The following is a 72,089-nucleotide window of genomic DNA, read 5'->3' on the forward strand; positions in this document are numbered from 1 at the left end:
AAAATCTAACATTTTTCATTTTTTTTAACATTTGTTATTTAGGGGTGGCGCTGTCGCCTCACAGCGAGGAGGGCCTGGGTTCGATTCCCCGGCCGGGTGACCGGGGTCCTCTCTAAGGGGAGTTTGCATGTTCTCCCCGTGTCTGTGTGGGTTTCCTCCGGGTTCTCCGGTTTCCTCCTACAGTCCAAAGACATGCAGTCAGGCCGATTGAATAGATATAAACACAGACAAATTAAAATGACCTTAAAATAAAAGCCTCTCATCAGTTTCTCTCTAATTTGTCCTCCTGTACTTTTTTTGGTCATATTTTGTATTTAAATCTAAAAAAAGCTAAAGAAATCTCAACAAGTCTAAAATCAAGTCTAAAAGCATTTTGATACTAACTTTAAAGAGTGACAACAAAAACATTAAAGTTCTTCAAGCAATAAATTAAAATGTCTACAAATTGAGAAAATCTTGAAAAAGTCAACTTTTTTGTAAGACTTTCTTGATTTTTAGACCGATTCTGCACAAAGTGAAAGGTGCCTTAAGATTCTAAAAGTTAGAGACTTTAAAAATACCCAAAATCCCTAACAGCGCTGCTTCCTTTGGAGAAACCGGCATATTTCCTAAACCTTGGAGAATCTGGTCCCTTTTCTGAACCCACTCTAAACCTCCGTCCAGTATATCTGCATATCTGTTCAGTGTATGTCAGTTATATTCTACAGATGTGCTGATGTCATCAAAACCCCAGCAATCAACAATTAAGATTTCTAAATCATTAAATATAAAAAGACCCCAATTTTATTTTGAAGTTTTGCATTAAAACAGAATCAGTTTTCCACTTTATCCAACTTACTTTTGTATTTATATCTAAAAAAACTGATACAAATCTGTAAACAGGCCTGATTTTTAATTTTTAAATTAGATCAAGAAGATATTTCTTTTAAAAAATTCTGAAAGTCGGATAAAGTAAAAAGAAAATGAAACATTTGAAAACTACTTAATTGAATCGCTTTCCTGAGACCCTTTAAGGCCTCAGCAACAGTAAAGTCCAGGATTAAGTGCAGGACGGGTTTAAGGTTTAAGGGTTTAAGGGTTTAAATTTTAAGGTTTAAGGTTTAAGGGTTTAAATTTTAAGGTTTAAGGGTTTAAGGGTTTAAGGGTTTAAGGTTTAAGGGTTTAAATTTTAAGGTTTAAGGATTTAAGGTTTAAGGTTTAAGGGTTTAAATTTTAAGGGTTTAGGGTTTAAGGTTTTAAATTTTAAGGTTTAAGGGTTTAAGGTTTAAGGTTTAAATTTTAAGGTTTAAGGGTTTAAATTTTAAGGTTTAAGGGTTTAAGGTTTAAGGTTTAAGGGTTTAAATTTTAAGGGTTTAGGGTTTAAATTTTAAGGGTTTAGGGTTTAAGGGTTTAAGGTTTAAATTTTAAGGTTTAAGGGTTTAAGGTTTAAGGTTTAAGGGTTTAAATTTTAAGGGTTTAGGGTTTAAGGTTTTAAATTTTAAGGTTTAAGGGTTTAAGGTTTAAGGTTTAAATTTTAAGGTTTAAGGGTTTAAATTTTAAGGTTTAAGGGTTTAAGGTTTAAATTTTAAGGTTTAAGGTTTAAATTTTAAGGTTTAAGGGTTTAAATTTTAAGGGTTTAGGGTTTAAGGGTTTAAGGTTTAAATTTTAAGGTTTAAGGGTTTAAATTTTAAGGTTTAAGGGTTTAAATTTTAAGGTTTAAGGGTTTAAGGTTTAAATTTTAAGGTTTAAGGGTTTAAGGTTTAAATTTTAAGGTTTAAGGGTTTAAATTTTAAGGGTTTAGGGTTTAAGGTTTAAGGGTTTAAGGGTCATTAGATTTTTCCCGTGATGTTTAGTGGATGGTGAAGACATACGCCGGTAGTTATGTTTAATCTGTGACATTACACGCGCATTAGTAATAAAGCAGTGCGCGCGCCACAGCGCCCCCTGCGGGCGGACCGGCGCGCTATATAAGCGGAGCGCTCCGTGGCGCGCGCTCACTCTCGCGCCTGTCTCCGGCTCGCTCTCAGCGGCAGTACCAGCAGCGTCGGTGGAGCTGAAGCGGTGTTGGCCATGATCTCTCTGGATCTGGGCTGGGACGTGCTCGGCGTGTACGTGGAGAACCAGGTCTCGGTGGGTCTGCAGGGCTCGAGCGTGGGGCTGGCGCTCGCGCTGGGCTTCGGGGCCGCCTACGCGTGCTACTACCTCACCTCCATCGCCAAGGTAGGACACCGTGCCGTGCAGTGAGGTCCAGTGAAAAACCATGCAGTGCACGGCTTTCCATAGGATTGCATTGCCCTGCATGGCTTTCCATAGGATTGCATTGCCCTGCACGGCTTTCCATAGGATTGCATTGCCCTGCATGGCTTTCCATAGGATTGCATTGCAGTGCACGGCTTTCCATAGGATTGCATTGCCCTGCACGGCTTTCCATAGGATTGCATTGCCCTGCACGGTTTTCCATAGGATTGCATTGCCCTGCATGGCTTTCCATAGGATTGCATTGCAGTGCACGGCTTTCCATAGGATTGCATTGCCCTGCATGGCTTTCCATAGGATTGCATTGCCCTGCATGGCTTTCCATAGGATTGCATTGCACTGCATGACTTTCCATAGGATTGCATTGCCCTGCATGGCTTTCCATAGGATTGCATTGCACTGCATGACTTTCCATAGGATTGCATTGCCCTGCATGGCTTTCCATAGGATTGCATTGCCCTGCATGGCTTTCCATAGGATTGCATTGCCCTGCATGGCTTTCCATTGAAGGCAAGTACAGTGTATCCCTGCTGAGTCCCACTTCTCCTCTTTATTTCATCCTCATCTCTCCTAACAACGTCACGGCCGTCCTCTCCATCCCTAATATGGTCATTTCCTGCCTCTCAGACTGCAGGGTGTCACCGGCTTTTCCCGTTTTCACCCTTATATCGGCGTCCCAGCACGATTCTGCTCGTTGTCCGGGCATATTCCATCGCTACGGTGAGGATCCGGCTCCATAAAGCCATAAGCGCCGCCTGTGTGTGGATAAGACGGGTTTTCTGTGGAAGTGACCGGCTGCTGTGTCTGTTATGTGCCGGGTGGTCAAGTTCATCGCCAAAAACAACGTCTGGCACCTTATCGGGCATGTAAAGCGCTCCAGACAGGCTGTTCCCGATCACATGTGTAACATATGTTCTAAGTATGACCTCTATACATGTGAAAATGCCCCTTTTCCAGTCCATTTTGGGCGGATTGGCGGCTTCTCTTCCTGCTGCTGCGGCTTTTTGGCGCCCCCTGTGGCGAATGAAGGCGGTGCTTTTTCTCATGACAAAGCAAAAACCCCCTCACCCCTGTGTTAAAGGGGAACGCCAGCGAATTTTCGCATTTTCTGCATAATTAGATGGATGAGAGGTGAACAGAGCGGTTCTGCGGGGTTTGGTGTGAGCCGCTCTGTTCTAGATAAACTTCCAGAGTCTGAGCTGCTCACAGTGGTGGTGATGGGAACCAGACGTCCCCCTTTAAAAGCTCCTACAGAAAGTTCCTACATGAACTGGTTCTGAATTCACTGCCTGATGACTGAGACGCTGTTTTATGAGAGTTTAAAGAACTTCAACTCCATTCATGGTGGAGGGAGACATGCAGGGCGCTGTGCGGCAAAATAGTCCCCAAAGAAAACTCATTATTCCAGATTTTCCACTATTTTCCATCATCAACATTCCATATAAGCTCAGAAGACTCGTGTAGGTTCTCTGGTGGTTCTGGATGGTAAATAAAGTGTCTATATCTGTGTTGTAGTCATGGCGACGTCTGGTTCACATCACCACCACTGTAAAGACGTCTGAACCACTTCACACCGAACCCTCTGAGTCTCTCTGCTCACACCTCACACACTGGAATAGGCAGAAATTCTGAAAAATTGGTGGAATTCCCCTTTAACTCAAGGTCCCTGCAAAGAACAGGATTTTAAGGTGAGCTGCGGTTTTTTCAGGCGCCCACGTGCCTCAGCTTTAATCTTTATGCTGCAGGTTGGTGACCTCCTTTGGAAATATGGACAGCCAATATAATTCTAACAGGGGAAATCCACCGTTTTTCAAAATTTCAGAGCGGTTTGATGCGAAGTGGTTGATTGTAGAGACTGAGTTTCTGAGTTTATATGGCATGTTAATAACAGGAGAATAAAGGAAAATCTGAAATAATAATACATTCATGGGGACTATTTTGTCTCACAGCACCCTGCATGTTATGTATCCCTCCACCAGATAGACTTTAGACCAACATCTTATCTAAACTCTCATAAAACAGCATCTCAGTCATCAGGCAGTGAATTCAGAACCATCTCCTGTAGGAGCTTTCCGTGAGGAGCTTTTAGAGGTGGACGTCTGGTTCCTATCACCACCACTGTGAGCAGTTGTGACTCGGTAAGTTTCTCTAGAGCAGAGCGTTTCACACCAAACCGCTCTGAACCGCTCTGGTTTCGTCACAGTTCCAGAAAGAAAACTTGCAATTTTTAATTTACTTATTTGTTGTTGTGGATTTTAAACATGATAAAAACTTATCAAATCGGTCCGAAGCGCTCATTGACTGACATGCGTTAGAGCTGACTGTCGGGTCCTGGAAATCATGAGTAAATTGCACAAGATAGGATTAAACAGAGACATCAGTGTTACTGTAATTCATAGATATAATACTCATCGTCTATGACTGTAGGTCAGCACTATGGTATACAGTACAGGCGTTATATTACCCAGCCTTGTCTAGAGGCAGTAGATATTAGGCAAGTATAAATAATAAATTATTATTCTTGTTATATTAAACTATGCAAGCCTTGCTGTAAGAGACATATTTCAGTTTCCGTTGGAACTAGAAGGGCTAAAATCTTGAAAACTGTCCAATCAGGACTGACCTCTTTGTGGTATCTAGGCAGATACAGCTCTCCCATTGGTTAGGACTTCAGGAGCTGAACAGAAGGCCTTACACATTAAACTACCTACCAGCGTAATGAGGACAGGACAGAGGAATCAACCAGTCACGCTTTGATTTACAGTTTTGCTGGGATAACAACACTCTAGGCCTTCTGGAAGTTCTAGATACGTCACTGTGAATATGATTTGTGGTCTAAGCAGGTTTTTGGTTCGCTGTTAGGATTGGAAAACTGCAGCGGAGCTATTTACTGAATCACTGTAAAACTGATAAATACAAGTTTAACGTCTGTTGTGAGCTTCAGATAAAAACGTTGGAACGTCTTTTACAAGATTTAAATGTCCGTGTTTAATATAGAGCGGCCAAAAATGTTAATGTGAATCGCTCTAGCTTAGCGCTAAATCCCATAGGGCCTCCAGCAGAAATTAGCATTTGGGTTGTTCTACTGAAACGTCCACTCTTCTGTCTCTCCATAGGGGTCACTGGGGTTACCGATCGTCATCAATCGCTGTCAATCAGGGAACGCTGTCAATCAGGGAACGTCCACTAAAACATGGAATTTAATCCGTTTGTGTTTCTATTTTTCACTTTTACCGCAGAATAAAGTCGGTCACACCAGTGACGTCAGCTGAGAGCTTCATATGAGATCATGAGCTGAATGAGAAGATCTCTGAGAACTGAAACACACAGTGGACTCGCCATGAGCTTTTCTTCATGGATCCTCAGAAAACAGGGGAAAGGAATTCGAGTGACGTCATCTGTGTGACTTTTATTTCAAAATAAGACTTTCTGTTACACGGTGACGCCAGTGACACGACTCCTGGGGAACTTTCATCACATATTCTATAATATCTGTTAGGCATTTGTTTTCTTTGTCATTTAAATCACACATTTGTAATCTTGTGTAGATTGTTGCAGCTGAAATGGCAGAAAAATGTGTTTTTAGGCTCAAAATGTGGCCTCAGCCTTCCCACACGACTGTGAGGACGAGCTCCTCTGTTGGGTTTGGAGTTCCAGATGATTGATCAATAAACCAGAGTTGCTAAATTGAGGCTCAGGAAGGTGAAATTGTTAAAGGAACTTATTGTTTTGTTTTAAAATAGAAATAAATCGTAACCGTAACGTGCTTTCCAGGTGTAATACGTCTGTAAACACAAAAATGGACGTTTCAGTAGAATGACCCATATATGGGAGAACTGGCTGCGACGGTCCCAGGTCTCCACTGGACATTCGAAATGTTGCTAAAATACAGTGTTTAAGAAACCGAGATTGTGGCAGACCTTCAAACAGAATGTGTTTAGATGTATGCGTAAGCCAACAGGATTGGAGGGAGCTTTTTTATTTTAATGCTAAACACACTAAACATCCTCTACTATTCCTCAGATTTTTTATCGCCAGTCGTTCATCACATGGCCCTCGAGCTCCTGATTCATAATGGGCTGCGAACCCCCACATGAGCTCCTAGCCTGCTTCTGAAGGCAGAGCTGGACAGTTCAGTGCTGTATGAGACTCAAAGCCGTCGGGTTTTCACTGAATTCTCTCTGTCTGTCCTCCTGCTGTCTTTCAGAAGCCAAAGCTGATAGCAGGAGGGAAGAAGTTTTATGAATTCCTGAGGGACCACTGCCCCGTGGTGACAGAGACATATTACCCCCCCTTCTGGTGCTGGGAGAGCCGAGTACAGACCCTCCTCCGGCCCTTCGTTACTGCCAAACCCTGGGTCTCCTACAGGAAGTGAGTGTCTCAATGCTTTATTTCATACTAAATTCAAACTGCTCATTATTCATTAACTACTATAAATTATTCGTTAACTACTATAAATTATTCAGTAGCTACTATGAACTCTTCAGTAGCTATTCTGAATTATTCAGTGGCTACTATGAACTCTTCAGTAGCTATTCTCAATTATTCAGTAGCTACTATGAACTCTTCAGTAGCTTCTCTCAATTATTCAGTAGCTACTCTGAATTCTTCAGTAGCTACTATGAACTCTTCAGTAGCTATTCTGAATTATTCAGTAGCTATTCTGAATAATTCAGTAGCTACTATGAACTCTTCAGTAGCTATTCTGAATTATTCAGTAGCTATTCTGAATAATTCAGTAGCTACTATGAACTCTTCAGTAGCTATTCTCAATTATTCAGTAGCTACTATGAACTCTTCAGTATCTTCTATGAATTATTCAGTAGCTACTATGAACTCTTCAGTATCTTCTATGAATTATTCAGTAGCTACTATGAACTCTTCAGTATCTTCTATGAATTATTCAGTAGCTACTATGAACTCTTCAGTATCTTCTATGAATTATTCCGTAACTACTATGAATTAATCAGGATCTGTGAATTATTCCGTATCTTCTATGAATTATTCAGTAATTACTATAAATGATTCAGAAACTACTATGAAGGAACCACATATTAAGTAGCTACTATGAATTATTCAGTATCTGCTATACTATATTTTGATCACGTATTCGCGTGCATACGCCAGGATTGAGTATTTAAGGAATATTAAAGCCAAAAAGGAAAATACAGTTCTTATTCCAAATGTAGTCGAACGTCCAAGACGTGTTTGCTGTCTGATGTTCGCTTCTTTAGTTATATACTGGAGTTACGTGGCTAATTATAGCTAACAAGAAATAACCGATCAGCTTGGTGCCACCGGAATGCCTAGTTCATCACTCACTCATCCAAAACCATGTGGTGGTGTTCAGTATCTAACAGACCTGATTGTGAGGTTTGACACTGTATGTCTCACTGTTATCTATAAACATGGACTGTACATTAACGCGGCTGGGAACAGTAGCCGTCTGGTCAAAGGCTGGGTTTGTCTGCACTTTAGTCCATGTTTAGAGAACAGGGAGTCCCACCGTCAGAAACCACACGATAAGGGACTGTTAGTGATACTGAACATCTGGACATGGTTCGAGGAGAGTCTTTTAGGCTGAGCTATCTCGCTGTACTTGACCTGTGTCCTTCTGCGCGTGTCGTCTGATTATAGCACCTGACCAATCCGAGCCCATCACCGCTCGTGGGGGGGGAGTGGGGGGGGGTCTCCTCAGATTGGCTGTTCAGACTCCTCTCACTGCAGGTTTTATCTGAGTGTCCATTTTTCTTGAGATGGAGCTCTTTGCATATATTTGCATGCTGTTTGATGAGCAGAGAGCTGCGCTCTGCTATGATTGGTTGATGGGCTTGTAGTTGATAGCGATGGACTGTGCTTGGTGTGACGAGGGCCTTCTGTGTAGAGCTGTTCAGTATGACAGTATTTATGGTTATCCTGAGAAATTACATCACAATGTGCTTTTTTGAGTATATCGTGGATATCGTCAGCACTTAAAACGCTTCCCAACTGCGTGGTAAATTACGGCTAGTCCTGTTTTAGTGGATTTAGTGCAGCTCAGTGTGTGAGATGTTGAATACAAATAGTTGTGTTCATTGCTTGTAACACTATTGTGCATTTATTTTGTCTGTTCCAACTTATTAGATACGGTATCGTATAGGTATCGATACGGAACGATATGAAATTCGTTTTATCGTGATAACATTTTTGGCCATATCGCCCAGCCCTGCGAGGACGACATGATAAATTATTTCAGATGTATGAATTCATGAAAAATAAAAGTAATCTATAATCTGTGTAGTTTCACTTTCCAGAACAGCCGTAATTCATTATTACTTGACCGTCGAGAGGTGGAGACACCGCCTCTACACCACAAATACATAAGATAAAATCATGATAACAGTTTTTTAACAGCGATTGCTCTCGGCTTTTGCAAACGCACTGTTTATCATTGAAAAGGCAGGTGTGTCTGCTACACATTAAGATGAATAACACTTCTGTATATAATGTATGACAACCTTCTTTGAGGGCGTTGTCATGTAAATGTGTGTAAAACAGGTGGTCTGACCTGCTGCCTCCCTCTGTTTTGACCTGGAGTCTTTGTTATTGCTGTGCTTACTGAGCCTCTTTGCTCTGGTAGGTTACATTACAGCCCACCAGCTGTTCATATGCGCTCTGCAGTGAACTGAAGTGTTTTAATAATCATAGTCTTGACTGATAGAGCACTTTTCATGCCAGTGGCTGTTTACAGTGCTTTAACAGACAGGTGATGAACAGTAATAGAAGGAATTATGGGTACTAATTTAAAATCATCTAAGACGAGGAAAGAAATTCAAAAGACCATTTATGACATGAAGGAACCATAATTGGAGGAAAAAGGGCTTAAACGCATGTCGAAACATGAGCTAGACCCGAATGCGGACCACTGAAACGGCCAAAATGTGCTTCTCTAAGATGCAGAAGTTTCTTCAGACTGTTTGTCAGTAAAGTTTAAGCTCTTCCCTGTGGATGTCCAGACTCTCGCCTTCTCCTCTCTTCTTGTTAAAGTATTCCTCAGCCCTCAGCTGTTCGGTGGATATCGGATGAAAGGCTGGTGCAACTAAGTGAGAGCAAATTCAGCCAGGATGACTTTGCTAATGACGCGTAGTAGCTGGCTAACATGCACGTGCTACTGTTCTCTCTCTCGTCGATCGACCAGAGCTGCATTCAAAACAAAATAAAAGCAGATTAAAAATAAATTCCGACAGGTGTCTGTTTACCTTGGTGCGCTCCCAAAATTGAAACCTGCGAAACAGTGATTTTGTGTACATGCACTCAGTGAGCCGATCATAAGGTTTCTGCACTTATCAGATTATTTAAATGGCTGGTGTGGTGGTTGGATAGTGTAGTGGGCAACACTACTGCCTTCTGCGCAGATCAGACTGAGGTCTAGAAACCCGATTAATAAATCTGATAAAGAGGCTGGATTTTAGCTCAGTAATCAGATTTCTCAGCGCTGTGAACTCTTACTCTGATTTCTTAGATCAGACTGAGGTCTAGAAACCCGATTAATAAATCTGATAAAGAGGCTGGATTTTAGCTCAGTAATCAGATTTCTCAGTGCTGTGAACTCTTACTCTGATTTCTTAGATCAGACTGAGGTCTAGAAACCCGATTAATAAATCTGATAAATAGGCTGGATTTTAGCTCAGTAATCAGATTTCTCAGCGCTGTGAACTCTTACTCTGATTTCTTAGATCAGACTGAGGTCTAGAAACCCGATTAATAAATCTGATAAAGAGGCTGGATTTCAGCTCAGTAATCAGATTTCTCAGTGCTGTGAACTCTTACTCTGATTTCCTAGATCAGACTGAGGTCTAGAAACCCGATTAATAAATCTGATAAAGAGGCTGGATTTTAGCTCAGTAATCAGATTTCTCAGTGCTGTGAACTCTTACTCTGATTTCTTAGATCAGACTGAGGTCTAGAAACCCAATTAATAAATCTGATAAAGAGGCTGGATTTTAGCTCAGTAATCAGATTTCTCAGTGCTGTGAACTCTTACTCTGATTTCTTAGATCAGACTGAGGTCTAGAAACCTGATTAATAAATCTGATAAAGAGGCTGGATTTTAGCTCAGTAATCAGATTTCTCAGTGCTGTGAACTCTTACTCTGATTTCTTAGATCAGACTGAGGTCTAGAAACCCGATTAATAAATCTGATAAAGAGGCTGGATTTTAGCTCAGTAATCAGATTTCTCAGCGCTGTGGACTCTTACTCTGATTTCCTAGATCAGACTGAGGTCTAGAAACCTGATTAATAAATCTGATAAAGAGGCTGGATTATAGCTCAGTAATCAGATTTCTCAGTGCTGTGAAATCTTACTCTGATTTCTTAGATCAGACCGAGGTCTAGAAACCCGATTAATAAATCTGATAAAGAGGCTGGATTTTAGCTCAGTAATCAGATTTCTCAGCGCTGTGGACTCTTACTCTGATTTCTTAGATCAGACTGAGGTCTAGAAACCCGATTAATAAATCTGATAAAGAGGCTGGATTTTAGCTCAGTAATCAGATTTCTCAGCGCTGTGAACTCTTACTCTGATTTCCTAGATCAGACTGAGGTCTAGAAACCCGATTAATAAATCTGATAAAGAGGCTGGATTTTAGCTCAGTAATCAGATTTCTCAGCGCTGTGAACTCTTACTCTGATTTCCTAGATCAGACTGAGGTCTAGAAACCCGATTAATAAATCTGATAAAGAGGCTGGATTTTAGCTCAGTAATCAGATTTCTCAGCGCTGTGAACTCTTACTCTGATTTCCTAGATCAGACTGAGGTCTAGAAACCCGATTAATAAATCTGATAAAGAGGCTGGATTTTAGCTCAGTAATCAGATTTCTCAGTGCTGTGAACTCTTACTCTGATTTCTTAGATCAGACTGAGGTCTAGAAACCCGATTAATAAATCTGATAAAGAGGCTGGATTTTAGCTCAGTAATCAGATTTCTCAGTGCTGTGAACTCTTACTCTGATTTCTTAGATCAGACTGAGGTCTAGAAACCCGATTAATAAATCTGATAAAGAGGCTGGATTTTAGCTCAGTAATCAGATTTCTCAGTGCTGTGAACTCTTACTCTGATTTCTTAGATCAGACTGAGGTCTAGAAACCCGATTAATAAATCTGATAAAGAGGCTGGATTTTAGCTCAGTAATCAGATTTCTCAGTGCTCTGAACTCTTACTCTGATTTCTTAGATCAGACTGAGGTCTAGAAACCCGATTAATAAATCTGATAAAGAGGCTGGATTTTAGCTCAGTAATCAGATTTCTCAGTGCTGTGAACTCTTACTCTGATTTCTTAGATCAGACTGAGGTCTAGAAACCCGATTAATAAATCTGATAAAGAGGCTGGATTTTAGCTCAGTAATCAGATTTCTCAGTGCTGTGAACTCTTACTCTGATTTCTTAGATCAGACTGAGGTCTAGAAACCCGATTAATAAATCTGATAGAGGCTGGATTATAGCTCAGTAATCAGATTTCTCAGTGCTGTGAACTCTTACTCTGATTTCTTAGATCAGACTGAGGTCTAGAAACCCGATTAATAAATCTGATAAAGAGGCTGGATTTTAGCTCAGTAATCAGATTTCTCAGCGCTGTGAACTCTTACTCTGATTTCTTTCTGATTTCTCAGTCTGAGCATGAGCGAGAACAGATGGTGGTACCAGCTGGAGCAAAACACTTTCAGAGTGACACTGAAACCAAGCATGAAATAACAAATTTAAATATTCTTCGCCTTCTAGATGATGCAAGTTTATATTTTCAGGTAAAGTGGTGCCAAGTTTTTTTTTTAAAGAAAAAGCCGCGTCATGAAGTTTGAGTTTATGTTACGTTTATGTCACATCTTCTTCTGTGAGTTTATCGGCTGGTTGTAAAGCAGAAATCTGATTACTGTCTGACTGGTGTAGACCTGAAGTTTTCCCTATTATCTGATTACTCAAGCAGTTTAAGTTGAGTTAAGTGATACTTTTTTAATCCCACAACGGGGAAATTTCACCTCCACATTTAACCCATCCAGGAAGTGAAACACCACATACACACTAGTGAAGACACACACACTAGGGGGCAGTGAGCACACTTGCCCGGAGCGGTGGGCAGCCCTATCCTCAGTGCCCAGGGAGCAATTGAGGGTTAGATGTCTTGCTCAAGGACACCTCAGTCATGGACCGTCGGCTCTGGGGATCAAACCGGCAACCTTCTGGTCACAGGGCCAGTTCCCTGACCTCCAGCCCACGACTGCCCAAACCTGCTGATGAAACCATATGTAAACCTGTTGATCTGATTACTGACAAAATCTGATTTTCCGCAGTTATCGGATTATTAAGTGCATGTAAACACACTCAGTGATTTTCCAGCCTCCCTTAGAATTAATCAGGCGGTTATTATTTTTGTTACTGTGCCTTGAAGACTGATATATGTAAATGAGCTCTGTTCTGATTGGCTGACCTGTAATTCATTCAAAAAGCAGTCCAGACTGAAACACTCATAATTTAAGCGTGAATATGTTGAACTAAACTGACGCAGACCGAATGAAAGCATGTAACTTTGGACATCACAAAACGATGTATTACAGCTGTTTCTGTATATTGTCTGTTTGGACTCTGAAACTTGAACTGTGTTAATATACAAAAAAAAAAGATGGAAATAATTCTAGTTTGCATCCTGGTGCTGGTTTCAGGGCTGTAATAGTGGCTCTGTCTTCATGTGGGAGAGCAATTGAGCTGCATTGTGTGTTGGCTTCAGCTGAGAAACACCTTTAGGTGTTCTGCTGAGCACGTTTACGGTATAAAGGGGGATTCAGGGTGTCATAAGTCACCTGAGCTACAGGATTTGTGCTCCATGTTCATTCACTCTGGAGTTAATCCTCAGGACTTGTTGTGAGGGCCGAGGCAGATGGGTCTTCTCTGCAGGTTTCTCTGTGGGAGGTGGGGGTTTAACAGCACACGCTTCACTCCAGTCTTTCGGATTAGCTTCAGGGCCAACATTCAATAATTAAACGAGTGTAAGTGGGTTTATGCTGTAATGTATCTCACGCTTGGCACCGTCTGGAGTAATCAGATACATTACGTCTTTAGAGTTCGCTGGAGGCCGAGGGGGAGAAGATACTGTGCTACAGCACTGCTGTCGGGACAAAACCTCATATCTTCAGTTTTAGTGTTTTTCAGCTTTTTATTTAATTTGAAAAAACCGTTGGTCCCATACATTGTGTGTAAATTTCATGATGAGTGGACTAAAAGAAACGGCCCAAAGGTACTTGGAAAAAATTCTGGTTCCATTGACTTACATTAAAAGTGCAGTAGGTTTTTTCCTTCTCCTGTAAAATGACCATTTTGGAGATGCGAGGTTTTGAATCAACAACTGTGATAATTACTTACACATGTTTTTTTTCTTTAAAATGTCAGGAAAGGACACACATCAATTTAATATAATAAAAAATTGTCCTCTACTTACAAACACAAACGTGGTATGAACTGAAAGTTTACAGTCTGCACTTTCCGCAGCATCTGCATCGTTTCAGGGAGCTGTGAATTCAACTAAATGAGCAGAGTTCAATTTAGGCCCACTTACATTTCTTATCATTACCCCTAGCCCTTGTTTTCGAGTGCTGCCCCGTGGAACTGGGTTACAGGTTAGTGGTTGAAATCTTCCGTCTGAAATGGGACCCTCAAGTAAAAAGAGCATCACTTCATTAACAGCTACAAGCGCCGCTCTGTAGTGCCAACGGCAACACCCTCAATTACATCACTGTGCCATCCAGATGTACCAGCACTGAGACAGGATGGGACAGTCAGAGACCACCTCAGTCAGAGGCCGCCTCTACCAGTGCAGCTTCTAAAGCTTTACCATCAAGTCTCCAAACAGAGATCCTCTTAGCTTCTATTTGATATTTAGCCCATTAAACTGTAAACACTGTTTGACCAGAGGAGGACGGGTCTGGTGAGTCTTGGATCCCCAAGGTTTCTTCCTCCAGACTGAGGGAGTTCTTCCTTGCCACCGTCGCCTCTGGCTCGCTCACTGGGGGATCTATGTTGTAACTGTGTGTTTTCAGACTTCTGTGAAGCTGCTTTGTGACGTTGTTGTAAAAAGCGCTACACAAATAAACTTGAAAACTTGAACTGTACGCGACCCTCCCCGTCTGCAGTGACCGCAGAGGAGAGGAAGGTGTGAACAGAACGAGGGAATCAGGGGGGCTGATGAAATGGGGAGGAATGTCTGATTGTGTCGAGGTTCTCTCTGCAGTGTGGATTGATGAGAAGAGCAGAGAGGCCCGTCTGATGAGGGAGGGGCCGGGTCTGCTCAGCAGTGCCGGCTCTGTGGGCTGTTGTGCTGCTCCGAGTGACTGAAGGTGGTGCTCTGGCACTCAAGGGCGTTTGTTTGACCGGCTGCGGCAGCTGCGCATTCTCTCCTCGGTCGCATCGGAGAAACACGTGATGTCATCCGCCAGAGCCTGTCTGAGAGCGCGAGGCTGGCGGCGGCCCAGACTCGGGTGTGAAATCACGACATCTGCTCTGAAACAGATCCTACAGCCAGCGCTAAACCCAGAGCCGCGTTCGACTCGCTCTGGCACGCTCAGCTTATCCAACCTCTCACATGCATATGCATAAACTATTCATATATGCAAATTAACACATGCATGTATGCATACAGTGCTGTGCAGAAAGACCACGGCTCATTTATTTAACTTCCAGTCAGAGCAGAAGTTCAGGAGACGTTTCTGAGGAGATGCATGATAACAGCACTTTAAAAAAAAAGATGGTTCTTCAAAGGTTCTTTAGTAAAGAAAATGCTCAAAGAACCCTCTGCATCATGAAAGTGTTCCTCAGATGGAGAATATGCTGTAGATGGTTCTATAGGGAAGCTTTTTGAAAAGAGTTCTATGTAGCATCAAAAAGGGTTCTTGTATTGTTAAGGTGTCAAGGTGGTAACAATAGAAGAACCCTTTTGGGTGCTATATAGAACCTTAGAGTTCTGTGTAGCATCAAAACGGGTTCTGCTATTGTTAAGCTCATAACACTGGAAGAACCATCTATAGCACCTTCTGACACAATCTGAAGAGCCTTTTCATGATGTGAAGAACCCTTAAATCATGTGAAGGGCTCTTTAGTAAAGAAAATGCTTAAAGAACCCTTTGCGTGCCTAAACAGTTCCTTGCATCATGTAAGGGTTCTTCAGATGGAAAATGTGCTCCAGGTGGTTCTGTATAGGAGATATTTTTGAAACTGGTTCTATGTAGCACCACTTTGCTATTTTTGTGAAGGATAGAGTTTATATTCATCTTAATTATGTTTAGTATTATTTATATTGTCTATATAGTAACAAGTAAACTGTGAAAACCTTGTTAAGCACTTAACAAGGTTCATTACTTGCTTGTTACTTCTCATTTCTTCGTTGTGGTCCCTTTGCTGCTGTACCACTGAGAATTTCCCTGTTGTGGGAATAATAAAGGAACTTTATCGGATCTTTATATTGCCATTTTCTTTACTAAAGAACCCTTAAAGAACCATTGTTTAAGAGTGCATACATCAAGAAGGAGAAGGTCAACGTGAAAAAACAGGAGTTTCCAGAAACTGATGAAAAGCTCCAAGGAAAATGTGGCTCCTAACAACCACCTGGAAGACCTGGTCGACCCTAAAACCTCCCCCAGCAGATAAACAGCACTGAAAGCTTTGATCTCTGAGAGAGAGGAGAAGATCAAGCTGCTTCAGATCTGAAAACATCCACAGGGGTTTCTGTCCATCCTTCCACTGTGAGAAGACCACTCAGCGCTGTGGGTCTGAAAGGAGGTGTAGCTGATCAAGAAGAACCTCAGAGGTCCCACTGAAGTGTGATGTAGTTTCCTTTGCTTTCATGTGGTGGTTTATGGCAAACAGGATGAAAATTTACCCACTTTTAGCTTTTTTAGGTCACGTTATTTGTACAAATTTGACCTCAGCATTAAGAAAGCAGCGTTATTAAATGAGACGAGTAGATCAAACGGCAGAAATAGCCCCTTTTTGCTGCTGCTTTAAAGGGTTAAAGCTACTTCAGGACAGCAGCTGCTGGAAATATTGCTTTGCTGATAAAACAGAGCTGAACTGCTGATGGAGAACTTCTGGGTGAGAGCTCTTCTCCTCCTCCGTGAGCGCGATGCTGCGAGCGCTCGGAGCAGAGCGGAGGCTGATCCTGGAGTGCATATTTAATACAGGCTCTGAAATTACACTCTGGTTTAGCGAGATCTCTCGCTGGGAGAGGAGCTGAGTCAGTGCCGAGAGCGTCGACTGTAATCCAGCACTCAAACGCTCCCGATCCGCTGCGGCGTCACCCCGTCAGGCCCACGCTGAACTTCTGCCATCAACTGATGATGCGTTCAAAGCCTGGAAATGAGGAGTTAGTGCTGGACAAAATGGCAAAAATATAACCTGATATTTCAAGAGATTTTAACGATACATGAGATTTACATCATCTGATAAACTGGAAGAGACGAAAAAAACCACCACAAATACCAACAAAGCTATTAATACGAATTATTTTCATTCAGCGTGTCACGCGCGGCGTCTGAAGCCAATTCAGGAGGACTAGTTATGCTCGAGTTGTTCGGTGTTCTTGCAGTACTGACGATTTCCATGATATGCTCAGAAAAATGTTCATTCACTCACTCACTCACTCGTTCATTCACTCATTCACTCACTCAGTCGTTCATTCACTGGTTCATTCGTTTGTTTGTTCACTTGTTTGTTCCTTCACTCGTTCATTCACTTGTTCGTTCACTTGTTTGTTTGTTCGTTCACTCATTCGTTTGTTCGTTCACTCGTTCGTTCACTTGTGCGTTTGTTCGTTCACTAGTTTTTTACATTCGTTCGTTCACTCGTTCGTTTGTTCGTTCACTCGTTCGTTTGTTCGTGCTCGTTTGTTCACTCGTTTTTATGTTCGTTCATTCATTCACTCGTTCGCTCACTCGTTCACTCGCTCATTCGTTCACCTGCTCGTTCGCTCACTCATTTGTTCACTTGCTTATTCGTTCACTCGCTCAATCGCTCATTCACTCGCTCATCTTTAAGATACAGTAAGATAATCCTTTATTTGTCCCACGGTGAGGAAATTCAAGACCTAAAATATTTAACCAGTTAGTCCAGATGAGGTCGCAGTAGCAGTTGGGAGAACAGAAAATCCCGAGCAACCCTGTCCCCCTGATTCTGGAGGACCCCAAGCTGCTCCCAGGCCAACTTGGAGATATAAACCCTCCAGCAGGTCCTATGACGACTCGTCCCAGTCCGCCGTGCCTGGTAAACCCCCACCGGAAGCATCTTCATATCACTGAAGAATTGGGGGGGGGGGTGATAATAAATAACTGCCCCCCTCTTTGAAGGCGTATGATCCCTAAATGTGACTAAAGCCCAGCAGTGAGGAGCTGAACTTTCCCCCCCTCTGCTGTCCCTGCAGACGGGCAGGGGCGCCTGCAGAGCAGCGCCAGTAGCTGTTAATGAAGTGATGCTCTTTTATTAGAGGGTCTCATTTCAGAGGGAAGATCTCAACCACTGCCCCTTATAACTCACTAACTCAGTGCAAGGCGACACTCAGAAACAAGGGGTAGGGATGAAAATTAGAAACGAGATTGGGCCTTGCTCACCATTCTCTGGGTGGCCCCCTAGTGGTTATGCAGAGGATCACTCGTTTTTCACTCACAGTCCAGTTCACTTATTTTCTCTCATGTTGTCCGTTAACTGACCACACATGAACACATACTGTATACATAATGCATTTGCTTTTCTGCTGTAGGTATTTATATGGACATTTGAAGTAAAATCACTGGAGCCCATATACTATAAACAACAAACTGACTGCTAGCAAAAGTTAGAAGAGAACACAGGTTTGCTTCTAGATTTATCTAGATTACTACCCGTCATTGGGATTCTTATGGATTTGGATCGATGCAGATATGCTTTACATGCGAAGGACATTAGCAGGCTCATTATGTGGATGTGTGTATATGGGAGTTTGGTCTGTGGTCACCAAGCCTTTTCCTGCAGGGATCATCATGACTGGGTAGAATTAGCTTAAACTGCACTTTAGATTTCCAGGTTTTGCTTCATTTAGAGATCAGGAAATCTTACACCCTCGTGTTTGAAAGCAATTTCAAGACTTATTTGAACAGAATGTGCTTAATGTTGTACTTTGCGCCTTCACTGGTGTGAGAAGATGAATGTTAGTGAACAGTTTAGAGGTCAACGTGATTTTCATGTTGAGTTTCTCCAGAGAACCTGTTGTAGTCTGAAGCTTAATTAAGATTTTATTTATTTTTACATATTTTAAGTGTAATTTCATCATTAATCAGTCCGCTTTAAAGAGGTTACGTAAGAGACCAGTTACCAGGATAGTGGACCTTAGACTGGAGTTATATCCTCCCTGTGAACAGCATGTGGGTAAATATCTAGTAGAGTAACACATTATTTATTTATGTAGGTGAACATGCTTCTGACTGCACTTTGCAGATTCGGGTGTAAAGCTACACCTAAAATTGTTTGCTCTTGTAAGTGTTCATGGTTCATTCATGTTTGTGTGGCTGTTTGTGTATGTGTCCTGCAGTGAGCTGATCAGGGCACCAGATGGAGGCCAGATTTCTCTGGACTGGTTTGATAATGATTCCAGCACCTCCCACCCAGACCCATCAAGCCGCCCCACCGTCCTGCTGCTGCCTGGCCTGACCGGAACCAGCCGAGAGTCCTACATCCTGCACATGGTCCAGCAGAGCCGCGAGCTGGGATACAGGCAAGTCATAACCAAAGCCAAACATTTCCCCCGTAACTCAGCTCAAATGCAAATATCCAAGTCTTCAGATTTGGCAGCCTTACAATTTAGTCATGTTACATAAGGAGGTAGGCATGTGAACATGGTGAACAAGCTTCCGGTTGGTGAAGCATGGGGTAGTTGCCTGAGCAATCAAACCCCACTCTGCTGCATGGAAAGCAGCAGTGTTAGAAACCTGAATCCCCACTCCAACCCGTAAACCATAAGCCCAAATCCCCACTCCAATCCCCAACCCATGAGCCCGAATCCCCACTCCAACCCATAAACCATAAGCCCGAATCCCCACTCCAACCCGTAAACCATAAGCCCGAATCCCCACTCCAACCCATAAACCATAAGCCCGAATCCCCACTCCAATCCCCACTCCAATCCCCAACCCATGAGCCCGAATCCCCACTCCAACCCGTAAACCATGAGCCCGAATCCCCACTCCAATCCTTAACCCATGAGCCCGAATCCCCACTCCAACCCGTAAACCATGAGCCCGAATCCCCACTCCAACCCGTAAACCATGAGCCCGAATCCCCACTCCAATCCTTAACCCATGAGCCCGAATCCCCACTCCAACCCGTAAACCATGAGCCCGAATCCCCACTCCAATCCTTAACCCATGAGCCCGAATCCCCACTCCAATCCTTAACCCATGAGCCCGAATCCCCACTCCAACCCGTAAACCATGAGCCCGAATCCCCACTCCAATCCTTAACCCATGAGCCCGAATCCCCACTCCAACCCGTAAACCATGAGCCCGAATCCCCACTCCAATCCTTAACCCATGAGCCCGAATCCCCACTCCAACCCGTAAACCATGAGCCCGAATCCCCACTCCAACCCGTAAACCATGAGCCCGAATCCCCACTCCAACCCGTAAACCATGAGCCCGAATGTCCACTCCAACCCGTAAACCATGAGCCCGAATGTCCACTCCAACCTGTAAACCATGAGCCCGAATCCCCACTCCAATCCTTAACCCATGAGCCCGAATCCCCACTCCAACCCGTAAACCATGAGCCTGAATACCCACTCCAAACCCCAACCCATGAGCCCGAATCCCCACTCCAACCCGTAAACCATGAGCCCGAATCCCCACTCCAATCCCTAACCCATGAGCCCGAATCCCCACTCCAATCCCTAACCCATGAGCCCGAATCCCCACTCCAACCCGTAAACCATGAGCCCGAATCCCCACTCCAATCCCTAACCCATGAGCCCAAGTCCAAAACCCACAAGCCCAAAACCAGAAAATGTTCCCCACCATAGGTCCAATTCTAACTAACACTTACACCAAGCTAAACTCCATCTCCACCTCCAAACCAAACTCACCCTTAAACACAGTCTCACACCATGCATAACTCATCCTGACCCAAAAACTTATCACCCACTTTAACGCTAAATCAAAGCCCATTTTCTGCCCCAAAGTCAGCCTCAACCCTAAACCCAACCTAAATCCCAACCTGAACCCTAAGCCTAACCCAAAATCCAACTATACCCGCAAAAGCCAACAGAACCCAAATTCTTGCCCATCCACATCGCCATTCCTATTTCCACAACCCAACTTAACACCAACCAAATTAATCCTCCTCAAACCCAACTCCAGTCACATTCCCATCCCAATCCTAAGCCCATCACCATCACCAAACACAACCCAAACCCAATCCTAAACCCAGCCCCGTCACCAAACACAACCCAAACCCAATGTAACACCAACCAAATTAATCCTCCTCACACCCAACTCCAGTCACATCCCAATCCTAAGCCCATCACCAAACACAACCCAAACCCAACACCAGCCAAACTAAACCCCATCCTCAAACCCAACTCCAGTCACACCCCATCCCAATCCTAAACCCAGCCCCATCACCAAACACAACCCAAACCCAATGTAACACCAACAAAATTAATCCTCATCTTCAAACCCATCTCAATCCTAAACTCTTCAACCAACACCATCCTAATTCCCAACCCTATACCCCCATACCCATCTCCATCCTCAGTCCCATGCCCAAACCCATCTCCATCCTCACTACCTGTAGTGCTGTATGTAAATATTTATTGGCGGGGAGGTCCAGATGTGTTTGAAAGCAGGCAGTCTGCTGCACCTGTGCCAGAATAACACCTGTAGCTGTGGTTGCACTTCAGTATCTGAGCAAGAGCAGCAGCAGGTGTGAGAGCCACATCAAAAGAGGAAGCCACACTGACTAGAAAGAGAACAGAGGAAGAGGGAGTGGTGAGAGAGGGAGGGAGAGGTAGCACTGAACAGCTGAGCCCAGCATTAAAGCTGCACTGAGCTGAGCTGAGCGACCCTGCTTGTCAGACACGGTGATTAACACACAGGCAGAGAGAACTATGGGTAATGGGGGTTTAAAGCCCACTCAGCATCTTGTAGCTGGAGCCCACCTGCTGTGTTTAATGAATTAAAGCTTAGCTCAGTAGTCCAAATCACTCTGACTTAATACTGCAGCAAAAAAAAAAAAAAAAAAAAAATCACTCAGTCTAGCCAATCACTGACCGCCACTGGACACTTTCATTCTGGAGCAGGTGCTCTGAGAGAAAGCAAAACTGCTCTGAGCTTATTGGTTAAACTTCTTCGTCAATTCTAATATGATTTGGGCTGTTTTTACATGTAATTGTGATCATCCCTAATATTTTTGCAAGTGATGCTGCAATAAATTGAGAAAATAATACAAAATATAACAAACAACTTGTATATTTAGGTGCGTTAGGCACATTAAATCACTTTAAAAATCTTAAAAACATTGATTTTTGTAAAGTCACTGATAATATACACAGATCAGGCGTAACATCATGACCACCACACTCACTGTCCATCTTATCAGCTCCACTTACTGTATAGCTGCACTTTGTAGTTCTACAATTACAGACTGTAGTCCATCTGTTTCTCTGATACTCTGTTACCCTGTTCTTCAGTGGTCAGGACCCCCATGGACCCTCACAGAGCAGGTACTATTTGGGTGGTGGATCATTCTCAGCACTGCAGTAACACTGACGGGGTGGTGGTGTGTTAGTGTGTGCTGTGCTGTGCTGGTGCGAGTGGATCAGACAGCAGTGCTGCTGGAGGTTTTAAACACTGCGTCCACTCACTGTCCACTCTATAAGACACTTCTACCTTGTCGGTCCACCTTGTAGATGTAAAGTCAGAGACGACAGCTCATCTGCTGCTGCACAGTTTGTGTTGGTCATCCTCTAGTCCTTAATCAGTGGTCACAGGACACTGTTGGCTGGATATTCCTGGTTGGTGGACTATTCTCAGTCCAGCAGTGACACTGAGGGGTTTAAAAACTCCAGCAGCACTGCTGTGTCTGATCCACTCAGACCAGCACAACACACACTAACACACCACCACCACATCAGCGTTACTTCAGTGCTGAGAATGATCCACCATCCAAACAGTACCTGCTCTGTGAGGGTCCATGGGGGTCCTGACCACTGAAGAACAGGGTAAAAGGGGGTAAATGAGAAAATGAGATGTAATGTAATAAATCACTTGTTGAACTTTAGAATAACTCAAATCAGTTTGCATTGTTGTCCATGTAGTTACTGAATAATAATATATAATAAACCTGCGATTCAAAGGAGTTAAACGGCTTGCCTGGTTGCCGATATGCACAGTTAACCTTAAAATTTATATTGTGGCATGTCCACAGTTTTGGAAACCCTACAAAGTCTTTACTTAGTATCGCCTCCATTGGCAGATTTCACAGCTTGCAGATGTGTTTTATAGCCAGCAATGAGTCTTTGGTACTTGTTTCAGGAATTTTCACCCACCCTTCCTTGCAGAACGCTTCTACTTCCATGATATTCCTGGGCTGTCTTGTGTATACAGCAGGTTTAAGATCTACCCACAGATCTTCAGGTCAGGGGACTGTGAGGAGCTTTCCAAAAGCTTCAGCTTGAGTTTTTTTGAAGCAGCTCCTGGAGGACTTTGACATGTGTTTTGGATCATTGCCCTCAATTGACAGTGGACACTTCTTTTCATCAAATGCTGCTCCTTTTGTTTCTCCTTACATACCTGTGGTGTTTGTGACTGGAGAGTCCTGTTTTTACCTTATTGGTTCACAACACTTGTTTCCAAAACACCTGTGGCTTATCTCGGTGCTGTTCTACATACCTAAGACGTTGACGTGTGTGATGAAGTCGCAGGTAAAATCTTGATGACTCTTCAATGCAGATCATGTTTGTGCCCCATGACTCCTGCGTCAGCTGAACCTTGCTGAAGGTCTTCTGCTGTCATACTGGTTATAGCTCTTTTTTCTGTTGTATGTTATGCTGATTGGAAGTTGCAACCTTATATACACACGGCGTAATATTTAAATATGTTTTCATTCATGCATTACTGCATAATCAGTGGGGTTTTTTTCTCTAGAGTGGTTCTAGTTCATTTTTCATATACTTCTGTTATAATCGTGATTAATTATGTTGGCTTGGAAGAAAAAAAAAAAAAAACTGAGCAAGAACCACCCTTGAACCAACCTTGCCCGATCCTAGAACCTGTACCCAAAGGATACTGGATGTACAGTTTTCGTACAGCAATTGTCCAAAAACACATTTTTCAAAAAGGAAATCTCTCATGTTGTCCTTCATAGGCATTACATATATACTAGCATACATATTAGCAGCCACCTGGGATAACAGTGGTGTTGCAATATCTTTGCAACCACCTGGGATACCATAGAAATGACCTAGTAACACATCAGCAACCACCTGGGATACCATAGAATTGGTCTAGCAACACCTTAGCAACCACCGGGAATACTATAGCAAAGGTCTGTTAACACCTTAACAACCACCTGGGACAACATAGAAATTGCCTAACACCTTAGTAGCCACCTGAGATACCATAGCAAGGGCCTAGTAACACCTTAGCGGCCACCTGGGATACCATAACAAAGGCTTAGTAACACTTTAGCAACCACTTGGGATACCATAGAAAAGGCCTAGCAACACCTTAGCAACCACCCAGGATAATATAGTGACCTAGAAACACCTTAATGAGCACTTGAGATAATATAGCAAAGGTCTACCTGCACCTTAATGACCACCTGGGATACCTTAGCAATGGTCTAGCTAAACCTTCCTGCAGGTTCTTTGCAGTCCTGCAGGGTTTGGTTTGCCTTTTCCAGCCAGCAGTGAAGCAGCTCTGTTTGAGGGCGTTTTAATCTTCGATCTGCCTTGACTTGAGAAGTTATTACACTCTCTCGTCACCTCATTAGTCCTAATTACAGTTCTTGACCTGCCTAACTAGTCCTAATGAGCCAGTTAAGGCCGAATGAGTTAGAAGTTCTGAGACTTGGGTGTCCAAGTGTTTTTTTCTTTTATAACTTTTACATGTTCATCAAATATGTAGGAACAGTGGGGTGGGAGAGAGGGATTTCAGGGGAGAGCATTTATTTTTATTTATTTATTTGTTATTGTACATCTTGTTTTCTGTTTAGTATTAAAAATAAAATTCACAAAAACAAACGAAAACAAGGGGCACAAACATCAAGAAATTCTGAAATTAATGTTAAAACTTCAAAGATTCTGCTTTTCACTCGGATTGGTATAGTCATAATGTTTGACTCGGACAATTATGCATTCGATTAGAAGGGAATGGAAGCATTTTCAGTCGTTTCTCAGATATTTGGACCCCACTGTACGTGTTTAATTTAAAGTCAGGGCAGTCGTGGGCTGGAGGGCAGGGAACCAGCCCTGTGACCCGAGGGTCCCCATTGTGGGACTGATAAGGGTCACTTGACTTAATTGAGTAGTAAATATGCACAAATAACTGAAAGAGCAGGAACTGTGCATTAAAATGTTAATTAAAAGAACATCACTTTGCACAACTGAGCCTAATGTGTGTGTTTCTTGTGACAGGATATAGTCTCGAGGTTCACTGATGGCTTTGTGTTTTTTAGATGTGTGGTGTTCAACAACAGAGGCGTGTCTGGTGAGAAGCTGCTGGTAAGAATGAAACTTCCTGTTTCTGTTCTTCACTATAGGGTCACATTAAAAACAGGCAGGTTGTTTACAGACTGGGAGTTACATGATGCAGACCAGCCCACCTTAAGAGAGAGAGGACAGAGAGAAAGAAAGTGAGGGCAGAGAGAGAGAGAGAGAGAGAACCGACAGCACTGAGAGAGAGAAAGAAAGAGAGGACAGAGAGAACAGAGAGAGAGACAGATGGAGACAAAGAAGAGAGAGAAAGAGAGAGAGGACAGAGAGACAAAGAAGAGAGAGAGGACAGAGAGAGAAAGAGAGAGAGGACAGAGAGAGAAAGAGAGAGAGGACAGAGAGAGAAAAAGAGAGAGAGGACAGAGAGAGAAAAAGAGAGAGAGGACAGAGAGAGAAAGAGAGAGAGGACAGAGAGAGAAAAAGAGAGAGAGGACAGAGAGAGAAAGAGAGAGAGAGAGAACAGAGAGAGAAAGAGAGAGAGAGAACAGACAGCACTGAGAGACAGAAAGAAAGAGAGGACAGAGAGAGAGAGAGAGAGGACAGAGAGCGAGAGAGAGAGAGGACAGAGAGCGAGCGAGAGAGAGGACAGAGAGAGAAAGAAAGTGAGGGCAGAAAGAGAAAGACGACAGAGAGAGAGAGGAAGAGAGAGAAAGAAAAAGGATAGAGAGAGTGAGAGACAGAGAGAACCGACAGCACAGAGAGAGAAAGAAAGAGGACAGAGAGAACAGAGAGAGAGAAAAAGAGAGAGAGGACAGAGAGAGAGAGAAAGAGAGAGAGTACAGAGAGAGAGTACAGAGAGAGAGAAAAAGAGAGAGAGGACAGAGAGAGAGAAAAAGAGAGAGAGGACAGAGAGAGAGAGAAAGAGAGAGGACAGAGAGAGAGAAAGAGAGAGGACAGAGAGAGAGAAAGAGAGAGAGGACAGAGAGCGAGAGAGAGAGAGAGAGAGAGAGAGGACAGACAGCGAGAGGCAGAGGGAGAGAGAGCGAGAGAGAGGACAGAGAGCGAGAGAGAGTGAGAGTGGACATAGAGCGAGAGAGAGAGAGGACAGAGAGCGAGAGGCAGAGGGAGAGAGAGAGAGAGAGAGGACAGAGAGCGAGAGAGAGAGAGGACAGAGAGCGAGAGAGAGAGAGGACAGAGAGCGAGAGAGAGAGAGGACAGAGAGCGAGAGGCAGAGGGAGAGAGAGAGAGAGAGAGGACAGAGAGCGAGCGAGAGAGAGAGAGGACAGAGAGCGAGAGAGAGAGAGGACAGAGAGCGAGAGAGAGAGAGGACAGAGAGCGAGAGAGAGAGAGAGGACAGAGAGCGAGAGGCAGAGGGAGAGAGAGAGGACAGAGAGCGAGAGGCAGAGGGAGAGAGAGAGAGAGAGAGAGAGGACAGAGAGCGAGAGAGAGAGAGAGGACAGAGAGCGAGAGAGAGAGAGAGGACAGAGAGCGAGAGAGAGAGAGAGGACAGAGAGCGAGAGGCAGAGGGAGACAGAGAGCGAGAGAGAGGACAGAGAGCGAGAGAGAGGACAGAGAGAGCGAGAGAGAGAGAGAGGACAGAGAGAGCGAGAGAGAGGACAGAGAGCAAGAGCGAGAGAGAGGACAGAGAGCGAGAGAGAGGACAGAGAGCGAGAGAGAGGACAGAGAGGGAGAGAGGGACTCAGACAGTGTTTGTGTTGTAGTTAGAGATTAAATTACAGGTACACACAGTCTCCCGCCGTCCTACATAAATGACCTCATACACAGCAAACAGAGAGAGAGATTCACACTCACTCACTCTCACAGGAAGGCACAGGCCGGCACAGGCAGGCACAGGCAGGCACAGGCAGGCACAGGCAGGCACAGGCAGGCACAGGCAGGCACAGGCAGACACAGGCAGACACAGGCAGGCACAGGCAGGCACAGGCAGGCACAGGCAGACACAGGCAGACACAGGCCGGCACAGGCCGGCACAGGCCGGCACAGACAGGCACAGGCAGGCACAGGCACCAGACCACCTGAATGTAATAAATAAAATTAGTCTTGCTATAGAAAGCCCTACTTAGGTACAATTGTTCTTCAGCTTGATGGAGAATGTGGTGTAGATGGTTCCATACAGCCCCTTTTTGACAAGGGTTCTGCATAGCACCTAAAAGAGTTCTATTACTACAAGCTTGACATCATAACAGTAGACGAAAGCTTTTTGGTGCTACAAATAATCCTTTTCAAAAAAGGTTCTGAAGAACCCTTTCATGATGCAAAGAACCCTTTAATCATGCGAAGAGCCCTTGAAGAACCATCTTTTTTAAGAATGTAATGTTAGATTCTTACCTAGTCGAGTTAACCGAAGGTGTATTTCCTTTTGCTGATATGATACATGGAAGATTGTATTGTATTATTGCAAATACCATCACTGCAGTGGTATATTTTACATTATTAGCATGTTTAAGATGTTTGGGACTTTTAAACAAAAGAATAAAAGTCTGAAGTGCAGGCGTGAACCTGTCCTTATGGGAATGGGAGTTGAATGTAAATGTTCTTTTTATTATTTTACGCTTGCAGTTTTTGAGCTTGAACCCGCTTTTGTAGGATGGTAGAGCCTATGCAGAAATGGTGCACTTGTGCTTTAGAGACCGACTGAACTTATGGTTCTCATACAGCATCCGTTCAAATGCGTTTTTACCTTATTAAGAATTGAATGGATTAATGTTGAGAAAATTCTTATCCGTGACAAATTGTATCAAAAAGAATCTCTCACACTGTCCCTAATAGACAGCACATAGACACACGTATATACTAGCACACATAAGCAACCATCATAGCAGGCTACTAATACCATAGCAACCACCTGGGATGACAGTGGCCTACTAACATCTTAGCAACCACCTGGAATACCGTAACAATGGCCTAGCTACACCTTAGCAATCACCTGGGATAAGGTAGTGGTGTAGTAACACCTTAGCACCCACCTGCGATACCATAACAAAGGCCTAGTAACACCTTAGCAACCACCTGGGGTAACATAGAAATAGCCTAACAACCAGTGGTAGACAAAGTACATAAATCATATACTTCAGTAACAGTAGAAGTTCCTCCCTTTAGACTTCCACTTGAGTAAAAGTACTAAAGTATTTACCTTCAAATGTACTTAAGTATAAAGTAAAAGTACTAAAAGAGGAATTCTGGCTCTGATGTCCTGTTATCATTTTTATAACCAGACTGGCTTCATGAACTCATTTCAGGTGAAAGTCCTCCAGCGTCTCTCTTGGTAAACCAGTCTTTTAATAGAACGTCATTAATTAGTGACGCTGACGTCTATTAAAATGATCAGAAGCACAAAACACTGAAGGTAAACAGGTTCCATCAGGGAGAACCGAGTGGCTCTGAAATCACTTTTTACACACAAGCAAAGTTTCAGTTTCAGATTTATTTACAACTTAGTTCCAAGTTTAAGTTGAATAAAAACTGGCTTTAAACTCAGGATCACAGATGAGCTCCTTTACTATGTTGATCTGTAGGCGTCTGTTCATAAACATAAACCAGCCCAAACTCATTTACTATAAAATGAAATGGTGTTTGTAGAAATTCAGAAAAAAGTAAAGTCACCCAAAATGGAAAAGTACAGATACCCAAAAAAAATAATTACATTTACTTCATTAGTATCCACCACTGCTAACAACACCTAAGCAACCACCTGGGATAGCATAGTAATGGCCCAGTAACACCTAAGCAACCACCTGGGATAGCATAGAAATGGCCTAGTAACACCTAAGCAAGCACCTGGGATAGCATAGAAATGGCCTAGTAACACCTAAGCAAGCACCTGGGATAACCTAGAAATGGCCAAGTAACTCCTAAGCAACCACCTGGGATAACATAGAAATGGCCAAGTAACACCTAAGCAACCACCTGGGATAGCATAGAAATGGCCTAGTAACACCTAAGCAACCACCTGGGATAGCATAGAAATGGCCTAGTAACACCTAAGCAAGCACCTGGGATAACCTAGAAATGGCCAAGTAACTCCTAAGCAACCACCTGGGATAACATAGAAATGGCCAAGTAACACCTAAGCAACCACCTGGTACAACATAGAAATGGCCAAGTAACACCTCTGTTGATAATATAGCAACACCATAGTAACCACCTGGGTTTTAAGAGCAGGGTTTGTCAAGCCCACTTAGAGTTTGTTCACAAACATTCCCCTTTTATTTCATTATGCGTCTGTAATTAATATGTGCTTGTAAATAATAATGTACCAGAATTTGAATGCATCACAAAACAGCAGTATTAATAAATAAAAATTCAGAGGACTCACTTTCTCTCCAGCTCTTCGCTACTATAGTTTCTATGATGAGAGGAATGTCTGGTCTCAATGCATCATTACAACAAACACCTGATCAGAGTCAGCATTCAACCTTTTGGGGGTAAATTAAACATGTAGTTTAACATAATATTAACATAATATTTAATGATCGGGTCTTTTTCTGCACAGTGTGAGAGTTGTAGAGGATGGAGCTGCAGGATTAGCTGAGTGAGTGAGCTGAGAGCCAAATGCTGGTGCAGTGGGGTCACTTCAGGTCCAGCTGATTCGCTGCAGTTCCCTCAGTAATGCTAACGTTACTGTACTGCACCTGTGAAAAACATACTAAATACATACACTGGATCACAATCCGGAGGTGACAGTTGAGATATTGTAGCTAGAACTTTTTGGAAAGGAAGCACTTATTTTAATTTAGTAATGTCTAGTAATTTTCCATACTGACCACTGGCCGTAGCTCTTATTTTTGTTGCTGTTGTCATGTTGATTGGAAATCTCAGCCAATATAAATAGTTCTAGTTCATTTTCCACATGACAGCTGGATCTGTCATTATAACCGTGATTACTTATGTTGGCTTGGAAAAAGATGAGCTAGAACCACTTGCAGGATGATGGAACCTATACCCAAAAGAAATCGGATGTACAGTTTTCATACAGCAATCGTCCAAAACATATTTTTTTCACCCGTAGAAATGAATGGTGGAATGTTTGTAAAATTTTATTTGTATACTTCATAAGTGCTATGAGTGGAGGCACAATGGAGACCTCTCACACTGACCTTTACACACACACACACACACACTACATAAAGACTCAGATATATACACACACACACACACACAGTGCACACTAGTCAAACACCTGGGATACAATAGCAACGGCCTACCAGCACCTTAACAACCACCTGGGATACAATAGCAACGGTCTACCAGCACCTTAACAACCACCTGGGATACAATAGCAACGGTCTACCAGCACCTTAACAACCACCTGGGATACAATAGCAACGGCCTACCAGCACCTTAACAACCACCTGGAATACCATAGCAAAGGGCTGGCGGCACCTTATTCGCCAGCTGGGACAACATGGCAAAGGCCTTGGAACACCTTAGCAACCACTTGGGATGGCATAGCAAAGGTCTCGCAATGCCTTAGCAACCACCTGGGATAACCTAGCAATGGTCTAGCAATACCATAGCAAAGGGCTTGTAACACCCTAGCAACCATATAATAATCATTAATAATAAATAATAAATCATTATATAAATAATTACACAGAATTAAAGATCATATTTTTCCCAGCAGATTGTGACTTTTTTTTCAGTTCAAATTTTAACATGCTACTTTTCCTAGTTCCTAATAATTTAACAGGCTATTATTGTTACTGTAGGTTTGAGACGGATATGTAAATGAGCTTAGTTCTGACTGGCTGTGCTTTGTTGAAAAAGGCATCAGGGCTGAAACACTCATGGCCAGTGTGAGTAGGCAGGGATAAACTGCTGTAGGCTGAGTAGGTATATGGATGTAAAGGAGTTGTTTTTTGTGACATCACAAACACACTATATTGAAAGGCTGTTATTGCAGCTTAGTTTCAGTTTATGGACTGTATGGCCTGGATAGTGTTGGAATTAAACGTTTACATGGTGCAAAACCAGAGCCGGTTTATGAGGAGCCTGGCCACTTCCTATTTCCTCTATTATATCAAAAACATGGCAGCGAAACAGCAGAGGGCGCCTGCGAGAGTCCTCACTGAATGGGGTGAATGGAGCTACTTGAGCCCATAACTTTCCTTTAATTAGAGAAAGAAGAATGTATTTCACTGAGCAAGCAAAGACGACTCACCTGTACGTTTCCTTTACCTACAGCAAACGGCTTCAGGCAGCAGGATGCTAACATTACTGCTACTGACAGCTGATTGCTTAGCGTTACTGCTACTGACAGCTGATTGGTTAGTGTTACTGCTACTGAGAGCTGATTGGTTAACGTTACTGCTACTGAGAGCTGACTGGTTAGCGTTACTGCTACTGAGAGCTGACTGGTTAGCGTTACTGCTACTGAGAGCTGATTGGTTAGCGTTACTGCTACTGAGTGCTGATTGGTTAGCGTTACTGCTACTGAGAGCTGACTGGTTAGCGTTACTGCTACTGAGAGCTGATTGGTTAGCGTTACTGCTACTGAGAGCTGATTGGTTAGCGTTACTGCTACTGAGAGCTGATTGGGTAGCGTTACTGCTACTGAGAGCTGATTGGGTAGCGTTACTGCTACTGAGAGCTGATTGGTTAGCGTTACTGCTACTGAGAGCTGATTGGTTAGCGTTACTGCTACTGAGAGCTGATTGGTTAGCGTTACTGCTACTGAGAGCTGACTGGTTAGCGTTACTGCTACTGAGAGCTGATTGGTTAACGTTACTGCTACTGAGTGCTGATTGGTTAGCGTTACTGCTACTGAGAGCTGACTGGTTAGCGTTACTGCTACTGAGAGCTGATTGGGTAGCGTTACTGCTACTGAGAGCTGATTGGGTAGCGTTACTGCTACTGAGAGCTGATTGGTTAGCGTTACTGCTACTGAGAGCTGATTGGTTAGCGTTACTGCTACTGAGAGCTGATTGGTTAGCGTTACTGCTACTGAGAGCTGACTGGTTAGCGTTACTGCTACTGAGAGCTGATTGGGTAGCGTTACTGCTACTGAGAGCTGATTGGGTAGCGTTACTGCTACTGAGAGCTGATTGGTTAATTCTTTTACATTAAAATTCTTAAGCATTTCTAAACTATGATTTTACTCAAATGGGAAATGAAATCCATGTGTGAATCGAAGCTGGAGGGATGCGTGGCAGAAGCTGCTGAGAGGTCTGGGAAAATCATTGTAAAACAGTTTATTCAGTACAATTTTATTGTTTTTGAACTAGATATTGATGAAAATAAACACACTTAGTGTCACTGGCAAATTTATTGTTGTCCACAGTGTAGAACAACTTCAGGGGCAGTCGTGGGCTGGAGGTCAGGGAACTGGCCCTGTAACTGGAAGGTCACCGGTTCAATCCCCAGTGCCGACAGTCCATGACTGAGGTCATTGAGCAAGACACCTAACCCCCAGTTGCTCCCCAGGTGCAATGGATAGGGCTGTTCACTGCTCTGGGCAAGTGTCCTCACTGCCCCCTAGTGTGTGTGTATATGTGGTGTTTCACTTCACGGATGGGGTTAAATGGAGAGGTGGAATTTCCCCGTTTGTAGGATTAAAAAAGTAAAATATATATTTTACTCTGTCTGTACTTTAGCCTGGCTGGCTCTCTGTGAGTTGTTTATATGCCGTTCTGTATTTTAGCCACTTAATACAGATTCAAATAATAATGATCAAAAACAAAAAGTCTTCAGGTTGAATTGGGTGAAATATCTTAATGCTGTCAAAATGCAGAGATGATTTTGCTGTTGGAGCATGAGACCAGGACTAAAAGCATGTTGTACTTGGAGCTGATAAGATACCATAAAATATTGGTGTTGCATTTTACCCTCGTTAGTTCTTGCTAAGCCCTGCAGCTTTTATGTGCCATGATGAAATTCAGAGTTATGCAGCAGTATATGTGTAATATTTAATCCCTGCTTTGTGCCTAGAGGATTAGGTTTGTAGAGGAAGACCTGCTATGATTGCTCACATCTGTAGATATGTTCAGTTTTTATATATTTTAGGCCAAACTGTCATTAAAGGAATGCTTTAAATACTTTCCAAACATGCTAATCTGGCTAAACAGTCAATAAAACCTGCTGGGGTCAGTAGGCATGACCACATTTCTGCAGTAGTAAGCGACTGTTCATTATGTGTGCTAGCATTATTTAAAAAATGAGTGATTAACCTAAAACTGAAAAGTGTACATTTATTATTCTGATTTTTAGAAACGTATTTTTCTACGATATTCACAAAGCCCACTGTTGCATTTCTGTTTGAGAATGTCCAGTGATGTAAATTCTTAAAGAAAGAAAGAAAAAAAAACCTCTCCAAAATGAACAATGTAATTATATATTATAAAATAATACTGCTTTATTTTGATAAAATACAATTATAAATTAAAGTAAATGATGGTAAAATAAAATACTGGAAAACATGCATAAAACAAAAAATAGAAATAATTACAATAAATTAAAAGTCAATTATGGTTAAAAAAAAAGAAACAGGAAATAAGTGTATGAGAAAATTATGTATTAATAAATTAATACAACAAATTCAAGTAAAATATGGCTAAAATGAAAATAATATATAAAGATAAATAAAATTCATTTAAAAATTAAAAATAAAATTTTAGATTTTGTGCCATGATTTCCAAATTAGAATTAAGACATTTTTTAAAAAAAACTAGAACTAAAATTAAGACCTTTTTTTTAAAGACTTGAACTACAATTAAGACTATTCTTTAAAAACTTGAACTACAATTAAGACTTTTCTTAAAGACTTGAACAACAATTAAGACTTTTTTTAAAGACTTGAACAACAATTAAGACTTTTTTTAAAGACTTGAACAACAATTAAGACTATTCTTTAAAAACTTGAACTACAATTAAGACTTTTCTTAAAGACTTGAACAACAATTAAGACTTTTCTTAAAGACTTGAACAACAATTAAGACTATTCTTTAAAAACTTGAACAACAATTAAGACTTTTTTTAAAGACTTGAACAACAATTAAGACTTTTCTTAAAGACTTGAACAACAATTAAGACTTTTTTTAAAGACTTGAACAACAATTAAGACTATTCTTTAAAAACTTGAACAATTAAGACTATTCTTTAAAGACTTGAACTACAATTAAGACTTTTCTTAAAGACTTGAACAACAATTAAGACTTTTCTTAAAGACTTGAACAACAATTAAGACTATTCTTTAAAAACTTGAACAACAATTAAGACTTTTTTTAAAGACTTGAACTACAATTAAGACTTTTCTTAAAGACTTGAACAACAATTAAGACTATTCTTTAAAGACTTGAACTACAATTAAGACTTTTCTTAAAGACTTGAACAACAATTAAGACTTTTTTTAAAGACTTGAACAACAATTAAGACTATTCTTTAAAAACTTGAACAACAATTAAGACTTTTTTTAAAGACTTGAACAACAATTAAGACTTTTTTTAAAGACTTGAACTACAATTAAGACTTTTCTTAAAGACTTGAACAACAATTAAGACTATTCTTTAAAGACTTGAACTACAATTAAGACTTTTCTTAAAGACTTGAACAACAATTAAGACTTTTTTTAAAGACTTGAACAACAATTAAGACTATTCTTTAAAAACTTGAACAACAATTAAGACTATTCTTTAAAAACTTGAACTACAATTAAGACTTTTCTTAAAGACTTGAACAACAATTAAGACTTTTTTTAAAGACTTGAACAACAATTAAGACTATTCTTTAAAAACTTGAACTACAATTAAGACTTTTTTTAAAGACTTGAACTACAATTAAGACTTTTTTAAAGACTTGAACTACAGTTAATATTTTTTTTTAGACAAACTAGAATTAAGACTCTCCTGCTGTGGTTCTTTGTGGCGCTGTTTGGAGTGTTCAGCATGCGTTAGCTGTTCTTGTTCTGTGGTCTCTGAGTGAATGTGTGTCATTGTGTTTAATAGGCAGTGGGCTACGCTCCCATTCCTGCTCTGGACACAATGTTCAGGCTCTGGACATTCTGAATGCTGCTTTGGTCAGGAGCAGCTCTGATGTGGGCGTGACCTTGCGACCCTGATTAACCGGAACAGCAGCAGTGAGTCTGTTGCATTTCTGTAAGAGCTGTCTGAATTATCGAGAGCCCTGAGCCGAGTGCTGCAGGAGCCTTTGTATAGATTGTAATATTGGATGTGTTAAATTGAGTGAGTGCTGACCTGCCTTTCTCTCTCTCTCTCCCTCTCTCTGTGCTAATGAACTTCTAATGAGCCTCTCAAGTTCCCCAAGATTCTGACCAAAGCGTGTGATGTCCAGCAACCTATCAGGCATGAACGACCTACTTTCTTAATCTCTGAACTTTATACTTGAAAAAATGTGCCCCTGAGAGAACATGCACAACTGAGAAAGCTGAGCCCAGGAGTGAAAGGTTCACTTTTAATCAAAGCAGCTTTTAAGCCCTTAAAATCCCAGACATTACTCAGCAGTGGGGAGCCCTTAGGTACTTATGGACCTTCAGAGAAGGCCTAATGTTTTCTGTGAAATAGAAAAATGCATGTCTGTCATTTAAAACAGATTTTTAAAAAATAGTCATCATGCTTGCTTTATTTAAACTCTACACTCTTATTTCATTAAAATTTTGGTTTGAAAGCAAAAGTCCAACAAAACATTTTCCAATCAGGACCGATTTCTCTGTGGTATCCATGCAGATACAGCCAAGCGAGCTCTCCCATTGGTTAGGATCTCAGGAGCTGAACTGAAGGCCTTACATTAGATTAACTTTGAACATAAAGGACTGATAGAGGAATCAACCAATTACGTTTTGATTTACACTAGGAGCAATTTAGGGAGAAAAAACATCTGGAAGTTCTAGATACGTCAGGTTTCAGGTAGTTAGGGATGGAAAACAGTGGTGGTGGCAGCCCTGTGGTAGGACTCAGTCGTAAACAAGGTGAAATACACAGTGGCATGTAAGAGTCTAAACACCCCTTGTCAGATGTACATGTTGATTTTTTTAAGTGAACTCAAGTTAACACACTCAAACGTGGCATTCTTTCTGCCAAGTGTGGCGCACACTATATTTATTTGCTCTTTTACTTCATTTGTTTAACATCTTGATTAAAAAAAAAAAGAAATCTAAAGGGTGCCATAACTTTTGCACACGCCTCACTTTGTGTTCAACATTCTCCAATATATTCAATTTGGTAAATAAAGAGATTGTGTATGAAAATGAGCAGAAGTGAGTTCTGTACCAACATGTACATTTGACCAGGGGTGCCTAAACTTTAGACTGCAACTTAATGTCTGTTCCAGGCTTCAAGTAAAACATATGGAATGTCTTTTATGGGCTTCGAATGTCAGAGCATAGTTTGTTAGCTTAGTGCTAACATACTACTAGAATGCCTTTGGGGTGCTAACAGAAATTAGCATTAGCAGAAGTGGTTTTAGTTCCTTGTTTTTGGCCAAATTTTGACGTTTAGGCCTTAAACTGAAGGTTGAGTGCAAACCGTTCACGGTTCATTACTTTTGTTCAGTAACTACACGGAAAATATTGTGAAGTATTTTCAAGTTATAATAGGAAGGAGTGGAAATCCGGAGCCGTAGGTCTTGGCCGTTTAGGATGCTAACAATGCTATGTAAAGGATTAGCTTAGCATAGAAACTAATTGTAGACGTACATTTTCCTTTTCCCTCAATTGTGGTCAGTCTGTGTTGCGTTAGTTGCATTTCCTGCTCATCAACATCCAAGTAAACCCAAACGTTCAGTGATGTTGAGGCCTGGGCTCATCGTTTTTTCCTTTTCTCAGTGAAGCTTCCTTGACAACAGCATCCTTTCAGGCCCATAGACCCGCTCTGTGTCCACGCATGCGCAGACCAAGACAAACGAAAGAAATCAGAGTAAGAGTTTATATGAGCTGAAAAAGCCCATTAATGAGCTAAAATCCAGCCTCTTTATCAGATTTCTTAATCCAATTTCTAGACCTTAGTCCGATGTAAGAAATCAAAGACCACACCAGAACGTGAATAATCGTCACTGCGAGTTTGTTTACATGAACTTAATAATCCGATCATAATCAGATTTCTGCAGTTATCTGATTATTCAAGCGCTCGAGATTCAAGATTTCTTACATCGATTTAAGGTATTTAAGGTAATTAAGTAATCTGATAAGAGGCTGGATTTGAGCTCAGTAGTGGTTTTTTCAGTGCATGTAAACTCTTACTCTGATTTCTTTCGTTTCTCTCGGTCTGCGCAGGTGTGAAAACAGAGCGCTGTCCCGGAAACAGCGAGACTTCCGGAGCGATGCTGAAAACGACTACATGCTTGAAGAATTTTAAATGTTCTTCCATGACAACTTTTACATTACATTTATATCACGTCGTCGTCTTCTGCGAGTTTATCGGCTGATTATAAAGCAGAAATCTGATTACTGTCTGACTCCTGTAGACCTGAAGTTTCCCCATTATTTGATTACTCAAGTGCATGAAAACATACTAAACCAGTTACTGACACTGATTTTTTTGCAGTTATCAGATGCATGTGAGCGCACTAGATAGATGTACAGAAACACCTGTGGATGTTCTCAGATCTGAAGCAGCTTGATTTCTCCTCTCACTCAAAGATGAAAGATTTACTCTGTGTCTACCAGATATCTTTTGGTGTCTACCAGGTCTTCCAGGTGGTTGTTAGGATCCTCATTTTAAACATTTTTTTAATCCAGTTTTAGAAACTCCCGTTTTTCTTCACTTTCACTTTCTCCTTCAATATGCAAGTGGTTTATCTTGTATCTACTTTCCTGAGAAATATGTCCTGAACAAAAGAGCAACTTGTACGCGATGGCTGTTCTGGCTGGAAATGAAGTGAATGAAGGTTTTTGATTTCGCGCATCATTTGTGAGTTTCGGATGTTTTGGTCTGCAGACTCCACGGACGTACTGTGCAGCTAACACGGAGGATTTGGAGATGGTGATTGAACATGTGCAGAAGACTCATCCTGCTGCCCCGATCATGGCTGCTGGTGTTTCTATGGGAGGGTAAGTAGCCTTGTCCATAGCCTGGTGTGTCAATTCAGTGCATTATTCCATTGAAGGAATTTGTTGTGAATTGTTCTTTATCTGTTTTATACATTCTGTATCTGCGTGCATGTGCTAGAGTTGTATCTTAGGCTGCCTTTTTTTGTGTTTACCGCTATATGGTCATGTTTGTCACACCTGTTACTTGTCCTGTATGAGCTGGGTCTAATCTTGGCATCAGTCCAGCTATATAACTGTGATAGCCCAGTATCTTATGGGGTAACTTGATGTCCGAGATCTGCACACGCAATGAATAAACTTCACTTGTCGAGACAACAGCCTGAGTCCCCTGAGTCCCATCAAATGGGTTTGGTTTCTACACCATACAGACACAAGGAGAGGCTGAAAATGTGCCTCATTGTTGCACATTTATTTCCCAATTTTCCATTTATTAGAGCATTAAACATGATTTAAAGTACATGATTTGAAACAAAATGTCCTTTATAATGTGCTAATCTAATGCTTTAGCCATAGGCTAATATTTAAGCCACTTTTTCTTTATAGTCTTGAAGCAGCAATTAAATTAAAAGCAGTTAAAACGTTTCATTACTGAGTGAGGAGATTAAAAACAGGCTAAAATATGTGTGTGTGAGGTCCACCTCGATGTTTAGGCCTCAAATGATCTCAAAATCAACATCATACTGGTGATGACAGTAGGAGATTCACTCACATCCTCAGAGACCAAGTTTAGTCCGAGTTCTCTCTGAATTCTCTGTTAATCATAAGATTCATCTGTTCTGAGAAGGGGGCCGAAGCACAACTCACATTTCTACCAGAGACGTCTCCAAATATCCAGAATGTTTTTAAAGGCATTTTTTTATCTAAACATTTATGCTTAAATAGTTGAAATTTGTTTCTAAGTAAGATGTAAATAGTGAAGTATTTCCAAGAGAAATATTTTTTGGCTTTAAAAAAAAAAAGTTCTAACAAATAGCCTTGTTAAATGTTACTTAGTGGAGTGTGCTGTTCTTGTTAATGTGTGAGGTGTGGTGTTATGGTTGCGTGTTGGTTGGTTTATTAGTAGACGGGTTTAAAATATATATTATATTTATATATATTTATATATGTGTATTGTTTTTATTATCCATATTCCTAAAATAAATAGTTCCTCCAGTCATATGTGTAATGAATTTAAAATGATGGCTGAATCAAGTCACTTTAAATTAATCAAATCAAACTGCTGCAAAAGTGAGATTTTGTAATGCAGTGAATTTTTACTACAGAGTCATAATTAGATTGAGTCTTGGTGAGGTTTTGTCTATCTTTTTGTATCTGAATAATTTATTGTAGTTATTAAATAATTTATAATAGATACTGAACAATTCATAGTAGATACTGAATAATTGTAGATACTAAATAATTCATAGTAGATACTGAGTAATTCATAGTAGATACTGAACAATTTGTAGCAGATAATGAATAATTGTAGATACTGAATAATTTATAGTAAACACTAAACAATTAGTATTTATTATATTAGTATAATGGTAGTTTCTGAATAATTAATAGATACTAAATAATTCATAGTGATTACTGAATAACTCATAGTGGATACTGACTAATTCATACTGAATAATTCATAGTAGATAATGAATAATTTATAGGAGATAATGAATAATTTATGGTAGGTACTAAATTTATAGTAGATACTAAATAATTCATAATAGATACTGAATAATTTATAGTACAAATTAAACAATTAAGTAGATATTAAACAATTCATAGTAGATGCTGAACAATTCGTAGCAGATAATGAATAATTGTAGATACTGAATAATTTATAGTAAACACTAAACAATTAGTATTTATTATATTAGTATAATGGTAGTTTCTGAATAATTTATAATAGATACTAAAGAATTCAAAGTGATTACTGAATCACTCATAGTGGATACTGACTAATTCATAGTATGTACTGAATCACTCCATGGATACTGAATAATTCATACTGAATATTTTATCGTAGACACAATATTTTATCGTATTCACTGAATTATTAATTTATAGTACAAATAAAACAATTATAAGTAGATATTAAACAATTCATAGTAGATGCTGAACAATTCGTAGTAGATAATGAATAATTGTAGATACTGAATCATTTATAGCAAACACTAAACCATTAGTATTTAGTATATTAGTATAATAGTAGTTTCTGAATAATTCATAGTAGATATTGAATCTTTCATAGTGATTACTGAATCATTCATAATAGATACTAAAGAATTCATAGTATGTACTGAATCACTCCGTGGATACTGAATAATTCATACTGAATATTTTATCGTAGACACAATATTTTATCGTATTCACTGAATTATTCAAACCAGATACTAAATAATGGTATTAGATATACGTTGATGAACCTTAATTAGTGGAGTGTGCTGTTCTTGTTAAATGTGTGTGAGCCAATGAGGTGTGGTGTTATAATAGAGTGTTGGTTTATTAGTAGACGGGTAAAAATGCAGTGATCTGAAAGAAATTCTTCTGCTGCTTCCACAAATGAGGAAAAAAATAACGCTGTCCTACTTTACTCTGCTCTCAGTTTGAAATGAAGATCCACGATCATTTCCACAAGCTCAGCAGCACCAACCGCTCAGCCCTGCGTAATCCTCTCAGTCTGACGCAAAAACATCACCCTTCGTCATTCAGCGCCCAAAACCCCAAACCTTTAAAACAGCAGTTCAGTCAAAAATCTAATTTCCACGCTTCCCCCACTCTCACCTCAACCACTCAAGTCCTGCTTGGTGTCTGAAGTTTGCTTCTTTAGTTTTAGTATAGGAGCTACAAGGATAATGTTGCTGACAAGTAGCTTGAAGCTTATACCCCACCCAGTTTGCATGGTGCCAACAGCATGAATCATCACTCGCTCTCCTCAAACTGTGGAGTTGGTCAGTATCTCTAATAGAACTGACACTGTGCTTTAGTCTTTCTCCTGCTATAACAGACCTGCCGCCTGAACACACCTCAGCTCATCAGCTACACCAGAATCAGTGTGTCAGAGCAGGAAACAGCAAACTGTACAGCATCCCAGCCTTATTAACTCTTACTTTAACACTATATTCTTTAAATGTGCTTCCTCATGCCCATAACTACAGAAAGATTAGTTTCATAGTGGTTACTGAATAATTCATAATAGATACTGAGTAATTTATAGTAGATACTAAATAATTTATAGTAGATAGAGTAATTCATAGTGGTTACTGAATAATTAATAGCAGATACTGAATAATGCATAGTACTTACTAAATAATTCATAGTAGATACCAAATTCATAGTAGACACTGAGTAATTTGTAGTAGATACTAAATAATTCACAGTAGATACTGAATAGTTCATAGCAGATATTGAATGCCTAGTGGTTACTGAATAATTAATAGCAGATACTGAATAATTCATAGTACTTACTAAATTCATAGCAGATACTCAACAATTAATAATACATTCTGAGTAATAGCAGATACTAAAGAATTAGATGTGATTATTTTAGTACGACTTGAAATTATTATTTAAAAATGTGTCAGATTTCAGTAAAATCAACACAAAAATCAACATTTCAATTCGTGATTGTAAACAGCTCCAAAGTTCTAAAATCAGGGCAGTTTAATCTCCTTTGTCGTCTTTATTCTTTTTAGTTGCACTAATGTTTTTTAATGTTTATCTTTCTTGTAAACCACTTTGAGATTCCATAACAAAAATGGAAAGCGCTATGTAAATAAATATGATGGTCATCATCATCATCTTCACATTAGTGCAGTTTTCCAACATGATTTTCCAACACTGATTTTTCCCCTCATCTTTTTGAAGGATGTGATGTTTGTGTGCGTGTTTCAGGATGATGCTGGCTAACTATCTGGGCCGTAAGGGTCGCCGGACGTGTCTGAAGGGCGTGGTGGTGTTCTCAGCCGGCTGGGATGTTTTCGAGTGCACGGCCTCTTTGGAGAAACCCCTCGACCGTTTCCTCTTCAACTCCTACCTCACCAGCTGCCTGCAAGCCTCCGTTCACCGGTCAGGCTCTGCAGGATTAGCTTAGCTTAGTCTGTTATACATAACAGTTACGGGTGGGCAGTCATGTGTGACCCTGATTGACCTGCGATTCAGTGAGACGGAGCGCATTTGGGTGGATTAGTGCATATTTCTGTAGGCGGTCCTGAGAGCAGATTTTAGCACAGTGGGAGGCAGTGCCTTAACACGAGGAAACAGATTATTTAACTGCTAAAACTTGTTAACCCTTACAGACCTGCATTAACCTGTAGAAGCTAATATTAGTGTCATACGTTGAAGCTAATGTTGAAGCAACAAACGTGCCAAAAAGAGCAAATGTTCATTTTCAAGAACTTCTGCAAAGTGTTAAAATGGTAATTCTACCATTGCAAAGCACAGTCCCACTCAGTTACTATTTAAGGACCTGCAACCCAATAAACACTCCCATACACTAGAATAGGAGATATTAGTCCATAAATGACCTCAAAACACTCCTATACACCAGAATAGGAGATTAGTCCAAAAACGACCTCAAAACACTCCTATATACCAGAATAGGAGATATTAGTCTATAAACAACCTCAAAAAACACCGCTATACACCAGAATAGGAGATTAGTTTATAAACGACCTCAACACACTCCTATACACCAGAATAGGAGATATTAGTCCATAAACGACTTCAAAAAACACTCCTACACACCAGAATAGAAGATATTAGTCCATAAACGACATCAAAACACTCCTATACACCAGAATAGGAGATATTAGTCCATAAACGACCTCAAAAAACACTCCTATACAGCAGAATAGGAGATATTAGTCCATAAACGACCTCAAAAAACACTCCTACACACCAGAATAGGAGATATTAGTCCATAAACGACCTCAAAAAACACTCCTACACACCAGAATAGGAGATATTAGTCCATAAACGACCTCAAAAAACACTCCTATACAGCAGAATAGGAGATTAGTCCATAAACGACCTCAAAACACTCCTATACACCAGAATAGGAGATATTAGTCCATAAACGACCTCAAAAAACACTCCTACACACCAGAATAGGAGATATTAGTCCATAAACGACCTCAAAAAACACTCCTACACACCAGAATAGGAGATATTAGTCCATAAACGACCTCAAAACACTCATACACCAGAATAGGAGATTAGTTCATAAATGACCTCAAAACACTCCTATACACTAGAATAGGAGATCTTAGTCCATAAACGACCTGAACAAGCGCTCCTGTACACTAGAATGGGAGATATTATTCCATAAACAACCTCAAAAAACACTCCTATACACCAGAATAGGAGATTAGTTCATAAACGACCTCAAAAAACACTCCTATACAGCAGAATAGGAGATTATTCCATAAACGACCTCAAAAAACTCCTATACACTAGAATAGGAGATTAGTCCATAAACAACCTCAAAACACTCCTATACACCAGAATAGGAGATATTAGTCCATAAACGACCTCAAAACACTCATACACCAGAATAGGAGATTAGTTCATAAATGACCTCAACACACTCCCATGCACTAGAATAGGAGATCTTAGTCCATAAACGACCTGAACAAGCGCTCCTGTACACTAGAATGGGAGATATTATTCCATAAACAACCTCAACAAACTCATGTACACTAGAATAGGAGATATTAGTCCATAAACTACCTCAATAAACATTGCTATACACTAGAATAGGAGATATTAGCCCATTAACATTCTCAAAATGAGGGTAGAATGTCTCCAACAAAGGTGGTGGATAAAAACATATGGATACAAGATAGAAGTGCGGACAAATCACTTCTTCTACAAAAGTTCACTGTGAAATGGTCCAGACTCGCATCTTTGAAATTTCTTACAACCCCAATTCCAATGAAGTTGGGACGTGTAATGCATAAATAAAAACAGAATACGATGATTAGCAAATCCTTTTCAACCCATATTCAATTCAATACACTACAAAGACGAGATATTTAATGTTCAAACGGATAAACTTTATTGTTTTTTGCAAATATTCACTCATTTTGAATTTGATGCCTGCAACACGTTCCAAAGAAGTTGGGACAGGGGCAACAAAAACACTGGGAAAGTTGAGGAATGCTCATAAACACCTGTTTGGAACATTCCACAGGTGAACAGGTTAATGGGAAACAGGTGAGTGTCATGATTGAGTATAAAGGGAGCATCCCTGAAAGGCTCAGTCGTTCACAAGCAAGGACGGGCGAGGTTCACCACTTTGTAAACAACTGCGTGAGCAAATAGTCCAACAGTTTAAGAACAACGTTTCTCAACATGCAGTTGCAAGGAATTTAGGGATTTCATCATCTACAGTCCATAATATCATCAAAAGATTCAGAGAATCTGGAGAAATCTCTGCAAGTAAGCGGCAAGGCAGAAAACCAGCACTGAATGCCTGTGACCTTCAACCCCTCAGGGATCTGCATTAAAAACCCACATCATTCTGTAACGAATATTCCCACATGGGCTCAGGAACACTTCAGAAAACCACTGTCAGTGAACTCAGTTCGTCGCTCCATCTACAAGTGCAAGTTAAAACTCTGCCATGCGAAGCGAAGCCACATATCAACACCACCCAGAAACGCTGCCGGCTTCTCTGGGCCGAGCTCATCTGAGATGGACTGACGCAGAGTGGAAAAGTGTCCTGTGGTCTGACGCGTCCACATTTCAAACTGTTTCTGGAAATCATGGACGTCGTGTCCTCCGGGCCAAAGAGGAAAAGGACTGTCCGGATTGTTTTCAGCCCAAAGTTCAAAAGCCAGCATCTCTGATGGTGTGGGGGTCTGTTAGTGCCCATGGCAGGGGTAACCTGCACATCTGTGAAGGCACCATTAATGCTGAAAGGTACATAGAAGTTTTGGAGCAACATCTGCTGCATCCAAGCAACGTCTTTCAGGGACGTCCTGCCTATTTCAGCAAGACAATGCCAAGCCACATTCTGCACGTGTTACAACAGCGTGGCTTCATAGTAAAAGAGTGCGGGACTAGACTGGCCTGCCTGCAGTCCAGACCGTCTCCCATTGAAAATGTGTGGCGCATTATGAAGAACAAAATACGACAGCGGAGACCCCGGACTGCTGAGCAACTGAAGCTGTACATCAAGCAAGAATGGGAAAGAATTCCATCTACAAAGCTTCAACAATCAGTGTCCTCAGTTCCCAAATGCTTATTGAGTGCTGTTAAAAGGAAAGGTGATGTAACTCAGTGGTAAACACGCCCCTGTCCCAACTTCTTTGGAACGTGTTGCAGGCATCAAATTCAAAATGAGTGAATATTTGCAAAAAACAATAAAGTTTATCCGTTTGAACATTAAATATCTTGTCATTGTATTGAGTTGAATATAGGTTGAAAAGGATTTGCTAATCATTGTATTCTGTTTTTATTTATGTTTTACACCACGTCCCAACTTCATTGGAATTGGGGTTGTACAAAAAGCTGCTTTTTTTCCTTGCAGAGCACAGCCGAGTCAGAATGGAAAGGTTCTGGTAGCGTGATGACAAAATGTCAGGGCGGCGTATGATTATTAAAACACTGCTGACTGCGTCGGAACTAATATGGAACAAAAAAATCCCTCGAACATATTGTGTAAGCATTTTAAGCTTGCAGCTGTAGACCTTCAGAACGGCCATCAGGATCATATATACTGTTCTTTAGCTACATTTGCTAAATATGTGCTTTATGTGCAAGTATTTTTCACTTGCTGTTTAAAATCTGATTCCTTTTTTGGTTCCCAGACACCTTAGCAGTTTTTTTTTTTCTTCCAGACATCGGCCTGTTCTCGAAAAAAATTACGACATAGACCATGTGATGAAGGTATATTAAAAGCTGAGTACTACCATTTTGGATGGCTTAGACACTCAGTTGGCCAAACTTTTACACAAATGGTTTAAACTCTTGCTTCTTCCACTCCCTGCAGGCCAAAACCATCCGAGAGTTTGACGAACGCTTCACGTCAATTATGTTCGGTTATCCAACCAATGACGATTATTACCGCGACGCCAGCCCCATCCACAAGCTGAAGTCCGTCCAGGTGCCAATGCTGTGCCTCAATGCAGCCGATGATGTCTTTTCACCCAATCACGGTGAGGAACCAGCATTAGATTAATGGAAACTCCTTCAAAAGAATAGTTTGGTGAATTTTCAAATAGACATGGTTTTCTCCCATTTTCCAAATACACTGCATGGCCAAAAGTATCTGGACACTCTTCTAATTACTGAGTTCAGTTGTTTCAGCCAGACCCAACGCTAACAATATTAAGCACATAGCCTTGCAGTCTGACAAACACTGGCAGTAGAGGGTGGTACTGATGAGTTCATTGACTAAACACAGCACTGTTACAGGATGCCACCTCTGCCACAAGTCAGTTTGTAGAATTTCTGTGCTGCTAGATCTGTCCCAGACAACTGTAAGTGCTTTTATTGAGAATTAGAAGCATCTAGGAGAAACAACAGCTCAGCCACAAAGCGGTAGACCACACAAACCCACAGAGTGGAGCCGGCTTTTACTTCAAACTCTTTGTTGTAAATTTGAAACATTTTAAACAAATCAAATGAAAAATATTCAAGATTCTGCACACCGCCTGTATCAATTTGCAAATTTCAGCAAATATGGGGCACTGACCTGTGCTTAAAAAGGTGAGATACTGTTTTAGTCTTCTCTTCTTCCAGTAAAGGCTGTGTTCAGATGACTCAGGTGGATTTGAGCTACTCAGTAGAGGAAGCCCATGGTAGTTGTTACTATTATTGAAGCAAAAGGGACACACTGTGATATAACGAAAAAAAAAACTAGTTTCCCTGGTTCCTGGTTTCCTTTCCCCCTTAGTTCAGTCACTGCTGTAGTCTTACAGTTCATACCCTTTCCCTCACCATTTTACCAGCTAATGCTGCTGTTTACTTCTCAATGCAATCTCAACTTTTGCTACCTTGGTACATAATATCACCTTTTACAGTTAAAGTTCAAAACGCTGCTGGGCTTTATGTCATGATACTAGCAGCAGGTGTATAACATACAGTACTTACATGAGCTGCAGTACTTCATGGTCTGGGAAAAGGCCCAGGCTTGGTTTGAGCTGTCTTTAAATAATGCCTGGGCAAAATTCAGACATGCTCAGTAGAGCCCTAGTGGAGGGATCCATTGGGGTGTGTCGGGGGTTTGAAATGTGTTGTTGTTTTTTTTTTTTGCTTAATTTGATCTTGTTCATTCTGTTTGTTTTTAGTTTATGATTCAAGAATACATGTGTGAACAAGCTTTTCTTGGATTCTGCATTTACTTTAGAAGTTATTATTAATGGTCTCCCCCTACAGAGAAGAAGGAGTGGTCTTTGCTGGGTTGGGTTGACCGGTCGGTCGGTCGCTCAGTCGGTCTTTATAAGTATGTTCTGTAAATAGTTTGTTTATTTGTTTGTTTATATTTTTTCAAAAAAAAATTTTTTTCAACACCTTTCACTAAATAAACACCCTTGCACTAGATATTGTGGTTTGCCATCGCTTCTCCTTACAACGCACAACCTTGTCAGAGCGCATCGCTGTTGCCAGATCAAAACCTCCTATCTGCAAAATGGTAATTTTACAGTAGTAGGTAAAAACATGCCCTACTTTTAATGTAAGTCAATGGAACCGGACTTTTTTACCAAGTAAATTTTGGGTCGTTTCTTTTGATCCATTCATCATGGGATTTACACACAATATATAGGACTATGGGTATTTTCAAATTATGTCAAAAACAAAAATGGACAGCAGTGATATCTACCCACACCTGCAAGCAAGGTGTGACACACACAAAATTCTAGGAAATTCAGAAATCATGTAAATATTTCAGAGATTTACCTTCCATTTGAATTGTAATGTTGATAATATAACTGGTGGTGAAAAACTGTATGCAAAATAGAATATGGTCTCAGACTGTTGAACCCCACTGTGTATGCATTCGAGTGTTTTTCCATCTCCAAGCTGGGTGGGACATTCGTTTTACCTTTTTGAGGGAGACAAATTTCTGTCGGCTCCTCCTTCTGCTGTGCTGTGGCTTTGTTCTTTATGATTGTTTATGAGCTCTGCTCAGAGGACTGGCTGTATCATGTAATCACAGTATGACAGTGTAGCCGTAGTTTGTGATTTCAGAGCTGCTTTATAGCTACGTTCACATTACAAGCCTTATTGCTCAAATCTGATCTCTCAGACTCAACGGTTCGGTTCACACTCGTTTAGCTAAGTGACTCGAATGTCATTAATGTGATGATCCGGCGGCCTGAAATGAGCCTCATGAGCTCCTCCTACTCAGGTGACTGAATCACTGCATCATCAGCGCAAACTAACGAGCAGAACGAGCTTCGCTGAGAAGATCATTAACTCTGATCAGCTCTCAGCTTCGTTATTAGAGCCAGACGAAGGAGGAAAAGGTGAGGTGAGCTGCTTTTCCACCGTTTACAGGCTTATCGGATACGTATCCAATCTAAGACCACATATGAAAGTGGCTCGGGTCGGATTTGAAAAGGTCAGATTTGTGCCACTTCAACCTGGTAATGTGAATGTAGCTCTATGTCTTTACAAAGTCTTCACTGACACTGCAGCTTGTTTGATTAAATTGCAGTGAGGATTGCAGACCGAATTATGGAATACTGTCACAAGTCTAATTACAGAACATCTGCCTTTTGGCTCCTTTGGCATTTTGACATCCATGTATAAATGTATAGCTATTAGCTATTATAAAACTGGAAAATTTCAAATTTAAAGTGAACAAACTTAAAATTATGGTTAATTATGAAAGGAATTTTTTTTCCAGAATGCCATTGAGAATAAGATATTCAAGTGTTTGTTAGGAAACACCAGCATGTGTTCAGAGCTTGTTGGGGCCGACACCAGTAATGAATGTGTGTTTGTCTCTTGTAGCCATTCCTATTGAAGCTGTGAAGCAAAACCCCAACCTGGCGCTCGTCATCACCTGCCATGGGGGACATATCGGGTTCCTGGAGGGCCTGTGGCCACGTCAGAGCACCTACATGGACAGAGTGTTCCGGCAGTTCGCTAAAGCCGTGATCGAACAGGGCAGCAGGCTGACCGACCTGCAGTGACCAGACGTCCTGTACAGCGCCCTCTACAGCCATGAGCAAAAAATACCCATAAACCCACCATACATTTTCTAAACCACACCTGTCTGAACGGCACATACGGTTTTCATTCATCCGTCTGTTTCATCCAACTACCTTTTAATCTGTCACCCAACCATCCATATCATTCGTTTCAAATTTTGGTTTGGCTGACCTTGCGCTGTCTGTCCAGATCCATACGCGCATCCCTTCTTCTTCAGGCAGTGTTTTTTTATTTGTTTGTTTATCTGTTTTATTTGTTGGTTTACTGGTATGACTTTTTGTATGAGATATTTTCAACATACTGTATATTAGGTCTGCTATTCCTTGAGGATTTTGACCAACATTCATTTTGGGATAAAACAAAAAATTATTAGACGTGACACAGAAAAAACCCAAAGTTAGTGCCGTAGTGGCCTGAGGTTCATAAACTTGAACAAACTTGTTCCTTTGGAAGTCTACAGTGGCCTCAAAACTGACTTTAATGGAGAGTTCACCACGTTCCCAATAATTCACAAAGACATTGGGCAGAACCCACAGGTGAGGAGCCTGAACGATTTCAATTTTAAAATTTTGACTTTGAAGACCAAGGAATTGTTGAGTCATTCCAGCTAAAACAATTTGTCCACAAGTTATAGTGATTTTTGGTCTGGGGTTTGACCGTAAAATGTTAGTCTGTAACACCAGTCTGAAGCTATATTGCCACACTGGCTCAAGATTCAGAAATTTGAACAAAATCTTCAAATGAAAGTCTACAGTTGCCCCAAACTTGACTTGAATGTAATATGGAATTGCTAAATCTTAGGGTTTAGGAGTTTTCAGAGCTGTTCTTTCTAAAACAAAGTTACAGTGATTATCGATCGATTATTTGATTGCTAAAATGTTAATCCGAAACATCTGCCTGAAGCCATACTGCCCTGGTGGCTCAAGATTCAGGAATTTGAACAAAATCTTCAAGTGGAAGTCTACAGTTGCCGTGACACTCTGTCATGAATGGAGCATGGGACTGCTGGATCTCAGGATTTTCTGAGTTTTCAGAGCTTTTGTTCTCGCTAAAACAAAGGTTGAGTGATTATCGTTCTGGGCTTTGATTGATAAAATGGTAATCTGAAGCCATATTGCTCTGGTGGTGTAAGATTCATAAATTTGAACAAAATATTACTTTAAAAGTCCAGTTGCTCCAAAATCCAGACTTGAAGTTTCACCGAGTTTCCAACATTTTGCAGAGACACTGATGCAAACCCAATAATTGGGTTTTAAAAGTTTCTCTTGACTTTCATTGCCATTATTTTTTTCTCTTAACAAGAGAAAGCAGAACATCTAGTTGGGGCATTGTTGTTACTTCAAAGTAGCTGGTACTTAAAATAGCCTGATAGTTACACTGATCATTAATTGGGGCTTTAACTGTTAAAATATCTCAGATATCTGCCTGAAAGCCATGTTGCTGTAGTGGATTGAGAGAAAACGATTTGTACACAATGTTCCTCTGAAAGTCTACAGTTGCTCCAGAACTCTTCAGTGACCGTTTAACAGCGGGATCACTACACATCCTCACGTTCTGAGGGTTTTGGGGGTAACTGAGGAACTTTAGTTCTACTCTTTAACATACAGCACTAGACGAATGTAATTCTATAACAGAGTTGATCAGACTCGAAGAGTCAGTCTGTGGTTAAGTGAATTAGCAGTAAAGCGCATACAGAGATTTAGTTTTTTATGAATGCTCAGAGCATTAAACTGCTACTGTGGTGCAACACTGGTTTATATGAAGTATATACAGTACGGTACCAGTCAAAAGTTTGGACACAGCTCATTGAATATATATTATCTATAACCATAAATGTGTTTGGAAGGCTAATGTGCGCATTTTAATTCTTAAAAAAAACCATTTAACCCCTCACATCCCCACATAGCAGATCGTTTTGGGCCAATTCTGGCTTTTCGAGATGAGTGTTGGATGACTCCCGGGCATGTGGGCCAGAATAGGGCCAGTTGCCGGACAGCGGCATAGGGTTTTGCCTGGTGTCTATATTTATTGGTCAATTCTGCCGTGAATGTTGTGGACCAACAGTGTAGTTGGGCGAGATTTGGGCCACATCCGTAAATGTCACTCACTTTGCAGCATGTGCGCCAGATCTGGGCCCGAGGACCCAGCCCCATATTCGGTCAGAACAAACCCAAGGAGGTGTCCCCAAATGGGCCAGACAGGTTCTGCAAACTGGGTCTCATCCAACAAGTAGGTTTAAAAGCCAACAAAACGTGAGCATCTTCAGGCCTGTTGTAGTTCTGTCTAAAATAAATGGATGGAAAGATACTGTCTGACCATTCGCTTAGCTAGCGTAGCAGTAGGAAGCTAACGAACGAGAGGAATAACAGCTAGCTAGGCTTTTGTGATGTGATCTTGAATGAGTGGCATGAAAATACTACGTCTGAACATTAGCTAGACCAGCTGTAACATTAGCTAAATTACCAATAGCATGGTAGAAATAATAGCTGTTGGCTGCGTAATTATGAGCGAGTCAACCATGAAAAGATACTGTGTAAGCGATAGCTAGGCTAGCAGAGCGTTAGCAGAGTTCCCAATAGCATGATAGGATTGGTGTATAGCTAGCAAAAGCATGAAAGACATAATAGCAAGCTGGGTTTTTGTCATGTAATCATGGACGAGTCCCTTAAAAAAAGCACTGTTCAAACAGTCCAGCTCTAACTTTACATTACCAATAGCATGATATCAAAAGCAGATCCTTTGTCCTGACGTAATCTTGGAGGAGTATCATGAACTGACTCTCTCGGAACATCAGTAAGGCGCTAACGCCGCCTTCAGGACCACCTCAGACGTTCCTACATACGACGTTGGAGGTTGGAAGTACAACCGGATTCATGTTTTGGCTGGAAACGAGACAGATGAGCTTAAAATGATGTTTTTGGTTGTTTTTCTGTCTAAAGTGTCCTTTTATTTGCATTACTGCAAAATCTGTATCCAGCTGGAAGCATCACATAACACGTTCACGTCTTTATTTTAGCGCATGGATGGTTTTGGCCGGCAGTTTTCATGCGTGGTAACAGAAATGTAACCAGTCTAATCCGCGGCTATCTTTGCTTTTTTTGTTGACAAGCCCTGAACTCTGAAGGGAAACTGGGCTCATTGAGAAATTCGAGTTTAAACATCGTGGTGGCGTTCATGCGCACTGACCTCGTACCCGCAACGTTTCCGACACAACTTGAAGGTAGCATAGCATTAGCTAAGCTGCTAATAGCATAGAGGAAACAGTAGCTAGCTAGCCCAGACAGCAAGCGTAAGGTCGGCGCCTCAATTACCCAGATTACTGTCCTGCATGCAAGCTCTACCTAGTTTTTAATCTCCTCAAACTGATTTTAAATGCACACAGATTATTTTCTAAAATAGAAGTCTAAGGCAAAAGTCGGAAACAACTAAGGAAACATTAGACCAGGCCTGATATAAAATGAGTTCATAGAAAATGTTTTTGCTGACACAAAAACTGGATTAAAATGATTTCCTAAACTAATTTACAAAGCAAGTTACAAAGTGGACGGTGAGTGGAAATGAGGGATGGTAAGTGGAATTTTGTCTAGCACTCTGCTTAAACACCATTAGGCCACCAAAAAAATGGTGAGCAAAACACCAGTGGACCTCCAGCTTTGCCATCAGTGGTCCACTGTGCTCTTGCGATCAGGGTAGGCTGTTCTCTGACCCTGGCTGAGGAAACAGCTGAAAGACACTGTATTTTTATATTTATTTCGAGACATTAGCTAGAAGAACAAAACAGAGGCCTACTAAGCATTGCGAGCCAACGCTGCTTCATGAAGGCAGCGATTTTTCTTAATAGCACGACTTCATCTTTTCCAGGGGAAAGCTGGTGAAAAGACGTTATTCTTGCGTACAATCAAAAACGATCAGAAGAACACGTGATAAAATCATTGTTGCTACATCGTTGCCTGAATCCATGTGTTATTTCACTGTTTTGATGCTTTCAGTCGTTTTAAAAAGTGAGAAATAGTGAAAGGAAAATGAGCCTGTCCAAACTCTTGACCGATACTGTACAGTGAGATTGTGTGGTCAGTGTGAGTAGAGTTACTATTACATTTCAGAAAAGCTTGTTTATCTATTTGTATTTCATCATTGTCCATCATCATTACCCCCCCCAACATCTGTAGGTCCGTAGCCCTCAGGGACATCGTATCAGCATCGCAGTCTTCATGTGGCTGTTTTATTGCGTCCATCAGCAGCTCCTGTCCTATGGAACATGACCTTGACCTTTTTTTAAAGAAGAAAAGTGAAAAGATTGTATGTAACTAAAAGATCTGCATGCACGTTTTTCTCGTCCTTCATTCTTGCAGTGAAAAAGCTGGCTTTCTTAAAAAAAATGTACAGTAGATAATATAAAAATATTGACAAGGAATGTGATTTTGCACTAATTTTAGTTGATGCACCTCGGAGTCGCTACTTTGGCAGACAAAAAAAAGACTGTCCTCCCGGCTGCTGTACAAATAGACTTGCTTCACTTTTACATTTAGTGCAGCGAAATCAAGGCGACTTCTTTCCTCCTGCTAACATGATGCTACCATGATAATCTATCAAAAACTGAAAAACTTAAAAAAAAAAAAAAAGTTTTAGGTTGGCGCTCAAAAGTTTGGGGACACTAACTTCTCAAAATACCAATGAAAACACACCGAACGGCATGAAGCTCAGTGTGAAATGTTCCTAACAATTATTGCCATCTTGAGTTATCTTGAGACGAAAAGTTATGTATCTTGTTATCTTAACATAAAATTATTTTGAAATAACGAGTTACTTATGTTGTAACCTCAAGATAATAACAATGTTATGTTGAAATAACAAGTTACTTATTTCAAGATAGCAGATCAAGATCTCTCGATAACAAAGGTTATGTTGACATATCGAGTTGCGTTTTGTTATACCAACATAACAAAATTGCTATCGTGAAATGACAAGTTATCTTGAGATAACAACTTATTTTTCTTGTTCTCTCAACAAAATTATCATGAAATAAGTTATGTATCTTGTTATCTTGAGATAACAAAAATTGTCTTGATATAATGAGTTATTTATCATTATCTCAACATAAAATGATCTTGAAATAACCTTGATCTTGTTATCTCAAGATAATAACATTGTTTTCTTAAAGTTAACAAAAATTGTTATTTTGAATTATTTATCTTATCTCAACATAAAATTATCTTTAAATAACAAGTTGCTTATCTTTTATCTTGAAATAACAAAAGTTGTTATCTTGATATAACGAGTTGTTTATCTTGTTCTCTCAACTTAACAAAATTATGACCTTGAAATAACGAGTTACTTTTCTTGTTATCTCAAGATGACAGTCCAGAAAATTATAGCAACAGCTCATGGCCTCTCTGGACTTCCATAGTAAATGAAACATTATTTGGAAAATTCTGGAAGAAGCCGAGGTCCCCAGACCTTTGTCGAGCACCGTAGCCAGTATTTTGTGCAGACATCATGTATTGCAGAATGCTGTGGGAAGGTCTGGTGTGAGTTGCTGCATAGCGAACAACAGAAGCTGGTTTTGTGAGGAAACTCTTGCTGTACTTTGTGACGAATCTTAGTGTTGTGTTGATCTTTCGGTCTGTTCGGATGGGAAAGCTGCTCAATGATAAGCGTGCGACTCGGCGCTTGAGGGACCATGGCTGCACTCTCAAAAGCCCACGTGTTAATTAACTACACCTTCGTTTGTATTGACAGTTTTAATGGGGACCAGTTCTTAAAGAAGAGATTACCCCAGATTGCGTACGCCGGTCGCCCTGCTGGACAAGCTTTACAGAACGTCGGCCAAAACCTGCACAACTTTTTCTTTGGTAAAGAAAATCATTCTGTGTAGAACCATTGACACTCAAAAGACCTTGGGTTCTATGCATCGTGAAAGAGTTCTTCAGATTGATGGAGAATGTACTGTAGATGGTTCTATGTAGAAAGCTTTTGAAAAGGTTTCTATATAGCACCAAAACGGGTTCAGGCTTGTAGCAAAAGAAGATAGAACCGTCTACAGCACATTCTCCATCAATCTGAAGAACACTTTCATGATGCGAAGAACCCTTTAATCATGCAAAGGGTTCTTTGAACCTTGAAGAACCTGTCCAGGTCCTAGTGACCTGTCCAGGGAGTTGCCTGTCTTCTGCCCAGTGAATGCTGGGAAAGGCTCCAACACGACCAGATTTTGGTCCATTCATCAAGAAATGCTCACACAATGTAAAGACCGGCTGCTGAGCTCACATCATGTAGAAAACTAAGAAATGACAAAAATGAAGTAACTTTTTATTTATTTATTTTTTGGACAGTGACGTTTGGTTTTAAGTTGACCACAAAGTGTTTATCTCTTAAAACTTCAGTTACTTGACCAAAACTGCGCCCACTCTGTACTAGTGTCACTTTTTACAAGACTATAAAACAAAATTTCAGATTAATAACACTGAAAATTGACAAATTTCTCATTAAGCTGAATAGAAGTTTTGCTGACGTTCTGTAAAGTTTGCCCAACCTAGCAACAGTAGCTAGGACATAAGGAATTAGTGGATGGAGCCTGGATGGTCAGTCAAAACACAGTCTAAGTGTTAAATAAGATAGTAACACGCTGGTTGTGTTAAAGTAAAAACAAGGTGCTGACGCTAGCGTGTAATAGCGTGTTGTTGTTCAGCGCGTGGATTTTGAGAGTGAACTCCCGCAGACTCCGCTCTGCTCTCTGCTTCTCAGCCTTTTAGGTTCTGTAGCACGTATCACTGTTGTCTTGAGAATCTGTGCTTCTAACAATACTAACCACGACATCCTGCGCAACAGCATTACTCATAGCACAACAAGAGACTTTTTCCATGAAGCAGTATTGGTCTGTCCTTTTATAGGTTTATAAAAGGATTGTCTTCTTTAACATGTGCAGCAATAAGATTTTAATATAAGATTGTCTATGTAGATGATGTTTATGCACATGTACTTGTATGGACTATAAGTGCATCTGCTGTCTTAAGTAAATTATGGAATTAAAACATGTTTTTGTCTTGTTTTTATTCAACAAATAAGGAGTAAGCAGGACAAATAGTTGGTCAGAAGAAGCCACATTATGCTTGAAACTGTTGAACAAATGTGTTCTTTTTCAGACGATGTTTCTGAGGAGATTAGACATAAGGTATTCCACCTGCATAAGGAACTGAAATATGTCAAAACTGGAGTTCGAAAACTGAAAACAGGGCTCCTAACAACCACCTGGAAGACCTGGTTGACCCCAAAACTGCCCCCATCATATAAACAGCACTGAAAGCTTTCATGTCTCAGAGAGAGGACAAAATCAAGCTGCTTCAGATCTGAAAACATCCACAGGTGTTTCTGTCCGACCACTCAGCGCTGTGGGTCTGAAAGGATGTGTAGCTGATCAAGAAGAACCTCACTGAGAAAAGGAGACGGAGACACCAAACAAAGAAGTTGGACAATGGACTGACCACCCCAGAGTCCAGACCTTAACACCACTGAATGTGTCGGCTTGAGGTCATCAGGACATAACATACACTCTGGTCCATGAACCCGTGTATGTTAGGTGAAAGTTGTCAAGCCCCAGTATCATGACCGCTACCATCTGTCCACTGATAAGATTATATTCAGGCAGAGCACAGGCCAGCTCAGCAAACTGCGGCCCAACACACTACAGCTCAGGACTAAACAAATAGGTAAACAAGCAGGTATTGAAACATCTGCCAGATGTGAAACAGAAAGACCACTTTGACCATTCGGGACAGTGACTTGGGACAAGGCCCAAATCTCTACAGCTAAAACTCAGCTGGGCTTTTCATTCACTTTGCTGTGGCATTTATTTACCACTAAAGCAATATAACGGCTTATATAAAGACTTTCCAACCTGCGCCTGGAGAACAGCACATCACTGCCTTGTATTCTTACCCTCTCTATTACAGCTGGATTAGGTTTAACTGTGGAGGTTCTGTAGTGTAGGTCATTACAGATTCATTTTAATCCAGTATGAATCTGCAGTGTGTGTAGTTTTACAGTCTGACTGTAATAATTGTGGAGTGATTTTAATCCAGTATGAATCTGCAGTGTATAGTTTTACAGTCTGACTAATAATTGTGGAGTGATTTTAATCCAGTATGAATCTGCAGTGTGTAGTTTTACAATCTGACTAATAATTGTGGAGTGATTTTAATCCAGTATGAATCTGCAGCGTGTAGTTTTACAGTCTGACTGTAATAATTGTGGAGTGATTTTAATCCAGTATGAATCTGCAGTGTGTGTAGTTTTACAGTCGGACGGTAATAATTGTGAAGTGATTTTAATCCAGTGTGAATCTGCAGTGTGTAGTTTTACAGTCGGACGGTAATAATTGTGGAGTGATTTTAATCCAGTGTGAATCTGCAGTGGGTGTAGTTTTACAGTCTGACTGTAATAATTGTGGAGTGATTTTAATCCCGTATGAATCTGCAGCGTGTGTAGTTTTGCAGTCGGATGGTAATAATTGTGGAGTGATTTTAATCCAGTATGAATTTGCAGCGTGTAGTTTTACAGTCTGACTGTAATAATTGTGGAGTGATTTTAATCCAGTATGAATCTGCAGCGTGTAGTTTTACAGTCTGACTGTAATAATTGTGGAGTGATTTTAATCCAGTATGAATCTGCAGTGTGTGTAGTTTTACAGTCGGACGGTAATAATTGTGAAGTGATTTTAATCCAGTATGAATCTGCAATGTGTAGTTTTACAGTCGGACGGTAATAATTGTGGAGTGATTTTAATCCAGTGTGAATCTGCAGTGGGTGTAGTTTTACAGTCTGACTGTAATAATTGTGGAGTGATTTTAATCCCGTATGAATCTGCAGCGTGTGTAGTTTTGCAGTCGGATGGTAATAATTGTGGAGTGATTTTAATCCAGTATGAATTTGCAGCGTGTAGTTTTACAGTCTGACTGTAATAATTGTGGAGTGATTTTAATCCAGTATGAATTTGCAGTGTGTAGTTTTACAGTCGGACGGTAATAATTGTGGAGTGATTTTAATCCAGTGTGAATCTGCGGTGTGTGTAGTTTTACAGTCTGACTGTAATAATTGTGGAGCGATTTTAATCCAGTATGAATCTGCAGTGTGTAGTTTTACAGTCTGACGGTAATAATTGTGGAGTGATTTTAATCCAGTATGAATCTGCAGTGTGTAGTTTTACAGTGTGACTGTAATAATTGTGGAGTGATTTTAATCCAGTATGAATCTGCAGTGTGTGTAGTTTTACAGTCGGACGGTAATAATTGTGAAGTGATTTTAATCCAGTGTGAATCTGCAGTGGGTGTAGTTTTACAGTCAGACTGTAATAATTGTGGAGTGATTTTAATCCAGTATGAATCTGCAGTGTGTAATTTTACAGTCGGACGGTAATAATTGTGGAGTGATTTTAATCCAGTGTGAATCTGCAGTGGGTGTAGTTTTACAGTCTGACTGTAATAATTGTGGAGTGATTTTAATCCAGTATGAATCTGCAGCGTGTGTAGTTTTGCAGTCGGATGGTAATAATTGTGGAGTGATTTTAATCCAGTATGAATTTGCAGTGTGTAGTTTTACAGTCGGACGGTAATAATTGTGGAGTGATTTTAATCCAGTGTGAATCTGCAGTGTGTGTAGTTTTACAGTCTGACTGTAATAATTGTGGAGTGATTTTAATCCAGTATGAATCTGCAGTGTGTGTAGTTTTACAGTCTGACTGTAATAATTGTGGAGTGATTTTAATCCAGTATGAATCTGCAGCGTGTGTAGTTTTACAGTCTGACTATAATAATTGTGGAGTGATTTTAATCCAGTATGAATTTGCAGTGTGTGTAGTTTTACAGTCTGACTGTAATAATTGTGGAGTGATTTTAATCCAGTATGAATCTGCAGTGTGTGTAGTTTTACAGTCTGACTGTAATAATTGTGGAGTGATTTTAATCCAGTATGAATCTGCAGTGTGTAGTTTTACAGTCTGACTGTAATAATTGTGGAGTGATTTTAATCCAGTATGAATCTGCAGTGTGTAGTTTTACAGTCTGACGGTAATAATTGTGGAGTGATTTTAATCCAGTATGAATCAGCAGTGTGTGTAGTTTTACAGTCTGACTGTAATAATTGTGGAGTGATTTTAATCCAGTATGAATCTGCAGTGTGTGTAGTTTTACAGTCTGACTGTAATAATTGTGGAGTGATTTTAATCCAGTATGAATCTGCAGTGTGTGTAGTTTTACAGTCTGATTGTAATAATTGTGGAGTGATTTTAATCCAGTATGAATCTGCAGTGTGTGTAGTTTTACAGTCTGACTGTAATAATTGTGGAGTGATTTTAATCCAGTATGAATCTGCAGTGTGTGTAGTTTTACAGTCTGACTGTAATAATTGTGGAGTGATTTTAATCCAGTATGAATCTGCAGCGTGTGTAGTTTTACAGTCTGACTATAATAATTGTGGAGTGATTTTAATCCAGTATGAATTTGCAGTGTGTGTAGTTTTACAGTCTGACTGTAATAATTGTGGAGTGATTTTAATCCAGTATGAATCTGCAGTGTGTGTAGTTTTACAGTCTGACTGTAATAATTGTGGAGTGATTTTAATCCAGTATGAATCTGCAGCGTGTGTAGTTTTACAGTCTGACTATAATAATTGTGGAGTGATTTTAATCCAGTATGAATTTGCAGTGTGTGTAGTTTTACAGTCTGACTGTAATAATTGTGGAGTGATTTTAATCCAGTATGAATCTGCAGTGTGTGTAGTTTTACAGTCTGACTGTAATAATTGTGGAGTGATTTTAATCCAGTATGAATCTGCAGTGTGTAGTTTTACAGTCTGACTGTAATAATTGTGGAGTGATTTTAATCCAGTATGAATCTGCAGTGTGTGTAGTTTTACAGTCTGACGGTAATAATTGTGGAGTGATTTTAATCCAGTATGAATCTGCAGTGTGTGTAGTTTTACAGTCTGATTGTAGTAATTATGGAGGCTTGAGCTCGTTTAAAATGGACTGTGGCGAAGTGGAAAAGTGTCTTGTGGTCCGTCAAATCAACATTCAAAATTCTTTTTGATATCATGGACACTGTGTCCTCTGGGCTAAAGACCACTCAGCTTGTTATCAGTGCACAGCTCAAAAGGCAGTATTTATGATGGTTTAGGGGGGCTTTAGTGCACAAGTCATGGGTTACGTGCACATTCAAAATGGGCATATATTTTACAAAAAAACAATAAAATTTCTCAATTGAACATTTGATGCTGTACTATTTTCAATAAAACAGGGTTTCAGTGATTATCACATCATTGCATTTTGTTTTTAATTTCGCATTTTGCGCAGTGTCCCAAGTTTTTTGGAAATGGGGCTGAAGTATTTGCATTAATCACTATGCTGTGTACTGTAACTCAGTGGGTCTACCGGTCTAAAGTGATGTGGAGAATGTTATAGAGTGCTGCAACCTCCTCAGTCAAGCGCATACACATTTACTAAGCTCGGGAATTCCAATGACCTGCCGTCATTCCTCCAAAGTAGGCGAAAGGGAACTCAGTGCCACTCAGTGCCCTTTCGCGTACTTCAGAGGCAAGATGACAGGTCGCCGAGATGATAACGGTAACTAAGTTGTGCCTCTGCTTGTGCATATGTGGTTATAAACACACTGCTGGAGTGCAAAGTTCATCTGGCAGTGAATCAGTCTGACGTCCAGCATCAGACCATTACAAAACAAAGACACAGCTGGACGATGTGGTGGGATGGACAGTCTGCAGCAGAACATCACAGAGCTAGTTTTAAATAACTTCAAAAGTTGCTTTTGAAAATGTTAGTGTTATGACAGATGATTGTTGGAATAAGCCTTTATAAATGTTTATTCAGCCTTATGTCAGTTGTGAATAAAGGCCCGTTGTGTAACCTTCAGAGTAAAGTGTTACCAAATAGAGCTGTAAGCTAGCTTTGCATTTTATTATTATTATTATTATTATTATTATTAATTATTATAGTGTTAGAGTGGATATGATCTCATACAACCGCACCCCTATCAGGTGAGAATGTTTTACATCTAAAGGTTTCACAATGCAGCCTATCAGTAAATCAGGCCTAGAAGAAATGGTCATCAGGTCAGTGGTGCAGTTCACAGATTTTAGACGTTTTAAAGAAATTGAATAAAGGCATTGTTCTTTTTCCGTTCTCTTCAGAGACTCACTTTCAGCTCCTCAAAGAACCTGCAGACATGCCTCCAAAGTTCAGTCTGAGAAGCTGGTTGATGATTTTCTGAATCAAACCCATTCAGTGGTGCTGAGGTCTGGACCCCAGGGTGGTCTGTCCATCGTTCAGCTTCTTTGTTTGTGTCCGTCTCCTTTTCTCAGTGAGGTTCTTCTTGATCAGCTACACGTCCTTTCAGACCCACAGCGCTGAGTGGTCTTCTCACAGTGGAAGGATGGACAGAAACACCTGTGGATGTTTTCAGATCTGAAGGAGCTTGATTTTCTCCTCTCTCTCAGAGATGAAAGCTTTCAGTGCTGTGTATCTCATGGGGGCAGTTTTGGGGTCTTCCAGGTGGTTATTAGGAGTCAAATTTTCTCTGAAGCTTTCAGTCATTTTTTTCAGCTCCAGATTTGGAAACTCTCATTTTTGACTTATTCTATTTTGACTACCTCCATCCTTATGCCAGTGGATGATCTTATATCTAATTTCCTCAGAAACATCTGGTGAAAGATCAAGTACTTAATGGCTGTTTTGAGTCTTTTATAGTGGTAGACGAAGTACACAAACCATGTACTGGAGTTAAAGTAGAGACGCCCAAGGTAAAATATTACTATTATTAAAAGTAGAAGTTCCTCCCTTTAGACCTCCACTTGAGTAAAAGTACTAAAGTATTTACCTTCAAATGTACTTAAGTATAAAGTAAAAGTACTAAAAGAGTAATTCTGGCTCTGATGTCCTGTTATCATTTTTATAACCAGACTGGCTTCATGAACTCATTTCAGGTGAAAGTCCTCCAGCGTCTCTCTTGGTAAACCAGTCTTTTAATAGAACGTCATTAATTAGTGACGCTGACGTCTATTAAAATGATCAGAAGCACAAAACACTGAAGGTAAACAGTTTCCATCAGGGAGAACCGAGTGGCTCTGAAATCACTTTTTACACACAAGCAAAGTTTCAGTTTCAGATTTATTTACAACTTAGTTCCAAGTTTAAGTTGAATAAAAACTGGCTTTAAACTCAGGATCACAGATGAGCTCCTTTACTATGTTGATCTGTAGGCGTCTGTTCATAAACATAAACCAGCCCAAACTCATTTACTATAAAATGAAATGGTGTTTGTAGAAATTCAGAAAAAAGCCGCGTCAGTCTCGACTGCATATGTGGACATATTTCTATATTGTGCTCTATTTAAACAAAGTTAGGTTAGTTCATCATTTATGTTGAACTGACTCTCCCAAAGTTTTACGCTGCTGCGCTGACGTTGAACCGCGTGCTGCACTGGGTCGGTATGACCAACAGGTCAAAACCAGCTCTAAACAAAGTGACCGCTGGGCCCTGATTGGTGCTCTGGCTTTGCGCTTCTTTCGTTTTGACATGTTACGTTTTTATACACACAGAAACCAAAAGGAACGACAGATTTCTCAAAATGTAGGAGGAAAAAGTCGGATATTAGACTCTGAAATGTAGCGGAGTGAAAGGAAAAAGTCGCCCAGAACAGAGAAACTTCAGTACAGATACACCAAAAATACTAAAGTACAGAAACTAATTACATTTACTCAGTTACTGTCCACCACTGACTTTTTGCACAGTATCAAACCATTTCAAATGAATGTACAGCTGAGCTTTATGAATATGATCTCATACTCATCAGATGAGTAGGTTTTTCCCAAGAAAATTTAGATCTGAATGTTTCACAGTTGAACATAGCATGTGCCATAGAATGCAAAGTGTCAAAGTTCAGTGAGATATGCTTTATTTTTGGAGAAATAGAGCCTCCGCCCACATTATGGTAGATTTTTAAACCTGAAGCTCTGCCAGCACAGCATGAATTTCTTTATCACTTAAAATCTCAGGCTCATTAGATTCTAAGGCTCTCTCAGTAACTTTAATTCAAGCTGGTTGAGCTATTCTTATCTTACAGTAGTATGCAATAAAACTTTGGGCCTGCTGATGGACCCTGGCCATTTAAGGGGTTGATTGTGTTCTAGGGTAATTAAAATAATAATAGGGTAAAATAAAAAATCTAGAATATTATTTAAAATTACTGCCCTGCGATGGACTGGCGACCTGTCCCGGATGTATCCTGCCTACCATCCGATGAACACTGGGATAGTGATGGAGAAGCGGCTTAGACAATGTGTGTGTGTGTGTGTGTGTGTGTGTGTGTGTGTGTGTGTGTGTGTGTGTGTGTGTGTGTGTGTGTGTTTAAAAATTTAAATTTAAATTAGTTTGGTGTGAAAGCGGTTTGGTGTCAAATGGTTCAGACGTCTTTACAGTGGTGGTGATGGGAACCAGGGGTCGTCATGACTACAACACAGATATAGACATTTATTTACCAACCAGAACCACCAGAGAACCTACACGAGTCTTCTGAGTTTATATGGAATGTTGATGATGGAAAATAGTGGAAAATCTGGAATAATCAGTTTTCTTTGGGGACTATTTTGCCTCACAGTGCATGAATCGCTCCACTATGAATATGTTTTAAGGATTACTTTTTAAATCAAAACCTTCTCAAAACTATTGCATAGCAAAAGCGCAAGGCTGAAACCCACCAGTTGGTGGTGCTGCTCAGGACTGTCACTGTTGCCAGGACAAACATGCAAGCTAATTGGTTGAGAAGTGTTCTGACTGTGCTGTTATTTCATAACATCGCAGGTTTTTCATATACGCTGTATCACTTCCCCTGAGATGCCGTTGCTAAGCAACGACTCTGACAGATGTAGGAGACGCTCAAGCCATTTGAAAGTTTTTACTTCTTACTTTGCCACAAACAGAAAACGGACACTTTTAAAATCACATTTGACAGGCAGACGATTTGGTCCGACTCTGAAGATGAGACGACACTGAATTCCCAAACTGTCGTCACCACTGAGCAGCTTTTCAGTCGGCAGCTGAGACAGAAGAACAGCTGAACAACCTGGAATCAGCCAGAAATGAACCCAACACCATTCGCCAAACTAAACGGGCTGTAAGAAGCTTTACAGACCGGCTGGAACAAAACAACATTAATACTGATCTGGAAAAACGAACTAAACTGAGCTGAACCTGATATTGCGTCAGCTTTATGGCTCAGTCTGATTTGGCCAATTTGGGAATTCAGTGTAAGGAGCTGGAGAATGAACTTCCAGCTGTGCAGCAAGTGGGTGGAGCTCATTACTCTGACGTAGCAACAAGCTGCTTGTTAAGGAGTTATAATTTGGTGGAAGGAACTGCGAACATTAAAACATATTAAATGCCGCATTTATGGCCCAGTTCATTTATTTATAAGTTTATTTATTTAACTGTTGTATTAAAGCAATAGAACATTCTATGGACTCTAGGGAGTGTGTTATCACCAATAACATCACAGCTGTGATGATCTACAGTGACCAAATAACAGCTGTGATGTTATTTCATGATAACATACTCCCTCTCGTCTTCTATTGCTTAATTAAATTGTAATAAGTTATATATTTCTTGAATATAACACTGGTAAATGTTTTTTCACAGCATTTTAAATGATGTTGACAGGAGCTTTAAAAAAATGGAAAACTGGAAAACAAAAAGAACCTGCAGTGAAGATGATCCTTTGCTGCTTTTGAAAAATACTTCTGGCACCTAGCTTTATAGTAAATCTGAGAATACTGTATGTTTCAAATTTCAAATTGTCAAAATATTACAACAGCCATAAAATCAGGTATTTGATACAGTATAATCTGTACTGTAAATGTTCTCAGAACACGGTACACTTTGTAGAAATTATAGAAATACTTTACAGTGTAAGTTACAGACCCTGTCTGAGCTCTTTCTGATGTTAAAACAAGGAGAACCAAACTGCCCTGCAGAACTCTAGGATCTAATTGTCCTGTTCGGAAAAAGAGAGAAAGAGTTTAAAGGGTCTGGCGTCATGGAGGACAGACTCTAATGGCTGCTGTACCTCGACTGGTACCTCTCATAATCTCAGACTCTAAAAATACACACGCAGTTCCTCGTCATGGAATCAGAGGGCACCCGGGGTTAATGGTCTACTGGAAGCCAAAAGAGGTAGAACCTCCACAGAGGGGATACTCACACATTCCACATTCCGGCCTAATGGGAGTTCAGGGCTAGTTAAAGGTATTCCCAAAGCCAGATCTAGACTAGACAACACTCTAGGCGGGATTTTTTCTGGGACGTTCCTCTCCTCTCCAAATTAACCTGGCTTAATTGGTTATTTGAATAAGAAAATGTAAAGAAGAAATCATGTTTTATCTAGATCTCTATACAAAAAAGACAGTATGTGACATGCTAATTAAAACACAGTGCTGTGATGAGTAAATTCTGATTCACTTGTGAATATTATTAAATATTATTATATGAATACTATTAAAATATTAAACTGAACACATTTACTACTGTGTTATTTATGCTCCATCATATTGTACTTAATAATGTGCAAAACACAGTGATTATGCAGCCATGCTTTTGTAACACATGCAGAATGTTCATTGGTGTTGTGAGCCTAAAGTAAGGATGGATGTTCCTGAAAAAGATGATGTCAAAAAGGCAGCATATTGTCACTATCAGAACAAAAACCATTATCATCGTCGTTAACTGCCCAGTCCAGCTAGGGTCAAGAGAGAGCAGAGAATCCCAGACAACCCTGTACCCCGCAACTTCCTACAGCTCATTCTGCTCCCAGGCCAACTCCCTTCAGACGGGTCCTAGGACAACCCTAAGCCTAGCTTGGTACACCCCCACCGAGAGGCGTCCAGGGGGCATCCGAATCAGATGCCCGAACCATCTCAGCTGGCTCCTCTGAATGCGGAGGAGTAGCGGCTCTACTCTGGGCTCCTCCTGGATGACCGAGCTCCTCACTAATCCATCAAATAGAGTGTAGCCCGCCACCCTACAAAGAAAGCTCATTTCCGCCACTTGTATTCGTGATCTCGTTCTTTCGGTCATTACCCACAGCTCATGACCACAGGTGAGGGTCGGGATGTAGACTACAGTCCCGCACAGTGACTGCATTACTGCTGCTGCTTGTGCCAGCCTGGGGCCAAATTCATGATCCCTCTTCCCATCACTCGTGAACAAGACCCCAAGATACTTAAACTCCACCTGGGGCAGGTCCTTTCCCCTTACCTGGAGTGGGCATGCCATCCTATTCCAGGCTAAGACCATGGACTCAGACTTGGAGTGTAATGGTGGGGAGCGAGGTTGCGGACGCATATGCGGAGATAAGCAACTTTTATTGTGGGCAAATCCAAAATCAGGGTCAAGACAGTCTAGGTTCAAATGGCCAATGCGGACAGCAGGAGGGACAGACATGACAAAGAACATGGAAATCCAAAATACTGAACCAAACAAGCATACACATCGAACAATCAGCATACTCAAAACATACGAACAACAAACATCCAAACAGTTCAAACAACAAAGACCAGTGACAACTAGAGACAAATACAGGGCTTATATAATAATAGGGTAAACAAGGAACAGGCAGGAACACAGGTGGAAACAATCAGGGGTGGAGTCATGAAACAAGGGGGCTGAACTAAAAAAAACAAAACAAATAACACGCAGGCTAAACCAAAACACAACACATGGACAGGACTGGGAGGGGCCAATCGTGACAGTACAATCCACCCCCCAACCAAAGGCGTGCACTCTGAGGCGTGCCAAACAAAACACAACAGAACAAAACCAAACAGACCCAAGGGACCAAAAACAGAAACAAACTAGACAGGGACAGTAGCCGGGACAGGACACGGGACAGGCAATAGACACAGAAGCAGGAACAGAAATGGGCACAGGAATGGGAACGCGGGAACAAGGGACAGAAAACAGAACAATAGAACAAGGAACAGAAGACAAAGGCACAGAAGCAGAAAGGGGCAGAGAAGCAGAAATGAGAGAAGAAGCCAAAGGCACAGAAACAGAAGACACAACACCAGACACAGGAACAGACGAAACAGGAAGAGAACAAGGACGAAACACAGGAGGATGAGGAGGCATACCTCAAAAACGATGCCGAACAAGAGACAACCGGAGGAACAATGGGATGAGGGAAACAAGCACTGATCACAGATCACGCAAAAGACAGGGGAACAGGAACCAAAACTGACACAGGCACAGAAACCAACACACAGACAGACAGCAGGACAGAAACGAAAGGAGAGACAGAAACGGGAACCTCAACAGGAACAGGCATAGACACAACAGATGGGAACAAGAAAAAACCAGGAACAGAGCAGGGCAAAAAACGAAGGAATAGAAACAGGAGGCCCACGGGGAACAGCAGACAGAGAAGGAACAGGAGGCCCACGGGGAACAGAAGACACGGGAGAAACGGGAGGCCCACGGGGAACAGGAGACACAGGAACAGGAGGCCCATGGGACATAGGTAAGGGCGGGATGGACAGGAACAAAGGGGCTTCAATGTCCACGGGGGCAGGCATGCCTGCAGCAATGTCCACAGGGGCAGGTGGGCCTGCAGCAATGTCCACGGGGGTAGGCGGGCCTGCAGCGACATCCATGGGGCAGGCAGAACCAGAGGCGCGGTGACTGGTGGCGGGTCCGGAGGTGCAGCGACTGGTGCAGAAACGGGACCCACTTGGCCATGAATGTTCCATCCGTCTCACCGCGTCTTGCGCTGCAGGTCGCTCCTCCCTGCAGCATTGCTCAAGACAGGCAGACCCAAGTCTCCTGAGGTCTCATCGTCCAAATCGAAGACAGGATGTTCCTTTGCCTTCTTATGGGACCTATGAGACGATCGTGTTCCCTCAGTGCCAGGGGATTTGCTCTCACTGGCTTGGCAGCGTTGGGACATGGGTAACTCAGGCTGCGTGAAAACAGCTGGAGTTTCATCCCAACAGAACAGCCACATGCCAGTGTGTCGCTTATCCACTGTGTCCATTGGCGGCTGGTCTTTCTGTAACGGTGGGGAGCGAGGAGGTGGATGCATATGCAGAGATAAGCGACTTTTATTGTGGGCAAAGCCAAAATCAGGGTCAAGACAGTCCAGGCTCAAATGGCCAATGCGGATAGCAGGAGGGACAGACATGACAAAGAACATGGAAATCCAACATACTGAACCAAACGAGCATACACATCAAACAATCAGCATACTCAAAACATTCAAACAACAAACATCCAAACATTTCAAACAACAAAGACGCGACAACAAGAGGCAAACACAGGGCTTAAATAATAACAGGGTAAACGAGGAACAGGCAGGAACACAGGTGGAAACAATCAGGGGTGGAGTGACAAAACGAGGGGGCTGGACTAAAAAGCCAAATCAAAGAACACGGGGCTAAACCAAAACATAACACATGGACAGGACTGGAAGGGGCCAATCTTTACATGGAGATGCTGATCCACATACCAACCACTTCACACTCAGCTGCAAACTGCTCCAGCGAGCGCAGCCATGTGATTCAGCCAAAAGAACAACATTGTCTGCAAATAACAGAGACACCACCCTCTGGCATCCACACATAATGCCCTTCTGACCCTGGCAACGGCCTGACACTCTGTCCATGAATATCATGAACAGGAGTGGAGACAGGGCACAGCCCTGGCGGATTCAAACGCTAACACTGAAAGAGTCTGACTTAATGCCGAAAATACGAACACAGCTCTCACTCTAGTAGCCCCAGCACCCCGTACTCCCAGAGGACCTCCCACAAAACGGTCGTAAGCCTTCTCCAAGTGCACAAACCACATGTAGACTGGGTTGGCAAACTCCCAAGGCCCCCTCAACAATCTGTGACACGGTGAAAAGCTGGTCCATTGTTCCACCGCCGGGACAGAATCCGCATTGCTCATCCTCAATCTGAGGTTCAACTATCGATCGAAGTCTCCTTTCCAGTACCTTGGCATAGACTTTCCCAGGGAGACCGAGCAGTGTGATACCCCGATAGTTGGCACATACCCTCCAGTCCCCCTTTACAAAAATAAGGACCACCATCCTGGTCTGTCAGTCCAAGGGTACTGTTCCTGAGGTCCATGCAATATTCCAGATGCATGTTAGCCATGACAGCCCCACAATATCCAGAGCCTTAAGCATCTCTGGATGAATCTCATCCACCCCCCGGTGCCTTGTCACTGAGGAGCTTTGCCAACTACCTCAGTGACCTCCACAAGGGAAATGGAACTTGACACACCAGAAGCCTCTGGCCCTGACTCCCGTGAGGGAGGCATGTCTCCCGGATTAAGGAGTTCCTCAAAGTGCTCCTTCTACCGACTGACAATATCCTTATTTGAAGTCAGAGTTTCTCTATCCTTGCCGAATACAGCTTGGGCACAGCCACCCTGACTGCTCCTGAGTCGCAGAACCTCCTTGAGGCCGAACAAAAATCTTTTTTCATGGCCTCACCAAACTCCTCCCATACCCTGGATTTTGCTTCTGCCACCTTTTTTGCCTGTCTGAGACTGCTGAGTCGGGAGTGCTTCTGGCCATCCAGTCCGTAAAGGCTTTCTTTAGCTTGATGGCCTCCTCACAATCGGTGTCCACCCGGAGGTTCTTGGGTTACTGCCCTGACCGGCACCCACAAGCTTTTGGCCATAGCCACGCCTGGCAACTTCCACAATGGAGGTTTTGAACAGGGTCCATTCAGACTCCATGTCCCCTACCTCCTCCAGGACATGAGAAAAGCTCTCCTGGAGGTGGGAGTTGAAATCATTCTGAACAGGGGCCTCTGACAGTCGTTCCCAGCACACCCTCACTATTTGCTTGGGCCTACTGGGTCTGACCATCAGTCTTCCCTGCCATCTGATCCAACTCACCACCGGATGGTGATCAGTTGAAAGCTCAGCACCTCTCTTCACCCGAGTGTCCAGAACATATGGTCCCTAGTCAGATGAAACGACAACAAAGTCAATCACTTTACGCTTATGAACATCCTTGTGTTTGAACTTCTTCGTTATGGACAATTCATGCATGGCACAGAAGTCCAATAACAAAAAACATTTCCAAAAAAAACATCATTCCTTTGGCCCAGAGAACACAAAGTCCATTTTTTCCCTAAACAGTCTTACTTGTCAGATTACAGTAAGTTTGCACTGAGCATCAGTCCATTTCAGATGAGTTTGTGCCCAGAGAAGTTGACGGTATTTCTGAGATTTACATTTATGGCATTTGGTCGAAGCCCTTACCCAGATCGACTTACAATTTGACCATTTTACACAGGTAGGCGAAGGTAGTGTTAGGAGTCTTGTCCTAGGACTTTAGGGCAGTTACCCAGGCAGGGGATTGAATCCCCAGTCTACAGTGTAGAAGGCAGAGGTGTTACCCACTAGACTAACTAACATAATCTTAACACAGTTGTTATCTAGACACTTGCACATGTGTAAAGAACTGCATGGACACACCAGATGGATATCAATGTCACTTTATTATTACATTCATAAGTTCCAACAACAAAAAAGAGAACATTTTTTATATGTCATGTTAACAAACCCACAACCAAACCAGCAGATCATGAGGTAGACCAGTTGATTAAACATTCAGACCGGTTTGGTGCTTCATGGGTTTGTATATGCACAGCAGACAGCGTTTCTGAAAAGATTGTGAGGAGCAAGTTGCATAATTTATGTGCACATCTTACTATGTACAAACGAGACACATTCTAGGGGTCATAATACAGGGTCTTCACATGGACATTTCATAGTATTTTTCTCTTTTTTCTTCATTTAAATCAATACTGGTCCTGATTCATCTCATTCAAAGTCAGCCAATCCGACTGTTCGGCTACATAAAGACTACTGACGTTTGGCCACCTTAGCCAACTGTATAGTGCAACTTCACAATTCTAACCCTTTTCTCTTCAAGTTCTAGTACAACCAAAATACAAACTCAGTTTCCATGGACGTGTGCAAAGACTTTCTGATGAATTTAAGGATGGCGAGTCCTTGATGTTAACGAGAACCCTCGTTACGATTATTAGTCCAAGAAGCTTGTAGAATAAATAGCAATCCCTTCAAAAACGGGACCAGTTTCTTTCATTTTAAATAAAAAAAATACCCAAACAAAACAACACTGGAGAGCAGGTTCTACAAACAAAAAAGCAGATTTTCTTAGGTAGATTCTTTGTGCCTTGGAAAAGAAAGAGAGAATGCATTTTCATCAACACACATGGCTCGAAAAAGTGACCCTCCCAAAAGCAACAAAGATTTAATATATTAATATCAACGTTCCAAAAACTTTAAACCCTTTTTTCACATCCAAAAACGCAAAAGGTCTTCGCAAGCCATCTACTCAGATACGTCACGAAGGCTACTTCACATTTTACATTTGGCTTTTCTGCTTTGATTAATCCAACTTTACCCGGCTCGTCATCTCAGCTCGCTCATTTAAGGCAGCTATGTTGGGCAACCCTGTGCAATCCCAACGTTCCCATTCTTAAAAACAAATCAGGAATGTTTTAGCTGAGGATGAATAATCATTCCAGAAATATCCAGTTTGGAGTTCAGCATGACACAATCTTCAGCTTTGGCGCTCGGCTTTAGTTAAGGGGAATCAGACAATGGCTAACGTTAACATAACCGTTAGATCCTACATTCTTAAAAATGATGGTTCCTCAAAGGTTCTTTAGGGAAGGGGTTCTATATAGAACCTTTACATGCTTTGCATGGTGAAATAGTTCTTTACAATGATAAACAATGTGTTATATATGGTTCTGCAATGCACCAAAAAGGGTTCAATGTCAAGCTTATAACAATAGAACCTTTTTTGGTGCTGTATTGATCCCTTTTCAAAATGGTTATATAGAGCACCAAATATATAGTTTCTTATGGTTCTTTGCTTGGTGAAATGGTTCTTCAGA

The 72,089-nt window shown here is 41.1% G+C and overlaps 1 protein-coding gene and 1 long non-coding RNA gene across 2 annotated transcripts; one reads left to right on the forward strand and one right to left on the reverse strand.

Annotated features, from left to right (window-relative positions):
- The first annotated feature begins 1,968 nt into the window (after positions 1 to 1,968).
- Positions 1,969 to 56,124, forward strand: abhd3 (abhydrolase domain containing 3, phospholipase). The gene is made up of 9 exons (XM_017718668.2): positions 1,969 to 2,199; positions 6,443 to 6,606; positions 18,815 to 18,997; positions 24,952 to 24,997; positions 37,834 to 37,946; positions 41,820 to 41,993; positions 45,770 to 45,818; positions 45,922 to 46,087; positions 48,891 to 56,124. The coding sequence occupies exons 1-9, from the start codon at positions 2,050 to 2,052 to the stop codon at positions 49,070 to 49,072; spliced, it is 1,227 nt and encodes a 408-aa protein (XP_017574157.1). The 5' UTR covers positions 1,969 to 2,049; the 3' UTR covers positions 49,073 to 56,124.
- Positions 45,983 to 47,053, reverse strand: LOC108439985. The gene is made up of 3 exons (XR_001858799.2): positions 47,025 to 47,053; positions 46,627 to 46,742; positions 45,983 to 46,119 (listed from the first exon to the last, which is right to left on the reverse strand). It is a non-coding gene; the product is annotated as an uncharacterized LOC108439985 (long non-coding RNA).
- Positions 56,125 to 72,089: the final 15,965 nt, after the last annotated feature.

The sequence above is a fragment of the Pygocentrus nattereri genome, chromosome 2 (genome assembly GCF_015220715.1).
Source record: "Pygocentrus nattereri isolate fPygNat1 chromosome 2, fPygNat1.pri, whole genome shotgun sequence".
In the NCBI taxonomy this organism is placed as follows: domain Eukaryota; kingdom Metazoa; phylum Chordata; class Actinopteri; order Characiformes; family Serrasalmidae; genus Pygocentrus; species Pygocentrus nattereri.

Bases quoted from the DNA above. Each gene is read 5' to 3' on its own strand.
- abhd3 (XM_017718668.2), top strand. From the start codon at position 2,050: ATGATCTCTCTGGATCTGGGCTGGGACGTGCTCGGCGTGTACGTGGAG. The intron at 37,947-41,819 runs GTAAGTAGCCTT...TGCGTGTTTCAG, and splicing joins GCTGGTGTTTCTATGGGAGG to GATGATGCTGGCTAACTATC. The intron at 41,994-45,769 runs GTCAGGCTCTGC...TTTTTCTTCCAG, and splicing joins CTGCAAGCCTCCGTTCACCG to ACATCGGCCTGTTCTCGAAA.